Source organism: Emys orbicularis, chromosome 4, assembly GCF_028017835.1.
Source record: "Emys orbicularis isolate rEmyOrb1 chromosome 4, rEmyOrb1.hap1, whole genome shotgun sequence".
Taxonomy (NCBI): domain Eukaryota; kingdom Metazoa; phylum Chordata; order Testudines; family Emydidae; genus Emys; species Emys orbicularis.
The window spans coordinates 19,285,682-19,357,770 of NC_088686.1; the positions used below are offsets into that span (position 1 = coordinate 19,285,682).

Consider the following 72,089-nt stretch of genomic DNA (forward strand, 5'->3'; position numbering starts at 1 on the left):
CTATCTCCAGTTTGGCTCATCCCCAAAAGTTACCTCAGTTACTGGCTTGCATCACTGTGTGATACAATCACTGTAGCTTCTCTCCCATTTATTTAATAGGTTGTAAAAAAAAATCTCAGGCTTCAAGCTAATCGCATTTGCCTTGCTTTGTGTAATCAAAAATGCCTACCTAATTTTATTGTGTTTTAGGGATTGAGGATCTACATAACCAGGCCAATTTTAAATGCAATATATATGTCCTATTGTTGACAACCCATAAAAACAGGAATTATAACTTTTCCCTTTGAAGAATAACTTCAGCTTTTCCAGTCGTTCAGTAACGACTGGAAAATGTTCAGTATCGTCATCAGCCCAAAGAAATAACTTCATATGAACATAAAACACTTATGAATAGCAACATGGGTCAAGTCAGAGAAGAAAAAAGAAAAACACTTGTTTTTTCATTCCTGTTCTTATTCAGTTACTGAATTCTTTATGCTTTGTGCATATGTGTGTGAGAAAAAGATGGTGGCTAACAAACAGATTTTTATCACTGACAATTTGCATTTACTGATAAATGAAAATATTAAAGTATACAATATATATTTCTTTCTAATCATTTCCTAGAAGAACATTTTGGTTTGAAACAGCATCTCCATTTTAACTTGGGAGTAGTAAGGAACAGATGAACATTAAATTGTGCTTCTCATCACTGAAGTTCTTTGTTTGTTTAAAATAGCTGGATCACTGACTCTCTTGATTTTCCAACTCCAACCCATTTTACTGGCGAGGGAGAGAAGGGGGAGAGAAACAACTATTAGAACACTGACTGGAAGTAAACAGTATAATTAATTAATTTTAATAATTTTCATTTTTTAATATGAAGTTTCGGTACAAAATCACCAACAAACTCCAAACCTGAAACAAAGTGCTGAAAAAGTGTCTCTGTTAAATAGTTTCTCCTGCTGTATCACTAACACACAGTATACTGGAGCACTGAAAGCATGGAGTAATTATGCCATAAACACAAAGCATTGCAGTTTGAAGGCCTAACAGAAGGGTGAGGCACATCAGTTGCATGTTCAGCTGTCATTATCATGGGTGATGGGGTGTCTAGCTAAACCCATGCAATCTACAGCAAGAATTCTGTCAGACTTTATAGTCTTCTTGATGTGGACATGAAAATCATGAGACACAAACACCATAGCATGGTTAAATCTGGAGGTTGTCACTTTATTTTAAAATGATTACACAGATGGGGTAATCATTCCAACTATCTGGTAGGGTTCGCCCAGTGAAGCTCTCCACTGGCACCAATGTCCCTGGGTACTACAAATGGGAGGGTCGGTGTGAAGGCCATGCCCTCTCTACACTCTAAAGGCTGCCAAGGGACCCTGACTGGAAGTTAGCGCCCCAAACACACTCCCCTCCTCCACGTCAGAGGTAGAAGATATAAGATGAGGGGGAGCCACATCTGCATGAGACATATCTGTTCACCATGCATTGCTGCTCCCAGGACCATGTCCAGACAGCCCACTGAGTTACAGGGACCTCCATGAAACACCTTCTAACCTACCCCTCAACTGCACTGTAATCTGCCAAAGTTGTGACAAGTAATTGACACTCCCCAAATCCAACCTGCTGGGTGCTGTCTGGAAGGTGAAAACCCATATGGTAATTTGCCACTTTTGACATATGGGGGAAAAACCCTTTCAGACCCCAAAACTGGGGATCAGTCTAGTCCTGGAGTCAAAGGAGATCCATCAACTATATCAAGGGAGGGAATGGTGGGGCTGAAACAGGTAGCCCAAGATAGCTACTTGGCTAGGCAGGAGATGGTAGCAAACCGCCTCCCCCTCCAGCTCCTGCAGGCAGGAGCCAATCCCATGGTCCCATTACCACCCCCACCGCCATTAGCAGCAGGTGGGACAATCTCCAATACCTGACTCAGTATGTGATACCCTTACACACACACACACACACACACACTGAAGCACAAAAGGGGTTGGAGGAAAGGGAAAGAGAAAAGCAACCTCTCCCCCCCCCACACACACACACAAGCTGAAGACAAGTGGGAGGAAGGGGGAAGCAGAGAGAGAGAGAGAACACACAGCATGCTGCCCTAGCTGCTCCTGGTTGAGATCTCCCACTTGCCCCGCACTCTGGTGTCTCCATTCGGGCCCCATAAAAGCCCTATATTGGCTAGCAGCTTGAGTATTCATTCACAGCCTCATCTACATACCGTGGCCTCTCCATGAGCACAGGTGAAGAGACATTTACCTGGCACTCCAACATGGTTTTCCACACATCGAATATAATTCTGTGCCTTGGGTGGGAGATCCTCCCATTTCCTCGCCCCAGTCGTGTCAGTCTTCCACCCAGGCATTGTTTCATACTCTACTTCCACCTTCTGCAGTATCTCCTGATTAGCTGCGAAAGCACAGTTAGCAACAAGTAAGACTACAGTAGCTTCACTTTAAAAGATATCTATAAATCTTGAGCAGGAAAATTTTAACAAAATGTTTAAAAAATGAAAAAAATGATTTATGAAAAAGAAACATTTATAATGTTGAGCCATCAGTTCACTCTATTTACTAGTACTGTTGTTGACTATATATCCAAAGATAAACAGAGAGCACATCTACACTACAAACTTAAGTCGACCCATGTTAGATCGACTTACAGCCACAATAGTCATTACTGCGGTGGCTGATGTCCACACTACCCTCCTTCTGTCGGTGGTGCGCGTCCTCACCAGGAGTGCTTCCACCGACTAAAGAGGGGCAGTGGGGGGGGGGGGGCTGAGAGCCAAGGCACGCAGCTCTGCGCAGCTCCCCACCAACTGCCTCCTGGGCTTCTCGCCTCCCGGCTGTCAGCCGGGAGCAGCGCCCAGGGCTTATCGCCTCCAGCAGGGATATCAACACCCAGAGTCAGGTCGGCTGCTGTGCTCCCAGCGGGGAGCTGGGACCGGGGTGGGGACCAGTAAGAGTCCTAACATCTGAAATCCCATGTCATTTTAAACAAAAGTCAAAGAAGTTTTAACATGTATTGAAATGGGAGGTATATTTTTATTAACTAAAATGTCAACTGCTGCTAATTATAGTGGCACTCTGCAAAAAGAGCAAAGCTGTTTGTGTCCAGGTCTCAGCTTTTACAACATAACAATACTCCCTTTACTTTTACTTTGCAAAGCATGATTTCATTGACATACTCCTGAGATTGCAGCCCTCATTCATCAAAGATTAAAATGTAACAAACAAACACCCCCCCAAAAAATAAAAAACACCCAATATCAGTGTATATACACAGCCTGATTCTCCATTGTCCTATACCTTGGAGTCATTTACACTTGTACAGTGACTGTAAAACTCTACTATTCTGATTTGGTGGGAGCGTTTTACGCCACTTTGCTTTGGTGTAAATTCTTACAAAGTGCTGGGCAACAGAGAATCAGGTCTGGCTTTTAAGTACAAAATACTTAACAGAAAAGAGAGAGAAAAAGTGATCACCAAGACTTTTTTTTTTTAAAAACATACCTGGAAAATATGGAATTCTTTTCCCAGCCAGTTTGTAAGCAACACTGATTTTAATCTCATCAAGGACATCCAGAATATCCAGTTTTGTTAATGCCAGACTGTCCAGAAAAACATTGGATAAAGTTACACATAAGTTGAATCCTTCTATCATCGTCTTCTTTAATCCCCTCCACCTGCTTTTTCTACACTTGTACTCATAGACCAAGCTCAGGCAACCCAGTATAAAGGAAAATTCAGACATATTTAGATTATGAACTTTGCTAAAATTGCAGCACTTCACTTCTACACATTTGCCTGCTCATATAGGTGAACAACAGTGTGTTCAATCACATCCTTTAAAATGTAATTATCACTGAAAAGTGATTATGTGAAATGCCACTTTTAATTATCAGGCCTGATCACTGTATTTAGATGCACATCTTCTTACCTTAGTGGTACTACTGTTTACTCACGTTATCCTTGGAGAACTAACAAGGCTAAGAGAGAAAGAGCTGAGTTCTATTTTTCCTTCTGCATCAACAGAATTGTTTAATAAGTTCCAGTTACAGGGCCAAGCACTTACCCCTGTGTAAACCCACTGACGGCATAATTTGGCCTACAGAACCTTTATTCCTGATGATGATATGCAGTCAGGAAAGATCCCAGCTTGACTTTCAGATCCCTAGGGAGTTAGTTTATTTAATTAACAGCCTGGCTATCTTTTACAAAACACATTTCATGTAGAAATCATAAAGGGATAAATAGTGGAATCTTAAGATGCCGTTTTTTGCAGAGTCACTTTTCAAAGTAGAACTGCATTTGAAAATAGTAGCCAAATCTCTCTAAAAACAACATGCCTGATCCTCAGCGGGTATCTATCAGTGTAGCGCCACTGATATTTGCATCAATTATCTAAGGATCTAGCCAGACATATGCATGTTTTCAATGTTAGACTGACTTTGGGTGGATGAAGGAGTCATTAAAAATTTGGAAAGAGACGCACAGGGCTGCTGTTCTTTGCCTCATTCATGGCATATACCAGTAGTTCCAACTTCTCAGCCAGGAATACACAGCAGTCTTCCGGGGGGTATATCAACTCATCTAGATATCTGCATAGTTTTACAACAGGCTATGTAAAAAGCACTAGTGCAGTAAGTACAAATTAAAATGTCACACAATGACTTGTTTATACTGCTCTATATTATGAAATACAAGTACAATATTTATATTCCAATTGAGTTATTTTATAATTATATGGTAAAAAGGAGAAAGTAAGTAATTTTTCAGTAACTGTGTGCTGTGACACTAACGTATTTTTATGTCTGATTTTGTAAGCAAGTAGTTTTTAAATGAGGTGAAACTTGGGGTATGCAAGACAAATCAGATTCCTGAAAAGGGTACAGTTGTCTGGATAGGTTAAGAGCCACTGGCATATACCTCCCATTGTTGCTTAGGTGTCAAGGGCCCAAATCATCAAAAGTATTTAGGCTCCTTGCTTCCACTGAAATCAATGGAAATTAGAAGTCTAAGTTCCTTTGAGGATCTGGGCCAAAGTCCCCAGGATTAACAGTTTTGTTGATGGGGAAAACAGTAATTACATGTAACTGAAAAGGAAACAGAATATAGCTCTTTAATGTCACTTCCACAAAGAATGGAGATGCATAGGTGAAAACAACATAGGGCCTTGGGTAAACACTAATTTTACAAAACGTTCAGATGAGTTACTGCAGAAAGATTGTTTCATATCGGTTTCCTGACTGATAAAAATCTATATTTTCACACCCTTAGAGACATAGTAAAACTGACGTAAGCCCCGGTATAGGCACCGCTAGGTCAAAAGAAGAATTCTTCTGTTGACATAGCTACTGCCTCTTGGGGGGAGGGGGTGGGATTTACTACAGCAATGGAAGAATGACTTTTGTAACTGTAACAAGTGTCTACACTACAGCAGCATAGCTGTAGCTGTCTGGGATGGTATGAATGGGTTGTTAAGGCAGCGGTTCCCAAACTGGTCGTGACCCCAAATGGGGTTGCATCATCAGCAGATGGGGTTGTGGTGATTCCTAGTGTATAGAGGATGCCATGTTGCTCTTCAAAATGGCATCATCCATGCTGTCTGGGGTCTCAGCAGGAAATACTTCATTAAAATAGGGTTGTGCTAGCAAAAAGTTTGGGAAGTCCTGCATTAAGGAATGGCTGGGACCAACCCATATCAATGGAAGGCCCAACAGAGAATGGAAACCCCAAGGACTGAACAACTGACACTTAACAGGAGGCTCCCAGCTTGACTGGTTGGAGCACATATGAACTCAGCAGGAAGACAATGCGGGGTGGTGACCAGAGGGAGTGATAAGAACTGGGCTCACAGAGAGATTCAGAGCTCCTACCTGGGACCAAGGCTACGTCTACACTACAGACCTTACAGTGGCACAGCTGTACCGCTGCAGCTGTGCCACTGTCAGGTCTCCCATGTAGCCGCTCTATGCCGACGGGAGAGAGCTCTCCCATCGGCATAATTAAACCACCTGAAGGAGCAGCGGTAGCTATGTCCACACTGGCGCTTCTGTCAGTGAAACTTATGTCGGTCAGGGGGCATTTTTTTCACATCCCTGACCGATAAAAGTGCTAGTGTAGATGTAGCCTAAGAAACAGGGACCGAGATAGGGAAAGGAAACAAAGATGGTTCCTATAGTTATATGGCTCAAGAGGGAGCCCTGGAATTGGCCAGTATGAACTACGCCTTAACATTTGCTTCTCTGTGCAAACCTCAGGACTTCCCAATGCTGTGTTCCAGTTCACTAACAAACCCTACTCTGTTTTGAAAATGCTACCTGGTGACACTGCAACTTCTCATGGAGGTGCATTGATCTCTGAAGTGGGTGCAAGTCCCTGAACAGGAGTCTCTCTGAGTTGGGCTCAATGGGCAGAGCTCTCAGTGAGAAGCAAGAGGGCTGCAGCCCAGAGGCTCCGTCTTGGAGATGCTGAGTCTGCATGGCCTACCCTTAAGGAAAAGTGGGACCTTCGGGGGCCTGGCACACTGATGGGGTACCTCCAAGGGACTGTTTGAAAGCTGGGACATTGCACAGTTCCATAGGCGCCGACTTCTCCGCTTTCCCCTGGGTGCTTGACTCCCCATCTGCCGCCGGCCCCGCCCCCACTCCACCCCTTCCATGAGGCCCTGCCCCACCTCTTCCCACCCCTGCCCCGCCCCCAATCCAACCCCTTACCCAAAGTCCCTGCCCCAACTCCGCCCCCTCCCTGCCCCTATTCCAACTCCTTCCCCAAATCCCCGCCCCAGCCCCAACTCTTCCCCACCTCCTCCCTTGAGCACAGCATGTTCCCGCTCCTCTCCCTCCCTACTGGAGCCTGCTAACGCTGCCAAACAGCTGTTTGGCGGCAGCCAGGCGGGAAGCGTTGGGAGGTAGGTGGAGGAGCGGGGATGCGGTGCGCTCAGTGGGAGAGGAGGAGGAGGTGGTGAGGCAGGGGGTGAGAGGAGCTTGGCTGCCAGTGGGTGCAGAACATCCACTAATTTTTCCCCATGGGTGCTCCAGCCCCGGAGCACCCACGGAGTCGGCGCCTATGCACAGATCCTGTGGATCTTTTCCAGGCACTCTAATGGACTAATCCAATGTTTACTGGATTCAATGGGAGTCTTTCTGAATGCACTAGGTAAAGAATGACAGACTGAACAACTGCTGCAGCAAACTCTGATACACTGATACAATACTCTACTTTGCTCTGCACCAAATGATTGATGTTGAATGTATCAGAATGTCATCAGATCACACAAAGTGTCTAGCTCTCAGAATAAACATTCACATTGCATGGGCATTTAGGTAGCAGTCTGAGATTATTTTCCCTATGACAATATTCTATTGCATTATTGCTTAAAATGTAACACTTAACTGCATTGATATTAATGTTACCTACATATTTTATTCTGTGGAGAACAAAATTATCAGTTCCAAATGTAGCACAAAATCTGTGATGCTTACGCAGTGAATCCATTGATCATGTGAGCGTATCTCAAAATGACAAGGTCCAACCAGCCACAGCGCCTTTTTCTGCCTGTGGTTACTCCCCATTCATGGCCTCGGGACTGCAAGATGTCTCCAATTTCCTACAGGAAGATAAAGGGACATGGATGGTGTTTCAACAACTGAGGTAACAAACCTCAGCCTGTCAGATCAATTTTTTTTAAAGTAAAGCTTAGTTCTCTTTAAAGGGGACTTCAGTTGAAACTAATGCCCCTATCCACAGAAACTGGTACAGCACAGCATCAACAGTATGACTTTTCCCACAATATGCCTCAATATGCGTCAGTATGACTGGTTCTTATTTTGGAGGAGCCCCATCCCCCTTCATATGATAAGAAAATCTTCTTAGCAATTCAGCCCCTGGTTTCTCTGTTAAGAGTTTGTTATTTCCTTGCACTCCCCCATCAGTATGTCTGTTTCCATCTGGTGGTTTGGAGGAGGAGGTGTGCCTTTTTTGTCTTAGGCTACGTCCTCACTACGGGGGGGTCGATTTAAGATACGCAAATTCAGCTACACGAATAGCGTAGCTGAATTCGACGTATCACAGCCGACTTACCCCGCTGTAAGGACGGTGGCAAAATCGACCTCCGCGGCTTCCCGTCGACGGCGCTTACTCCCACCTCCGCTGGTGGAGTAAGAGCGTCGATTCGGGGATCGATTGTCGTGTCCCGACGAGATGCGATAATTCAATCCCCGAGAGGTCGATTTCTACCCGCCGATTCAGGCGGGTAGTGTAGACCTAGCCTTAGACCGTAAGCTCTTTGGGGCAGCAACGATCTTTTTGTTCTGTATTTCACATAGCCTACCACAATGGGGTCCTGGTCAATGACTGCGGCTCCTGGGCATTATGATAATACAAATAATAAATATTAATAAAAAGTGTCATTATAATAATACAAATAACTAAAAGTGCGAGCTAGTGCCCATGGGGATGGCAATTTTTGTTATGTGAACAAAAAGAAGAGAAAAACCTTCCCATGAGGAACTGAACCAGACCACCAATTCATTTCATTGCATCCATTAGATTTAGTCACTATAACATTAAAGAGGATTCAAACCAGAGCCCTAGAAGTTTATGGCTGCATAGCTCATTATTATTCTCCTGAACCATCCAGTTCCCTTATAATGAAGGTACAATATACACTTAAAAACCCTACAGACCCTCCATTTTTAATCAAGAAGTTTTTGCATGATTGGCTGAAGCACACACTGGTCTATTCTATAAATCATTCAGAATACATCATATCGTTAATAGCACAAGACTATAACCTGCAGTTCCCAAGTTCTTATACAGACATAATTCCTAGTGAAGCAACAAGTTTTGCCTGAGTGACGGCTGGAGGTTCTGGCCAGTGTACAACAAACAATTGCCAGTGTAACGGCACCAATAGCCATGAGATAAAATGATGACATTTATACTAGAGAGATAAGGTGGGTGAGGTAATATCTTTGATTGGATCTACTTTTGTTGGTGAGAGGACAAGCTCGCAAGTTAACATAGAGCTCTTCTTCAGGTCTGGGAAACTTCATCAGAGTGTCACAGCTAAGTACAAGGTGGAACAGATTGTTTAGCATAAGTAGCTAATACATATTGCAAGGGACCACTCAAGGTGAAGTGCCCCATTAATACCCCCTCCAGTCATATGAAAGAAAGGAGGGAGGGGCTATTAGTGGGTTATAGATTGTTGTAATAAGCCATATCCACTATCTCTATCCAGTCCATGATTTTTAGTGTCTAGAGAAATTATGAATTTAAGCTCCCAAAAGCTTTCAAAAAGGCTCGTCTTTTGAGTGTTCCTTTGAGGATGAGGACTGACAGGTCAGATATAGAGTGTTTGCTTTGTGAAAAGTGTTCACCCACAGGTGATGTGGTATTCTTGTCTTTTATCATTTTTCTATGTGAGCTCATCTGAGAGCGTAGCGATTGCCTGGTTTCATGCGCATAGTTGCTATTTGGGCAGTTAAGATACACCACATGTTGTGATAGGCACGTGTAGGACCCATTAATCTTGAAAGATGTGTTGTGGGGGCTGTTGATCATTGTAGTAGTGGAGAAATGTCTGCAGGTTTTGCATCTGTTGTTCTGGCAGGGTCTGATGCCGCTTTGAGTTGGTGGGTCTTGGTCTGTGGGGAGCTTGCTTCTCATGATGGAGCTTGAAGAGGTTGAGGGGGTTTTGAAAGCCAGAAAAGGGGGTTCAGGAAAGTTTTCTTTCCAGATGGGGTCCCCATCGGGTATGGGTTGTAGTTGTTTGATGATACCCCGTATGGGTGTGCTAAAAAAATCTGTTCCATCTTTTATTTAGCTGTGACACTCTGAGTACGTTTCCCAGACCTGAAGAAGAGCTTTGTGTAAGTTTGAAAGCTTGTCTCTCTCACCAACCCAATAAAAGCTATTACCTCACCCACCTTGTCTCTCTAATATTCTGGGAGCAACACAGCTACCACAGCACTGCATACAGCAATGGAAGAAATTTATATCTGTCATTTGTTATGACAGGTACATAGATTGTAACAGAATGTCATCACATCAGTGTTGTCTGCTTTGACAATAAACATCTCAGGCTGCCGTCAGCTGAGTTACACTAGGGATGAATATGGTCCGTTGACATTGCCTCAGCAGGAGACCATTATCCTGTTACAACATTCTATCCCATTGACCTTATTTCTCGGTTACTGTAATGTAATGGGTTTCAGAGTGGTAGCCGTGTTAGTCTGTATCAGCAAAAAGAACGAGGAGTACTTGTGGCACCGCAGAGACTAATAAATTTGTTAGTCTCTAAGGTGCCACAAGTACTCCTCGTTCTTTTTGTAATGTAATGTTAAACCTACGTTTATCTGCTCAGTGGGAAAGGCTCCAATTCCCACTCTAGTAGTGTATGCCTTCACCACACCATATACTTCACCAATGTTCTGAGGAGGAACACCAAGTCCAGTGCATACGCCACCCACAGTACAGTTTGATGATGTCACAAATGGGTATGTGCCTGCCAAAAAAACAAAACAAAACAGCACAACTTTGTTTCAGTGGTGATGGAAAACAAAGGCTGCCCTTCCTTGTATTAATTAAAGATGGGCTTGCATTTGTAACTTCACTTGGTTACCACAGTGGCTAAAGCAGATTGACACTACAGGAGAAGCTCTCACCACAGGAGGTGAGAGGGAGGGAGAAGTGCTGTTTACCCAAGTCAAGGTAAGGAGGGGTAGCAGTTTAGCAGAGGAAGCTGAGCTCTGCTCCTCCAATGTTCCCACTTGGTGATCAGAGTAGCTTCAGTTGTATAATTTTTTTCTCTAAAGTCTCATTAGAAATTTAAAGGTGACTTCATTCAAATTAAGATAACTTTACTGACTTGTGCTTCCATTTCATACAAGGGGGCTTTCAGAGTGCCCAAAATGTTACCTCTGCCAAATTAAGAAAACGACAGTACTTTCACAGTGAAATTTATCCTGATGCAGAAGGCCCACACAAAGTCATATGCATACATCTCTTGCATCCCATTTAAGACTGGCTGTCAAGATGACATTCAAAGCCAGGCTTAGGGGCTGCAATGCGGGATTGCTGGGGAAGCAGCTGCATGTGTCTACATCAGCCCCCTCAGTCTGGCCTGTAAGGCCACAAAAGAGCAGGGACTGTATAGCCACATTCATGTGGATCAGACAGTCCTAGTAACCTATACAACTGGCAGAGGGCTTCAGCTTCTTTCCCAGTCTACAGGATGCTGTTCAGCTGCCTTACACCTTGGCCCTAGAATGGAGCATGGATTTCACCTCCCTGCTGTTCTGCACTTCACCCTCATGGAGTCCAAGTACTCAGAGGCTTTATGTGGATGCAATGGATATCAATCTTACAGCATAACAGGTGCATAGAGTATTGTACAGGCTGCCTGCACTGGGATGAATTTCATTCCCAATGAACATGAATTATTCTCAATAACATTTTAGTGAGACCTGTGTGTGTGTGCGCGCGCGCATGGACTGAAATGGGGCCAGGATTTCACCTCTAGCCTCTTAAGAAAAATCCTGTTACTGGTGCACTGCCTGAGTAACTATGCTATACACCTGGCAGATCAGCATAGGTCAAGGGAAGGATAATTTTTTGTTGCTGCCTGACCATTGGCTGATCACCCCAAATCCTCTCTATACTGGGGTACCAGAAACCCCTCACAGAGTACAGTTCCACAGTACAAGGACAGCAGTAACCCCTGTGCATGCTTGAAGAGGCGGGAAGGCTTGCCCCATGCATGGTATGTATCCTCCACATTGCATGCAGATCTCTGTGCACCAACCGGGCAGAAAAATCTCACTTGGAATCTTCTACTTTCAGCCATAGAGCACAAAACATAAAAGATGAAAAGAGGACATGGCCATCTGCAGTCCACACATACAATATTGCTACATTAAACACAGACTTAGGATTCTGCCACCCAATGGATTGCTAAGTATACAGAACTATAACAGTATCTGACCTATGAAGAAAGGTTAAAAAAAAACTGGGCATGTTTAGTCTTGAGAAAAGACAACTAAAGAGGGGACCTGATAACAGTCTTTAAATACATTAAGGGCTGTTATAAAAGGACAGTGATCAGTTGTTCTCAATGTCCACTGAAGGTAGGAGAAGCAGCAATGGGCTTAATCTGCAGCGAGAGAGATTTAGGTTAGATATTAGGAAAAACTTTCTAACTCTAAGGGTATTTAGGCTTTGAAATAGTCTTCCATCAGAGGTTATGGAATCACCATCAGTGGAGGTTTTTAAGAAGATGTTTGGACAAACCTAAGACGGAGAATATCTTATTGCCCTTATATAAATCCATGGTATGCCCACATCTTGAATACTGCGTACAGATGTGGTCTCCTCATCTCAAAAAAGATATACTGGCATTAGAAAAGGTTCAGAGAAGGGCAACTAAAATGATTAGGGGTTTGGAATGGGTCCCATATGAGGAGAGATTAAAGAGGCTAGAACTTTTCAGCTTGGAGAAGAGGAGACTAGGAGAATATGATAGAGGTATATAAAATCATGAGTGGTGTGGAGAAAGTGAATAAGGAAAAGTTATTTACTTGTTCCTATAATATAAGAACTAGGGGCCACTAAATGAAATTAATGGGCAGCAGGTTTAAAACAAATAAAAGTTCTTCTTCACACAATGCACAGTCAACCTGTGGAACTCCTTGCCTGAGGAGGTTGTGAAGGCTAGGACTATAACAGGGTTTAAAAGAGAACTAGATAAATTCATGGAGGTTAAGTCCATTAATGGCTATTAGCCAGGATGGGTAAGGAATGGTGTCCCTAGCCTCTGTTTGTCAGAGGGTGGAGATGGATGGCAGGAGAGAGATCACTTGATCATTACCTGTTAGGTTCACTCCCTCTGGGACACCTGGCATTGGCCACTGTCGGTAGACAGGATACTGGGCTGGATGGACCTTTGGTCTGACCCAGTATGGCCATTCTTATGTTCTTAACCTGTCAGGGATGGTCTAGATTTACTTGGTCCTGCCTTAGTGCAGGGGTCTGTACTTCATGACCTCTTGAGGTCCTTTCCAGCCCTACATTTCCATGATTCGATAGTCTGAAGACAAACCATCATTGCAGTCAGTTAGGTCAACCTGCAGCTCCTCCAGCTGTCACAGGTATAATCATGCAGTCACCACACCAGATTAAAGGTTAGGTTTTGGAAGTATCATTATATGTGGCTCCCTCATACATGGTATTTGACAGTTGTGAAGACTACTCTCTCCAGTTGTCTTCTCAGCAGGACATGCATTTTGAAGGGATGATATAAGATACATTTCTTCTGGGTTTCTACACATCTTCCTGCTGAGAGGTGAATCCCTTGACATTTCAGAATACCAGAGTAAGAAACATGGGTGTTTTTTCCTGTGCTCAAGCATGAGACTGAAGGAGCCAGATTTGTACCCATTGCCAAGTATCCAACTCAGATTTCATAGACCTGCAGAATGATATTCTCCAGGGAGTGCCCATTTCATGTTCCTCATTGCTAAAGCTTACTTTGTCACGTTTCTACTACTGGAAATATAGGTGATTATACACATAGGTAGATCTCTCCTTGTTAGCTGTAGTGCACCAATCTTTTGTCCTCAGAGGTAGAGTCATAGGACTGGAAGGGACCTTGGAGGTTTTCTAGTCCAGTCCTCTGCACTCAACACTGGACTAAGTATTATCTAGATCAGGGGTCGGCAACGTTTGGCACGCGGCTCGCCAGGGTAAGCACCCTAGCGGGCCGGGCCAGTTTATTTGAAAACAAGCCATCTCTTAGGAGTTAAACCTACTTTACAGGGTAACTTACCAAAGTCAATGTCAAGTAGTGCTGCATTGGCACCTTCAATAAGAATTTTCTTTGGGGAGCCATGAAGAGCTTCATACATAAAATAAATACCATCTCGGACCATTGGTCTTATTTTTTCAGCATACCCCTGAAAGTTTCAACAAAAATGTACAGTTCACCAAACAATGCTGCCAGAATGGCTGGCGCAATGAATAATATGGTCAGCTATAAAAACTCACAAATAATTCTAACATGCCAACCTCAAAACTACATTTTACCTGGAAAATAAAACAATTAGTTATCATGCCATAAAAAAAATCTGCACCTAGTCACACACACAAAAAAAGACTATTAGAATGCTGTGTACCATTTCTATATTGCACACCTCAGCAGCAGTGATGTACAGTTACATCATATTGTAAATAGAACATAATCTAGCCATACTAATATATGGATGAGACAGAGATGCTCTGTTCAACACTAATTGCTAAAAAATAGTTCTGCAATAGGTCTGGAAGTCTGCCCAATTATGGGCAGAAGGATGAGAAAAGTTACTGCAAGTCTGTATTGCCCAGATCTCTTTAATAAAACACGATCATTTTATCGTGATACACGTTACATTAGAATAACAACTATGGTTTGAACATCTCTTTTTACTAGGACTTATTTTTAATACTCCTTATCTGAGAGCATTCTATTATAAACTATATTTTTTACTGTGATTCATCGGTTGTATGATGATGTATGTATGTATGTATTTCCTCAATATACTTTAATTTCTTATATCATTTTTGTAGTTTTAAAATTTTTATTAATGTTTATAAGAAATAGTTCAGAGATTTTCAGCTGGATTTATATTTTAACATTTTTCTACCTCGGTTCTTTTTACATCTTTATATATGCAGGAGGTCAGACCAGATGATCACAGTGTTCCTTTGTGGCCTTAAAATCTATGACTATATGAATCTTCCCCAATATTAAATCTTTACCTTTAGTTTTTTCAGTTGCCCTTCTGTGTCTATTTCCAAAGTGGGAAACATTGACTTGTACTGGTGTGCTAGATTCTTGAACCTGCAAAACATAAAAAACCTTGTATATGCAGAACTTGCAGTGGTTTCTGTTTTAAAAATCTTTGGCAACAATTCAGTTTGCATCATAAAATAAGCATAATAAAGGTTCTCCAGTGAAAACACATATGACTCACATATGAGTATAAACATCTATCCATGCCCTGATCATTTAAAGTGCCTGGAAGCTGTGCACAACACAAGAAATATTTACTAAAATTTCCCCTCCACCTACTTCCTTAATTTTTTTTTATTTAAAGGATTTGCACACAAACTCATACACAATAGTTTAAAAATGTCCCCTTATAAAGCCAACTTGTCATCCAAAATGTACCGTTCCTTGATGGACTATTTAAGAAGTAATAATAATTGTACCTTGAAGAAAATTCATCAAAGTCTGAAAGGAGGTCACAAATACGAAGGCCTGTTCGTGCAGCTTTAGAAGAATACGTTGGTCCAATTCCTTTCTTTGTTGTACCAATACTAATTAAATAAAGAAAAAAGTATGTCTAATGTATATATAAAAATATGTTTTATGCTAGTTAATTTTATCAAAACTTTTCATTATACTACATATTAGGGAACTGTTCCGAAATGGAGATGAATATTTTATTAATAAAGCTCTAACTTTTTATTATTACAGACATTGAAGTTTTCCTGCTTCAGTATACACGCATAATTATTGTTACTATGCACTGTGTGCAGAATAGGCCTCAATCCTTGTGTCTGGCTCAGCTCAGCTAAGAACCCCCAGGATGGGAGGGGTGTGTGTGTGTGTGTGTGTAATAAAGGTGTTGGTATATAATTACTTTTTTCCCTCTTGTGCTTGACGTTGTACTTCTTGAAGTCCATCAGCTGCCTGGTGAAAGTCGAACACTGCACAGCAAAGGAAAACCACAGGAACAAGATGAGACACCCAAGGAGAAAAACATTTTTAAAACAAAACACACAGGTATCTACAATTGAAATGCTAAGTGCAAAAGCCTTTGTGATTGTTGAATGCGCACTGTTCTCACATGAAGTATTACAGAATATTATGAAAACAATAGTACAGAACTACACATTAGAAACTATAAATTGTATTAATATCTTACTAGTAAAGTTTATTAATTCCCTATAGCATGGGAAGAAACGATATTAGATACAAATACATGATTCCTTTTCAAGGTAAAATAGCAGTTTTGAATGCATGTGTTGGGCCTATCATTTGCATTTCCTATCAGTCCTTTCTATGCTTTAATCTTCACTTTGATAAATACTTACCAATGTGTGCTCTATCTGATATGATGAGTCTTTTCTCCCAATCCTTTAAACCTGTCAACAGATATACATTAAAGACTTAAGATTTATATTCCACGGAGGTTGTCAGACTTGGGCATTTACTTTTAGTTTTCCTGTATCTTTCCTCTAATTCTCTTTCTTATTAAATGTATTGCAAATCCAGATGTATAGTTTACTTTAAATGGAATAGAAGTCACCTTGGTTAAAACATAGCTGGCTATATTACCATTTTCTATTAATCAGCTGTTTTCAACAGGACAATACTTTCTGATTTTGGCATGGACAAAGGTATCAGGTATTTTTCATAATCCCATTATACTGTAGCACACATTCAATTTTTGTTATAAATTAAGTCAAAAGCTATTAACTGTGTTGTTAATGATGACACTTTATTTTTTTCCCCAAAGTGCTGCCTGTCTACGAAAAAAAGCTTTAACCAAATATTTTAATTGTACCCACAATTTGTTCCCACCAAAGCACAGAATTTTCAAGTACAAACATTTCTGCACAGAAGCCGGGACGCAGAAATCCTGGCCCTATTGAAGTCAATGGGATTTTTGCCACTGACTTCAGTGGAACCAGGATTTCATTTTATCTTTTGTTGCAGCAAATAACTGCACCCATAAAATTCAGAGACTGTTCTTTAAAACTTGTCCATAAGACACTTACATACTGTATTTTGTCAGGACTGCTCTCTAAATGATTTTAAATCTGGAAAATTGCTATAAAGAATATTTATGGCAAGTGGTCAAAATCTGGATCTGAAATATACTTTGATTTAGCTACCATTTTAAAAAAAATGTTTACAAAGTTAGTTGACACAAACCTTTCTTTTCATTTTTTTCAGCTTCTTCAAACAAGCCTGGTAAATGTATAACCACCCCATTACCTTTGGGAAAACACAAAAGATTTATTTTAAAAAGCAGGAGATAGAATATACATCCTTCAAAATGACTCATGTAAACATCATATTTTGTACTGAAAAAATCTTAGTAAAACTTCCCTAGGACTGAAGATTACCCTGTGCTCATCATTAACTGGTTTTAAGAACCATTGGAGTTAAATTCACATTTGGTATAAACAGGTGCTAAGTCCACTAAAGTCAATAGAATTGTACCTGCTTACATCAGATCTGAATTTGGGGTCTGATTCAAAGCCAACTGAAGTCAATGGAGTCTTTCCACTGATTGAAATGGCTTTTGGACCTCAATTTCTCCTTGATTTAAGCTCAAAGAAGTCAGTGGACTTACACCAGGGACATATATGGCTGATATTATTTAAGTCTTCATCTATCAAATGCATTTGGGAATGGGCAACAGGGGATGGATCACTTGATGATTACCTGTTCTGTTCATTCCCTCTGAGGCACCTGGCATTGGCCACTGTCAGAAGACAGGATACTGGGCTAGATGGACCTTTGGTCTGACCCAATATGGCTGTTCTTATGGTCTTATATCTTTACACTGAGCTCAAAATAGCTACTGTGATACATGAGCAATGTCTTTTCCCTATAAAGCTGGAAATTAAGTTCCATAAACAATACAGTGTGTACTGGAGATGAGGAAGGATTAGAGACATCGTGGGCTGGAAACAGCTGCTACTTGCTTCTTCCTGGACGCACCAGAAACACATGCAGTACCTGCTTCTCTGCATAAATCTAGATTGGTCATTAGTTATTTTCCATGCTAACTGGAATCAGAACCAACCATATTTGTCACCAGAAAAACAAGTTTTACTTGATATATTTTAATATTAAAACTAGAGATGGGCTGGAATCAGAACCACCGATCTGAACACCTCCAAAATTTGGAGAGGGAAGAGATTTAAAATCTGGGATTGGATTGAAGGGCTGTGCTACTGTAGCATTTCAAATGTAGACACTACCTCTGTCGACAGGAGGGATTCTCCCATCAGCCTAGGTAATCCACCTCCATGAGAGGAGGTAGCTAGGTCGATGGCAGAATTCTTCTGTTGACTTAATGCTGTCTACACCGGAGGATAGGTTGGCTTAACTACGTCATTCAGGGTTGTGGATTTTTCACACCCCTGAGCGACCTAGCTATGCTGATGTAAATTCCCAGTGTAGACCAGCCCTACGTAATCTGACTCAGGCCAACCTTTAGAGTACTTATAACAGTATGTTAGTGTAGTTTTTATGAGTTTGGTGTAAGGTTAAAGGAAAATTGCAGCTATTTTGATTAGTACAACATTGTAAAATCTCAGAGTAAGGTGTATTTCATATAAGGAGTGTACTGTGACATCTACTCTTTCTAAAAGCTTTAATTACATTTGTCATTTCTTACATATTCCCTGTAACATCTATGTTGCTGACAAGTGGTATAATTAGGGACAATAAGCAAGATACAAACTATCCAAACATTAGTTTATTTGCTAAGGCCAAATATTCAAACTCAGATGCATAAATTGTGCCAAGAAAACCCAGGTTGTTCATGTAAAACAACCAATTTGCTAACAAGTGCATAGTTAGCACTCGGGTAGGCTCAGGCACTAACTTCTTTTAAAATCTGACCATTGGCCTCTATTTTTTTTAATGGCCCATTAGTTTAGTTCAGCTATAGTAAATATCCTGTTGAAAATTATTCATGAAGTGCAGTCCATGCTAGAGATGGTCAGTATGTAGGAAATGGGGCTAGATACATTCTTAGAAATCCAGCTTCTGGTTTGCATTCCAGCTACCATGTTCAACAAGCCCAATGAATGCAAACAGTGTTGCAATGACATTTGTATCCTGATGTTGTGACACAAAAATCATAACATTGCAATGTGACATCAGCCTAGAAGAGCATGCATTTCAAGAAGTATGGATGACAAGAGACTGCCTGGAAGATATTCTGCCAAGTAAAGCACTGAACCTTGAGACCTATTTCTGAAATTTGGGAAAGGAGGAAAGGCTAGAGAAAAGTGAAAGGATCAGTTAGTGTATGTACAGATGTTTGCATCTGCAAAGCGCAGGCACATGTATATGCATATGCAATTTTATACATGCACATGTGGAAGACAAGAGTTGAACTCTCAAATAGCATAAAAAAAGCAAGGAGACAGAAAGGAAGATTTATATTTTCACAGTTTCTCTAATAATGGATATTAAAATGACATGAATAAGAAATAACGGGGTGAAATGTGGCAAATCTTACAACTGTAGTAATAAAAATAAAAAAGCTGAAACCGAAAGAATCCTTACTCACAACCTTTCATGTTTTTGTTTGTTAGTTTTATAAAACCCTGATTACGATTGCCTTCCATGCAACATTAACTTTTGAACAGGATAAGATGTTTATCTTACCAATGAAGGAAATTGCCTTTGGATTAATTATGCCACTAGGAAAGAGGTGAAAATCATATTCCTTCCCATCAACGACGACAGTGTGGCCTGCATTATTCCCACCCTGCAAAAGAAAGACACGAACTGATGATTAAGGACACTATAATGTCTCTCTACTATTGTAGCTAAAGATTTGGTAGTTTGATCTTTATTATTTCTGCATTCATGTCTTATTTTAGTTTTTCAGTTATGCCCAGCTTTCCCAAGCACTATAGTCTGGTTACATCTCATATGGATTTTATTAGTTTTGAAATATGAAAATGGGAAACTGCTTGTTTTTGACAGTTTTTGGTCAAACTCTGTTTTTATTATTTTGTTTGTTATTTGGAATTATTCTACAAATGGTTTATATGAACATATTTTAGCCTGCAGATTGCTCACCAGCTCTTTCCAGTGAAACTATTTGCTATTCGATATTTCCCCTATGTGATTTGTCTCTCGAAACATATTTGATTGGGTGATAGACTCTAATAGAAAGTCACAGCATGGTTAAACTCCTCAAATTTAAGTCAGGCACCTAGGACAGGATATGAGTAACTCGCAGTTAAGTCACTCATGTCTTGCAGTTGGAGAATAGGGGGGAAATTTTCAAAAGTGCCTAAGTTACTAAAGAACCTAAGTCTCATTTTCTAAACTCAATTTCTAAACTTGTCTTAAACTTGCCCTTAAAAACCTAAGTCTAACTGAAAGTGAACCTTGAAAGCTAAGGGCCAGATTTTTAATGCTGTTTAGGTACCAAAACACACCGACAGGTGACTACTGGGATTTTCACAAGTGTCTAGGCATCCAACTCCCAAGTAGTTTGCTTAAGAACACCACAGGACATTTTTTCCCCTTCAAGGGCTGACCATGGGTGCCTGGAGCCCTCACAGCTATATTAATTGTGTTATAGGTTGTGTATTCAGTATTACAGTCTCAGAGCATTCAAAACCCATGAGTAAGGGCCCCCAAATCATGGGATTGATTAAAAAAATCATGAGATTTAATAAATATTAAATAAATAAAGGTTGGGTTCTCTTTTAATTGCCTTCTGGGTTTTGAGCCTTTAGGGTGCACTCAGGTCACATTTGCAAGCTTTTCTCCAGAACCATGAGGGCCAAAAACTTGTTTCTTTTAATGAAATCAGCGATTTTCAGGTAATTATATAGCTTCTTCAATGCATAATTTTATTTAAAACTTTTCCAGTTTTAAAGATTTTGGAGTTTTGGCCTATCTGTGATATTGTATTCCTGTATCAAACTTCAACCAGCTCTGCAATTTACAGCACAACAACATGCCTCACATTAGCTCTTCTCATCCTCCCAGTACAGTTTTAAAATATTGACAGAGAAAGAAAGAAGGAAGGAAAAAGGAGAACATGGAGGCGGGGGAATGGGAAAGCATGATGGAGGAGGAAAAAGAGAATGGCGGTGCATAGAGAGCCTTTGGCATGGGGGGAAAGGAGGTACATGCAAAGCTCCTGGTTTGGGGGGAAAGAGGGGAATGGGGAAGTGGAGGAGGCATACAGAGCCCCTAGCATGGGGAAATATGAGTGCACGGAGCCCCTGGCATGCAGGAATAATGGGGGACCCTGGCTGGCATGGAGGGGAAAAGGGGATGGGAGGGGAAAAGGGGATGCACACTGAGCCCCTAGCATGTGAGTGGATCTTAGCATGGAGGAATGGGGGGCACACAGAGCCCCTGGCATGTGAGTGGATTGCAGGGAGTCCCTAAACAGAAGGGTATGCGAGGGTCACACACAGGGAGCTTGTAGGGTGGAATGGAGGGATACTAGGAGCCCCTGGAGCATGCAATGAGCTTGGCCTATAGAAGCTACGAGGTGTGCAACTCCCTACTTTTATATATTTTTTTAAATACTAAGATGTTGAAATCAGAACAAAATGTTTCCATCTCCTAAAACCTAATGAGCTCATCATTAGTATGATAAATAAATACAAATACACACAGCTCGAGACCTGAGCAAAGCTTCTGACCTGTGAAAGAACATACACAAAATATTTCTAAAGTTAATATCCTTAACTGCAGCTCTGTATTTCATACTTTGTACTAGTAAGGTTAAATAATTCTTGGTTGTAAATAGAACCCCTCTTCCCCTAGAACAAAACCCCAAAACTGAGCTGCAGAAGATGGGAAGAAAGCAACATATTCAAAGTTTGTTACAGCCCATTCACTCAAAATCCTAAACTGGATAATTAGACATCCTGATGAAAATGAGCAGAACCGAGGAATTAAAACCAGAACAGCATAAGATGTCTGCTCATCTTTAGCCCTTCTCTTCTGCAGAAGTGTAGTGGTGTTCCTGTGGGGAGTAACATTGACCTAAGGACATGAACATTGGTTTTCTGATATATAAGTTCGTAACAGCTAGCCAGTCACGCAACAAATGAAATAAAACAGATGTCACTTGATCTTAATTTTCAGCTGTTTTCTTCTAATGATTATATTGGATAATACATTTAGTAGATTTTATAGATGATATTGGAAATTAGGCTTGTTTTCTTAGGAAGCTTTGGTAAGTTTAAACCTGACGTTCTCGTTCTGTATTTATAATCCAGGTTGTCCTGACATGATCTCATTGGTACCCAAAGGAGAGGCCTAAATTTAAAACAGCTGTGTCACTATGTTGTTCTAAATCTGTAACGATCTGATGTACCCTATATATATTTATTGCTGCTATGAAAATATGACTTGGGGTGGGTATCACCACAAGCACCAGAACTGCTAAAAGAACTAATTTTAAGTTTTGATACTGTGCCATTCCTTACACAAAGTGTAAATTCCTTTTATTGGATAGCTATAGAAACAAGTGCTAAGAGAAGATGGCACCTCCTCCTTCATGGGTTTTAGTAGTAATGTAAGCTTACTGGGGTACATCAGCTAGGTGGCAGTGCACTTCCTCTCTTCTCTTCGCTTCGCTTGCACAGCCTGTTATCGATGCGTATGAAAAGGCTGACAAGGCATCTATGTGGATTGGGATTTCCACACGAGCTAGCTCACCGTGGATCTCTTCATGTAATCTCCTCTGGAATCGATAGAGCTAAGCTGATTCATTCCATTCTGTATCAGAGCCAAATTGCCAAACGTGGGTGGTGGAGGAGCCAGTCAGTCCCTGTTCGGGCCATAGTTTTCGCAGGGCTCCTTCCGCCAAACAAGCGTGGTGGGGGTCATCAAAAACAAAGGAGAAGGCCTCAGGGCTGCCCAGAAGGGGGGGGCAAGTGGGGCAATTTGCCCCAGGCCCTGGGCCCCACAGGGGCCCCGCAAGTCCTGGCCCAGCGGCGGTCCGGGTCTTCGGCGGCATTTCGGTGGCGGGGGAGGCCTTCAGTGCTGCCGATGACGCGGAGCGACTGAAGGGCCCCCCGCCGCCGAAATGCCGCCAAAGACCTGGACCGCCGCTGGGTGAGTACAAGCGCTGCAGCTCCCCCGCTTTGCCCCAGGCCCCCTGAATCCTCTGGGCGGCCCTGGAAGGCCTGGAGGAAGGTGTCCCAGTTTGACAATGTTGGGCTCTGTCGTTCCACTAGGGTGAAGCCCACTGCAGTACCTCTCCCATCAGGAGACTTTGGCCTCGTCAGTGGAGAAGAACTGGGGGCAGAGCAAGAACAGCAGGCAGCACTGGTTGAAATTTTGCTAGTCTCAGTTGAAATGCTCTGGGAGGGGGACTGTTGGCCCAGGTGTGCTGTTGCAGCACCTGCCTGTAGTACAGTGTTCTCATCCCACAACCAGGCAGCCTGCTCTCACAGAACCTGGTTCTTGGTGGCATACTGTGCTAGTTGGGCTCATAACATGGCATTTTCATCAAGTAGCTGGGTGGTCTGCATTTATGGGGTCTGGTTCTCAGACAAGAGCTGGACCACTTGTGGCTGCAACATGGGGAGTTCCTCCTGTGGGCTGTCACCCCATTCAGTTGTGTTTAGGGTCCCTTGGGACATGTTGGGAAGGGGGCAACCCACTGCCCCAATGTCCCACAGGGACAGCCTTCTCCACAGGTTAGGGATGGTCCAGGCAAACCATCAGGATCCTGGGCAAAGGAAGGCAGGACTAGTGCCAGGAGTTTAGGATTCTGGAACTGAAGCCAGGGGTCACAGCCAGTATCAATGTCAAGAGTCAAACTGAGGGCCAAGCTAGAGTCAGAGTCAGGAGTTAAGCCGAGGGTCAGAGACAGAGTCAGGAATCAGGCTGAGAGTCAATACCAGGCCTCAGGGTCTGTGTTGGTAATTCCAGGGGTCAATCAGGAGTCAGAATCCAAGTCAGAGCTAAGGTCAACACCAGAAGATCAGGAACAGAGAAGCAGGGCAGCTAGTAAAGGATCCATACTGTTATCTGGACACTTTTTGGGATGCTCCATGGGCTTATATAGGGATAAGGAGCCAATCAGGGATGGCTAAGACCACTGTCAATCAGACCCCTTGAAGTGTAACTTCATGTGGCATCAAACATCTGTGGATTGTGGGTTACAGGGAGTAGCCAGGTTATAGCTGGTGGCAGTGTGGGGATGCTGGGTTCAAGTCCTGCTAAACTTTACACTTCCATCTGAATCCCAGTCTCTCCCCTAGATTTTCTTATTTGATAACCTTTCAACACCTCACTTGATAACATCTGATACAATTTATATTAATGTGCTGTTCACAACCCCTTCTGTCCAAATGAGTTAGTAAACTGCTGGGTCACAACTGAGAAATAACGAGAGATTATGGGTTTTATATTATCTGTTTCAATTACAGCACTTCGCCTTCGTTACTAATATCACCCATGATTTTTATCTCTGTCTACCCATGCCTGACATTCCTTTTATTGTAAAGCTGAGACAATTCCTAACTGGAAAATAATCTGACTGGGATACAGGTGATTTCTCTACAATTTTCCTATATATCCAGAGAACAACCAATAATAGATAGCACTTGCCCTGACGCTAGATTTTTGTAAGCCATAGATATCTGCAAACTTTTCCCCACTGCTTATGGAACTGGGCTAACTCTTACAGTAGCCACCTCCACTAAACTGGAGTTCCATCTCTACTTCCCATTCCTAAAGGAATTCTGACATGAGCTGTTATTTACCCCTTCGCATAACACAAGAACTAGGGGCAACCAAATGAAATCAATAGGTAGCAGGTTTAAAACAAAAGGAAGTATTTTTTCACACAATGCACAGTCAACCTGTGGAACTTCTTGCCAGAGGATGTTGTGAAGGCCAAGACTATAACAGGGTTCAAAAAAGAACTAGATAAGTTCATGGAGGATAGATCCATCAATGGCTATTAGCCAGGATGGGCAGAGATGGTGTCCCTAGCCTCTGTTTGCCGGAAGCTGGGATTGGGCAACAGGGGATGGATCACTTGATTACCTGTTCTGTTCATTCCCTCTGGGGCATCTGGCATTGGCCATTGTCAGAAGACAGGATACTGAGCTAGATGAACCTTTGGTCTGAGCCAGTATGGCCATTCTTATTTCTGAATTTTGCTTTATGAGTTAAATTTGTGGGGCCAAATTTTCTTTTGCTCTCCACTAATACACATTCAAAAACCTGGATTTGTGTATGTAATCTCACTTGTATGCTTACACAAAACTAACTGTAGTTAGGGTCATTAAACTTCTTTGTACATAAACTGCATTTTTCTGCTTGCTTCTTTGGGTTTGTATATACAATAAGATTTGCCCACCTATCTGGCAGGCATTTTAATTAAGGGAGATTGAAAACGTGTCCCCTAGAATTGTCAATGATTATAGCTAGGTAACAATCTTTCATGTTTATAGAAGCACAAAAGTAATTGCTGAACTAGAACTAGAAGAGACTCACAAGGATTTATTATGTTGTATTCTGCAAACTATAGGGGTTAAATCCTGGCCCTACTAACTTCAATGGAAGTTTGTTACTAATTTCAATTGGGTCAGGCTTTCGTCCTAAAATTTCAAGTTTTTAGCTGTTCTTGCTGTAAAACTGAGATGAATTACAGGGCAGATGTCGTAAGTATGCATTAAAAAAGAAAAACCCTGAAACAATGTGACCAAAAAGGCTTGGGATTCAGCCATTCCTTTGAAATTTATTATTGCAAACACAGCCAGAATTGCAGAATCTAATTTTTCTACCAGGGTGACTGTAGATTTCCCATGTGGATATGGAGAAGCAGGGCCGGCTCTGGCTTTTTGGCCGCCCCAAGCAAAAAAAAAAAAACGGGGCGGCCAGAACGGCAAAGCAAAAAACAAAACAAAAAACCCACCACCTGTGGCGCGGCTGGAGTGCGGGTGCAGGGGGACTGGCTGGGGGGGGCGGGAGGGGGAGGGAGCAGGCTGGAGAGAGAGAGAAGGGGGCGGCCAGGGCTACAGCAGGGGCGCTGCCATGCGGCCCCTCCCGCTGCGCCGCCTCCTGCCGCCTGCCGCGAGGGCTCCGCTCCGGTCGGCGGGGAGGGAAGGAAGAGGACTGCCCTGCAGGGCGCTCTGGTTCTCCGCGCCGCCACCCCCTACAGGGCGGCCGGAGCAGAACAAGAAAAAAAAAAAAAAAAAAAAAAGCAGCCGTGCCGCCCTAGGATTGGGCAGAATGCTGCCTCCAACAATCTGCCGCCCCAAGCACCAGCTTGCTCAGCTGGTGCCTGGAGCCGGCCCTGTGGAGAAGCAAGACAGAATGGGGAAGAAGATCCTGGATGTTCTGCAGCTGACCTCCAGAGTTCCTGACTGTCCCTGCTTTCCACTTTTTATTTAGTCCTTGTGACTTCTGCTTTATTTCCCCTGGCTGAGACCTGTGAGAATCTGATTATGTAGATTTATTAATGCAAATCTGTGACACTAAAAACTCTTGTTAAATGTTTGATAAAAATTCCAGTTGGAATCCACACTAATTAATATTTTAATTGTTATTTTAAAGGGGTTCCTGAAAAACAAATTTGGCCCCAAATTTAAATTTTATTTAAAAGAAAGGAAAATACTTTACAAACCTTAGACCAGAAAATATGTTCCCACGACATAGATTTGATTCCAGCAGAAACAATTGTTTTAAAAGAAATAAACATTCCTCTACCGTCAGGGATGTAGACAGCTTTTTTTGGGAGGGGGCTAAAGTTATACAACAATAATTGCTGTTGAATATCACTTTAATGAGAGTTTGGTACCATAACTAAATTTGTTTACTTTTAATAAACTGAGATAAATGAACTTCTTTTCTAAATTCAGTGTTTCCTTTATTTACCAGGGTGGATAAAAATCAATGATTTTTAAAAAATAAATTTAAAAAAATCTGATTTTTTTTATTTAAATCAGATTTTTTTGATAAAATGCTTTTTGAGGAAAAAACCCTATCTAAAGATAAAGATATATTATCGCTCAAAGATATCGCATCATGGAATAGGGATTATAAATTCTAATTCTATAGTATGTGACAATATATTCATGTAATGTTTAAGAAAAGTTTTGTAAATGAGTTCCAATAGATTCATGGATTAGGGACCCAATCCTATGGAGTTCTAGGGGCTTCTGTATAGATTATTTAGGTTAATCTTTCTATCTACCCAATGGGATTCAGTGCTCAGTATAGAAGCTACCATCAGAGATGCTCAGTTTTGCAGTTCTGAAACTGTGGATTTGTCTCTCCAGAGATAACATGCTTGTTAACAGTAAAAATGTTTTAAAATAAATAAATAATATATAGAGGTGAGAAATAACAGACCTCAACCCTATTGTCCCTCTGCAAATTTGTGTACACAGAGTCTATCGCTTAACTCTCTAAAAGTGCAAAGTTTCAAAAAGTTCAATGAATAGAAGATTGTTGGGGGCAGAATAGATCTGGACAAGAAGAAGAAGGAGTCTGGAAATAAATGTGAGAAGGGAGGGACAGACAGTAGAAACAAACGTGAAACTGTTTGAACAGCATATTCCAGAAGTCTTGCGGTCTTTCTGAGTGTAGCCTTCATTGATTTGAGCTCTACCATACCATTCTCTCACTAGACGGGAAAACCTATAATGGCAGCAAGCCGTAAAAGAGACCCAGTTTGGAAATATTTTAATGAAGTTCCTCTACCTGTGGGTAAGACAGACATGCATGTAAAATGCAAACAGTGCAACAAAGAAATGCAAGGCCTGGTTGCCCGAATGAAACAACATCATGAGAAGTGTTCCTTCTCAGGAGGAAGCTGCATTGAAGATGATGATGTCTGAACATGAAAGATCTTCAGGTTGGTAAACTTTTTTATTTCATACTTCTTTCTTAAGGACTGCCTGTCTTCCTTCTGGACTATTCTTGAATTCTCATGTTTGAGCAAAAAATATAGTTGTTACTCTATGGTACTAATCATTTTAGATGCAGTTGTGATTAAAATAAAGAGCTGAAATAGGCAGAGCTTCCTTTTACAATTTCACCTTTAAAGTAGTACCGAGTGTCAGTGAATGCAATGAGTAATACTAAATGAGCAGTATGGTAATAATAATTAAATAACTGCATTGACTTATTTTGTTTAGGGGAATCCATCCTCAACATACAGGATTCTGAAGACTATCCACTTTCAAGATCACCATCATTTTCTATAGTTTCAGAGTTATCTGCCAATGATAGTGTTTCAGTCACATCATGTATGTCACATAGCCACAGTATATCACCTGTAGCAAAAAGAAAAAAAAAATCTCCATCATCATCCAGAAACAACCATAGATAAGTTTGTGATAAGAACCAGCAGATTACAAAAAGAGGTAATTGATGAAAAAATTGCCCAGTTTGTTTATGCAACCAACTCTCCTTTCCGTATGATTGAGAACCCACACTTCATTAACATGGTTCAGTCATTAAGACCAGGATACAGTCCATCCAACAGAGCAGATGTCGCAGGCAAATTGCTGGATAAAGTGTATGAAAGAGAAATTGAGCAGTGTGCAAAAGGTCTAGAGAGTAAAATTGTTAACCTGAGTCTTGATGAGCAATGTCCACAATGATCCTGTTGTATGTGAATGTCTTCCTTACAGAAACAATTGATACATCAGGAAATGCACACACAGCAGAATACTTACAAGAAGTAGCAGTAAAAGCTGTAACAAACTGTGCAAAAAATTCAAATGTCTAGTACGCACTTGGTCACAGACAATGCTGCAAATGTATCCGAGATGAGAAGAAATTATTTAGAAGAGAGTCCCAAGCTAATAACATACAGTTGCAGTGCTCATTTGATGCACCTCCTAGCTAAAGACTTCAGTGTTCCAGAAATAAAGGCTAATGTTGTTGAAATTGCAAAATACTTCCGTAACAACCACTTTGCAGCAGTTGCTCTGAAAAAAGTGGGAGGAACCAAGCTAACTCCCCCACAAGACGTGTGATGGAACTCAGTAGTGGACTGTTTTGAGCACTATATCAAGAACTGGCCTAATCTGATGACAGTTTGTGAACAAAATCGTGAAAAAAATAGATGGCACTGTCACAGCCAAAGCTCTCAACTTTGGGCTTAAGAGAAATGTTGAACACATGCTGAGTACCCTGAAGCCTATTTCTGTAGCCTTGAACAAAATGCAGGGAAATAGCTGTTTTATTGCTGACGCTGTTGAAATTTGGAAGGAACGGAGTGAAATCTTAAAAAGAGAAATATGCAAGGACAGAGTTAAATTACAAGCATTAAAAAAAAAATGAATGGGACAAGCACTATATCCAGCTCATTTTCGTGCAAATATTCTCAATACTCGGTACCAGGGTCAAATCTTAACTGCTGAAGAAGAGGAGTTGGCTATGACATGGACATCTAGCAATCATCCCTCCATAATGCCAACTATAATAAACTTCAGAACTAAGAAGTATATGTTTGCTGATGATGTTTTCAAGAAAGTCACACCAGTGAACTGGTGAAAGTCACTTAAGCACTTGGATTCAGAGACTATTTTAACAGCAGCAGCTTCTTCTGCCGGTATAGAAAGAATATTTTCTTCCTTTGGACTAATTCATTCCAAATTGAGAAATCGTTTGGTACCTGAAAAAGCAGGAAAGCTTGTTTTTCTTTTCCAGATTATGAACAAACAGGGAAATGAAGGTGAAGATGACTGAGTTAGCTGCAGAAGCCAATATTTTAAGTTTCTCATGTTGACCTGTGTGACATTGTCAATTTAATTTTTTTTTTAAGATTTCATTTAACTATTTTAGTTAAAAACAATTTTAACAAAAACAAACCTGATTTTAAAAAACTTGAATAACTAAATTCAAACATTCATATGCTTCTTTTGTTAAAATATTCTCTGTTTGCTGTTGAAGAAAAAAAATCCAGAATACTTAATGTTGTTGTTTTAGTTAAATAAAACAATTTAAATGTCTGTCTGGTGCTGTTCTCCTCCTAATACAGCCTGGCAAGAAAATCCTCCAAATATTAATGATTAACCTTTTGAATTGGAGATAGTTCGCCTCCCAAATGACTTCATAAATGTCTGCTTCAATTACCTTTGGTAAATGAAATAACCAAACAATCATTCATTTTCAGATACAGCTGTAAAACTAATCTGAAATTTTCAAAATAAATCACTTAAAAAATGTATAGTGTGTACCTTCTAAAAATGAAACCTACATCTATCTCTGAGTTGTGAAGAATATGTATTAAGGTTATAACAACCAATAAGAATGCACTTTTATGTAGAAATCCATGATTAAATCAAGTCTTCCTGACTATGATTTAAATCAAATCCACCCTGCTATTTACTAATGCAATCCTGAACAACCCAAGTCCCAGGTGTCTATGCCCAGAGCCTGCAAACCAAACATTGCCATACTGAGAACCCAGGCCCTGACTCTGCAAACACTTAAACATGTGTATAACTTTACTGCCATAAGCAATCCCCACTGAATTCTCATATGAGTCAAGTCACACACATGCTTATGTGTTTACAGGACTGGCTCCTTGAATGTGAAACTGACTATAAACAAAAGTGAAAAAGACTTCTTTGCTTTTCATTGCCAATGATGAGACATATGCAAATAGTAAAGAAACAAGATAGTCAAAATTAAACAGGATTTTAAAAATTCTTTCCATTTTAATAATCTATAGTGTTACTATTAACGCAAGCTACAATGATTTATTCACAATATATGATTAAGTTGACAGAATCTTTTTAAAATGTTGTCCTCTAAATAGCAAATTTGTAATCAAGATTAGCACTTTAAATATTTTATTTGGAAAAAGACCACTTTTAAGTTAAAGCACCTTAAGCTGTCTACTTCTACTTTTTTGCCACTCAAATATAAAAAATTTCTATTCTGATTTTATTTTTCCCTTCAAAATGATTAAAGTCTTCCCCCAACCACCAGCCATTAAGACCCAAATCCTCCAGCCACATAAACACTGTGCTTAACTTTATTACCATCTGTGGTGGTACTACTGACAGTAGTAAAATTAATAAAGTGTGTGTCCAGATCCAGTCTGAAGCTTTTCAAGCCAATTCCCTACCCCACTCTCCTAAAGTGGTTCTAAAACCAGGGTATACACTGCTGTCTATAAAAGTTTACAGAGAAACTTGTGGAGGAACCTTAAGTATATTCATTTGAATCACATTCATTAGTCTCCATTTGTAGGGAAAACCTCCCAAGGTAATTCAAGATCCAGCAGCTTACCATACCAACTGAAAATACTTTACCCACATTCTTAATATTTAACTCATGTGTCACAGTTTATTTACTTAACATATTTAATTAGGAAATGTCCTTGGGGTTATCTCAGTTTCAAGGATATCAGTGCTTTTCACTGCTTGCCCTTGTGCATTTTAAAACAGAAACATTTCATATAACCTGTTAACTGAGCTGAACTTGTATGAATACAATCAGAATAAAATTTATAGAAATATTTATTAGAACAGTTAAAAGACAACAGAGAGACAAGGTGGGTGAGGCAATATCTTTTAATGAGCCAACTTCTGTTGGTAAGAGAGACAAGCTTTCCATCTATACAGAGCTCTTCCTCAGATAAGCATTAGTATGTATATTTGCATAAGCACTTTCATGATTCATGCTTTGACTATCTTTTTTTTTAAGTAATTAAGATTATGTATATTGGATACAATGCCCACATTCTTTAGCTTATACTAAAGAAGTCTCTGTGTTTTGAGCCTCTTTGAACTATACTCTATTTAGTATTCAGAACAAATAAGAAATAAATCTAAGCAAAGCAGTGTAATAAGTTCCATGAACACACAAAATACTTCAAGTGGCTACTTCCTTTCTCTATTTTCACTATACCTGTTCTATTTCAAAAGATTTTTAAAAGGAGTTTCAAGCAATTCTGTAGGAAACAAGATCTGCCCATCCAAACCACATGGCCTCAAAACTGAAGAAAACTCCTAAGATTTATTAGTGACTAGTCTTTGAACTAGTTAGTAATTTCTCCCTTACACAATAACAAAACTGGAGTAATATTAAATCCATTAAGTGCAAGTGGTCAACTGAGTGGAAATGGCTGCTAAACGAAAGATCTTGGGACCTGCTACATATAATTACAGAAATGTAGGGCTCCAGCAGAACCCAGCCAGATGAATTTTCCAAAGGGGAAGCATCCATGGATCATGAGGAGACAGTGGAAGGAGGGGAGCGGGCAGGCCACCGGGAAACTCTAGCTGCTCCGACCTCTGGTCACCTTAGGCAACCTTTTCTCCAAGAGGCAATCATCTGACACCTGCTGCATGCATCCCCTCCCCAGCCAGCAGATGGGCCGCTATCAGACGGCAGCAGACGCCTTGCTCAGACACCGCCCATGCCTGTCTGAACATCGGGATCTTGTGTCTCTTATCATGAACGGTCAGCTATTTATATTTATAGTTCAGGACTTTTTCTTTCCCAGTGACATTTCAATCTGCAACCAGAGGAGGGGGAAGGGTCCCAGCCCGGTCCTGGGAAAGAATCACACCTCCTCCTCGAGCACAGAGGCAAGGGAGAGAAAGTAAAACAGGGAATGAGAGAGTGGGGGAAAGGAGGAGAGAGAAACAATGCGAATGTGCTGAAAAGAAAAGAGAAGAGAGAGAGAGATGGCAGAACGAGATTGCAGAGACAGAGAGAGATGGCAAAGAGATGGCAGAAACAGAGAGATAAAGAGAAAGATATCAGAGATAGATATCAGAGATGGAGAGATGGCAGAGACAGATAAAGATCAGATACAGACAGAGATCAGAAATAGACAAAGAGAAAGATATCAGAGATGGACAGAGATCAGAGATAGACAAAGAGAAAGGTATCAGAGATGGACAGAGATCAGAGATAGATAGATAGATAGATAGATAGAAAGAATAAAAAAACTGGAGATAGAAAGAGAAAAGGGGGAAACCGAAAGGCAGAGAAAAGGGAGGAAGAGAAAAGGGATCCGGGAAAAGGAGAGGAGAGAAGATGCCAGAGGGGTGAAAAGACAGAACAAGAGCTAAAGAAAAGCGAGACGAAGAGAAACGGAAAACCGGAGGGAAGAGAATAGTAAAGGCACCAGGGTAAACACGCCAGGAGACAAGCAAGACGCCACAGAGCAGAAGAGAGCCGCGGAGCTGCCCCCTGCAAGCCACCATGGCCCCGCTCCCCGGCCGCCGCCGCCCTGCACCCACCTGGCACCTGCAGATGATATCCGCCTCGGTGGCCAGCAGGTCAACCAGCTTCCCTTTGCCTTCGTCCCCCCACTGCGCCCCCAGCACCACGGTCACTCTGCTGCCTCCCGGCTCGCTGCGCGCCCGCTTGAGCCCCGCGCTGGGGTGCGCGGCGCGGCCGTTGGACGCCCGGCTGGCGGCCATGGGGCCTGCCTGGCTCGCTCAACGCCGCCTGCCCCGGAGCCCAGCTGTATACGCGCTCCCCCGCCGGGCCCGCCGCCCCTTTAGCCGGGCCCCGAGCCCGCCCCGCGCGCTGACGCGCGAGCCACCTGCCCATGGCCCGGCCAGCCCTGACCGCGGGAGGGGTGGGGGCGGGCAGTGAGGGGCACCCGGACTCCGAGACCGGCTCGGGACTGTCCCTAGACACACTACACCGACACACACATACTCCCTCTCCAGCCTGAGGCACCAGGAGTTGTGTTACTGGACAACCCCCCCCCCCCCCCCATACACACACACACACTCCTTCTCCAGCCTGAGGCACAGGGGTTGTGTTACTGGACACACACACACACTCTCTCTCTCCCTCTCCATCCTGAGGCACCTGGGCTGTGTTACTGGACACACACACACACTCTCTCTCTCCCTCTCCAGCCTGAGGCACCAGGGGTTGTGTCACTGGACACACACGCACTCGAGCCTGAGGCATATGAGGCTGTGTCACTGGGGACAGGGGAATCATTTCAGGCAAATTCTGTCTGTGTGAGGAGGGTGGCAAGGGTGTGTCATCATATATAACGTTATACATGATTATATTATATCCTGAAAAGGCTGGAGTGGTGGTGGAGCAAAAAGTAGAGCATATGGACCTATTAAAAGTCAGGGGAGGGGGAATAAATGTCAGAAGGGCAACTGCTGCCTTTTTTCCCCATAGCAAGTGATGTCCCTGACTGGTGACAGACAGACACTCCAGCCTGTGGTAGACAGGGCCATAGGTGCTGGAACTAGAGGTGTGGGGGGTGTTGCCGCACCCCTTAGCTTGAAGTGGTTTCCGTAATATACAAGGTTTATGGTTTGGTTCAATGGCTCTCAACACCCCCACTATACAAATTGTTCCAGCACCCCTGGACGGGTGTCACTGTAGGGCTCACACATGCACATTAATACCTGAGACGCAAGGGATTGTGTCAGTGTACGTGTGTGTAGGTTGGGAGGGAATGGACATAACAGCTTTTGGCTTGAGACACATGGGGCTGTGTTGCGGAGGGAAAGGTGGATGGAAGAGCACAGAACACGTTCCAGTCTCATGCACATGGTTCTCCATCATTGTGTGGGTGTGGCTTGGTGTGTGTTGAATACTAAACTTTCTTGGTCACATGGACCTATATGAATTTGTAGGAGGTGGGGGATGGAGCACACAATCTTCACACTTTCTATAGAAATTACACGATTCCTAGTATATTTAGAACTATTTAGGCTCATATGCACACACCCAATCTTGTCTACACTGAGGTTTTTCTCAAAGTCTTCTGCCTAAGATAATAGTTAAGGAAGTTGAGATTTAAATTAATTCCCTACCTGTCAAAGCATTCAAGAAAAGAAGAGAGGGAGTGTAACAGACATGGAGCTGATATGTAATGACGTACTGAAACGTAACCATTTGATGAACATGATATGTGACTGGTCAGTGAGGGGAAGGTATTGTATATTGGAATTACTAGACTTTCCTGTATGAATGCTTAATAGGGGACTGTGGGAAGAATAAACAGTAAGGCAACACAATGGTTTCAGATAAGCAACCTCACAGCAAACATTGCGGGGCAGTTACCAAACAATGGCAGGTTTCCAGGCTCTGACTAGACAGAAGTGACACAGCTGTTATATCAGGCTTGGAGGCTAGGGATCAAAACAACACTAAACAGTTAAAAAGCCTTCTGAGGAAAAGGAGGGGAGTGAGTTGCCACGGGCTGTGCAGGGTGTTGCCAGTGAACTCTGACAGGGACACAAGCTGACAGAGAGGGGGCACTGTGGAAGAGTCTACGGAATTAGTCCTTCCAGGGTTCCCATGCGTGAGATGGTTGGATACCTTGTAAGCAGACATATATATAGGGTTGATCATTGTTTTCAACGTATGTTTTCTCTGAAATTCTTTTGTTGTAAATAAATGATACTTTGCTTTCAGAAGGCTGTTTGGTCACTGATTAACACTGTCATTACCCTGGAAGATACAGGACTGCAGGGTCTGTGTCTAGGTCAGACCAGTTGAGATAATCACAGTTAGTACTAAGGGACTGCAACCCAGAGCCAGGTCTGAGAGTGAGAGAATCATGTGATTCCACCCTGAGAGACAGGTGACCTCTATAGGCCTGAGACCTAAGGAGTGTGCTTAGAGAGACCAGGAGGGCTCAGTTTAGTAAAAGAATGACCATGACCATTTTTTTCTTAATAGAAAACAAAACATACACAACAGGCAACTTTGTTTAGCATTGTACTGAGATGAACAAAGACAAGAACAAAATATGCATCAAGTACAAATAGAAAACAATACAATGTATACCTATTTTTAAACAATGCTCCATTAATAAACAGTCAATATTCTATTTTACATTATATTTCAAAGTACTAATTATCAGACACTCAGTTTCTGTGTCTTGTTTCCTGCAGCCTATTCTTTGTACTTTTTCACCACAGTTACACTTTATCACTGCAAATCAATGATCAAAGAGGAAACAAGAAGCAAACAACAAAACTACATTTCCCTTCAACTGGTTTCACTTGCAGCTTGGATTCTTCCACCATTGTAAGTAGTAGATAAGGGTGGACAATTAGTCACACTTCTCCAATTGATGCGGACCATTTTGACATCTGAGAGTTTATTATTTAAGGACCAAATGCTGAAGTCCTTTCTTGCTGAAGACAATTGGAATTTTGCCTAAGGGCTGGAGAATTTGGCCCTCATTAAAACTTAGCACTGCTTAAGAAACTGGTTTTGGGGTCTGCTTCTGCAGCTCTAGAAGTCAGTGGCTGGTTTGAGAGCACAAAGACGGCAGGACAGGCCCTTATAATTCAGTGGAACTTCTGTACCATACATGGAACTCTGTATTGCTTTTCATCAATTTAATGGAATTTTACTTTCTGCTACTAGTTTTTGTATAAAAATAAGATGAATATAAGTTACCACCAGATGTGTGTTACTTACACTTGTCATTAGACAGTCCGATATGAAAGACATTCTTTTCAATACTGGCAATACAAGACATGTAATTAAATTAGTTCATATAAAATTCTAACTAATAAGGCACAAAAGAAATAATAGGAAAGTGCATATATGCATGTTTGCATTAAAATAAGCTCATCTTTCTCACTTGATTAACTAAATCAAAACAAATATTTCAGCATCTTGCACACATAATATATAGACTAGTTCCTTGAAGCAAGCTGGTGTGAGGCACTTCAACAATGTAACTGTCTGGTAACTTCAGGTAATGGAAGCTGAAGTAACAGAAGCTAAAGAAAAATGAAGCAGCAGAGAAAGAATCTCTTGTCCATTATAAAGCATCAAAAATAATGCAAATAAAATCACTTATGTCTGAGATTTCAATAGTAGCCTAAAGGAGCTAGGTACCTAAATTCCTTTGAAATTCAAAAGGGAGCTAGCTAGGGTGACCAGACAGCAAGTTTGAAAAAGTGGGACGCGGGTGGGGGGTAATAGGAACCTATATAAGAAAAAGACCCCAAAATTGGGACTGTTCCTATAAAATCGGGACATCTGGTCACCTTAGAGCTAGCTTCCTAACTCCTTTGGGCTTCTTTGAAAATCCTAACCTATATCTTTTTAGCATTGTGTAATGGAAGACTAGAGTTTAATAGTTGTAGCCACATTGCAGGTGCAGTTGGGTCTGTACTCTTACCAGTTTCAGTAGGCGAGGTTTTGGGAACAATTTCTGGCTCAGACTTGTTCCTAGTAGTTTTCCATAGCTGAAAGTCTTTCCTTATATCTACTAATAAGGCATCAGTGACACATGCTTCTGGTCTCACAGCTCCTTTTTGAACTATAAAGAATGAGATTATAATACATATCAAAATACTTTGATGCAGTGCACTCTGAAATCCTGAGAGACCGCTACAGCTAAGGGCCTGTCTGTCATCTGCAGATATGTGATCCTCAATTATATGCACAGATACAGAAACCAGATATTGGCTTGAAGGAACTTGTGACAGTCATTTGTGTCAGTAAATCAAAGATTAAGGTCCCAATCCTGCAAAGATTTATGCACTTAATTAACTTTATACAATATGAGTAGTCTTATTGACTCCAATAGAACTACTCACTGAGCAAAATTAAGCATGTGCTTAACTCTCTGCTGGATCAAGGCCTAAGAATCCGGTCAGTACATGCTAATAGGACTTCACTTAATCCATTGCCATCCAATTTTTCCTCCTTAAAACAGAAATCTAGTTCATCTACTTCAAACAAACAAACAACCCAAAACACCATTACCATGATTCTAAAATGTCTAGGTGTATACATAGGATGGGAATTTTCAGAGGAGCTTAGGTTCTAACTTTATCAGAGCTGAGCCATTTTCAGAGGAGCCAGGTTCTAACTTTATCAGAGCTGATAGTCCCCCATCTTACTTTAATAAAACTCAATGTGAATAGGAATTGCAGCTAAGAATGCCCACAAGTGCTGAAGTAGCTAGGCATACAGTTTTCTGCAATAAATATTGAGGAAGAAACTTCAGTCCAGATTCCCAACTCATGTTTGAGTTATCATAGAATAGGGTTAGAAGGGACCTCAGGAGGTCATCTAGTCCAACCCTCTGCTCAAAGTAGGACCAATTCCCAACTAAATCATCCCAGCCAGGGCTTTGTCAAGCCTGACCTTAAAAACCTCTAAAGAAGGAGATTCCACCACCTCCCTAGGTAACCCATTCCAGTGCTTTACCACCCTCCTAGTGAAAAAGTTTTTTCCTAATATCCAACCTAAACCTCCCCCACTGCAACTTGAGATCATTACTTCTTGTTCTGTCCTTGTTCTGTTATACCCATATAGGATGAAATTCACCCTGATGCAGTGGGCCAACACTGCTTGAGTCCTTCTTAAACCCAATTTGGAGAGCTTAAATGGTGCAGAGGGCCTTGTGCTGTCTCTCTGCATAGGGGGTAAATTTCACTCTTAATTTTATATTTAAGTAACTTTCCAATATATTAAATTATTTTTTGTATTTACAGTAAAATGTAGATTATTCTAATTAGTAAGACTATATTAAATATAAGTTTACATTAAATGTACTGTTACGTGCTAATGACACAACATATTGGAAATACAGTCTGTCCAATGACAATCTTGGCCCTCTTGTGGTTGGTTATCAACATTCAGATTTTTCTTTAGAAGAAGTTTCTAAAGATCAATAACTGGAATAGATGTTAAAACAAATAGGACTAAAGAAGAATTGAGCTTTTTTGGTCACAGATTCTTACTCAGAGCTTGTTGAAAAATGCAAAATATTTGTGTGTGAACATCCAATCAAACATTTACATGAATCCCATTCAGCTGTGCTAATACTCCTTTTACATTCAATCTCTGAACAATCAAGTGATCAAATTTTACTGGCACAAACCTTCATGTAAAGTGAACTTAAAATATAAATGGAATTTTAAATTTACACATGCACACATTTACACTAAAAATGCATATCACTTAGGTGCATGCTTAACTTTAAGAATGCAAGTCATCCAGTTCCTATTCAGCAAAGCATGTGCTTAACTTTAAGCATTTGCTGAATCAGAGCCCTAATCAGGAGGGGGGGGGGGGGGAGGAGGAGAAGGGGAAGAGTAACATGTACTTTGTCCAACACAGCTTAGTTTCAAATATTCCTTAACAGAGTCATATCCTAAAAAGATGCAAATGAGTGTTAAAAGAAATGCAAAGAAATCAGAAGCCTCCAAACTGAAATTAGCCTCTATTTCTGCTAATGCATTGTTTACCATGAGTGATTATTTTCAGCTCTAGCCCAATTGTGAGGGGTGTAAGAAAAGAGGTGTGTACATTTTTATCATCCTTGTGTGAAAAGGGCTTCAAAATTAGTGGGTTTTTTTTTTTATTTCTTCCATATCTGATGGAATAAGTATGCCAAGGACTTAGAAAATTAACCAATGCTTTTTCAGTCACAAATCAGATCATCCACATCTACAGAGACATACATTCTCCTTAAAAGTAGCAAATAATTCCAAAATAGTTTTGTGAGACTTACTGATATTTCCATATTCTCCTTTTTGTCGCTTAGCTTCCTCCTCTTCAAGCAGTTTCTTTCTTTTCTCTGCCTTTGTAGCTTGTTCCTTCCTTTCTTGGTTTTCCTACATCCAAACATCCAGATAGAATGTGAAATAAAACATCTAAGAGAAAAGTTAACTGGAGAAGAGCTGACGGAGATATTTGCAGTTATAAGCAAAAGCTATTCCAAACATGCTTCTTCACTTGATACCCACTGCTGTGGCTCAGTCACTGGGCTGTTGGGATGAGTGGTAGAATGAAGGCTCTTCAGAGTAAACACCGGGTAGGCCTTCCCTACCATGTTTTGAGTCTTGCTATTCAGTAAGATCTTTACTCCCTTCTAAAAATGTATCAGTTTTGCTTACTCACTTTTACACATCGCTAGCTTTTACTTCACTGAGGCCAGCCAGTCATTTTAAGGAGAGCCCAAGAGATTGGAGCGTCCTTAATTCTTTGTTACAAATAGTGGATTTTTGTAGTAGTTTGTTCACCCATTCTCTGCACACCTGCTTGGAGGTGGGGGGAACATAAGCAGGTGAATAGCCCCATTGACTCCTATGCACTCAGATCCAAGGTCTGGGTAGCCCATATATTGGTGTAAAGGGGCTTAGAAGGGAAGGGGAATTCATACTTCCATGCATGGGTGATAAGTTCAAATCACAATCTAGCCCTAATTATTCACGAGTGTAAACCACCTTTAGTGCCTTGATAAATAAATCCCTGAAGGTTTTCATTGTGTTAAACACATCTTCTAATGACAATTTGTTTCGATCTTCACAGAGGTAGTCCGCAAGTTCTGCCTTCTTCTTTTCAATGGTGGCAAGCTCCTCCTCCAGTTCTTTCCAACGGTTTATATGGCCCTGAGGCATATTTACAATGCAATTTATTCAGGTTAAAAGCAACATGCATCTCAATTACCCGGAAGTCTCAAGGGGAGGGGCAAAGTAGTTAACAAATCAGTGCAATAGCTTTTAGAAAATCAGACAGAACTCTAAGTACTGCTTGCTTTGGAAACACAGCAATTCATGGAAAGTTAGAACTAGTTACAGAATGCTACTTTGCTTCTAATTACATTACTTGTTGTTTTCCTCAAAAGTGTGTAACTATTGGGGAACCTCACCTACCCCTAACACATCATGTAGTGTCACTGTCACAACATGACCACTTGGCATTCTTGGCCAGCATTACATGGCTAAGCAGAAGATTTATGAGGAACACGACTACCTCCATGACCTTAATTAATATTACCCTGCTTTAAGAGTATCTCTTTATAATATGACAGACTCTGAAGGATGGTGTGATAGTGAATTATTTACTTTGGAGATGTGCAATACATATACAAGGGTTTAGTTTTGTTTAAGATGCACCTACTTTCTAAACATAGGAAGGGCCTGATCCTGTTATTTTAAGTTAAGCAGAGTTAGATTGGACCCATGATAATCAATGCTTATAAATGCATACAAAAGAACCTTTCTGTTCTTCAGGAATGTGAACAGTTTTTCAAGTAAAAAAACAGAAATAATTCCTCTGCTTTGCTAGACGATGTCATGCCGCAGTGGTACATCTGTATACTGTAGAATCCTAGGCTTAATTTTAGCTTTTGGGGGGGGATTAAATGAACCAGTGGTTCAACCATTTCCATACTGTGACTGCACATGAACTCTGAAAAAGGGTTCAGGACCCTCCTCCAATCTAGGTATAAAGGTACACCCCTTCTTCTGACCTGTTTGTGACCTCCTAGAGATATAGGACATCTTGGAAGAGGGAAGCATGAGATGGATCAGACCCATGTCACTTACTTGAATAGATTTTCCATACTGTGCTTTTAAATCATCTATTGATGACATGTTATGCTCAATTTTCAAAAGTTTCTTTAAATGGGCATCTGCCTCTGCCTTCATAACTTCAAAGTTGGTTCTGAAAATTGCACAGGAAGGTAGTAAACCAAGAGGATTGCAAACAATATAATGACTAGCCTGTTTTGTTAACAGAGGAAGGATGTAAAATCCCAATCCTGCAATAGCATCCCAATGGGTGGACCTCTGTGCTCATGGGGAACCTCAAAAGCATATGTTGTGGCAGCATAGGGGTCCCAACATACCTTCCAGTTTCTGATTATCCCTTCATGGTAGGCAAAGCATTGTATCCACATAACATGAGGCAGAATTGTACTGTACATCCAAACATAAACCGCTAAAGCAGCATTAAAGCCGCCCCTCCTTTCATATTTACAAATGAAAACCTGGATATCTATTTAAATCAACAGGGTATTTGGTTTGCAATTTGTTTTGAAAATTCTCACGGAGTGGCTTAACCCCAATACCATTAAATTAATAAATATATGATGAGCATATTTATACTAACAATACTCATATTTGAGCTTTAGGTAATGGGATATTTATACTTTTACCTTCCAACAGCATTAGCAAGCTACTTCTTCAGAATTTAAGCTAAAGCCAAAATGCTCCCTATTTTCTTAAAATTAATATGCTCTTTGCATTTAATTATTTAGCAACTGCTTGACCATGTGAGTCCATCTCCAGATGGAGTTTCTTTCAGTGACTAGGTGCAAGGAAAACATCAGACTCCTAGAATACAGTTTCTATGAATGCATATAGCATAAATCAGCACCAATTATAATGTTAATTCTGATGTGATGTTCCCTCAATGACTGTGTTCCTCTTTGGATAAATACTTAGTCATTGGGCAAAAGAGAGAAAGAAAATTACTCTGTAGTCCAGTGGTTATGGTCACCCCCCTAAAAGGTGAGACCCTGGGTCCAGTCTTTCTTTCATTATTTATCCATAGTGGAATAGCTTTAGCAGGCAAAAGGGGGAGGGATAGCTCAGTGGTTTGAGCATTGGTCTGCTAAACCCAGGGTTGTGAGTTCAATCCTTGAGGGGGCCATTTAGGGATCTGGGGCAAATATTTGTCTGGGGATTGGTCCTGCTTTGAGCAGAGGGTTGGACTAGATGACCTCCTGAGGTCCCTTCCAACCCCAATATTCTATGATTCTAACTGAGGGAGCCCCACCTCAGAATATCCCATAGCTCAGTGGTCAGAGCACTGTTCTTGAGAGGTGAGAGCCCCGTTTACATCCTTTCTCCACTTCTGCCTGAGAAGGGGGAAATGGGACCTGGCTTTCCCATGTCCCAGGCAAGTGCTCCAACCACTGAGCTACAAAGTTATAATGCAGATGGCAGCGGCTCCTCATCCAGCCAAATTTTGAATCGGACCCGATCCAGCAGGATGCCTCTGAGCATGCCTCTGAGCATGCCTACTGGTCAGATCAGGCCCTGCGTATGACTTATGCAGCCAAATGCCCAGCTTCCACTGGTTTGTGAAATCACTCTGGGGGATTAGGCAGTCTGCAGCAGTGCACATGTTCAGAGGCAGAATTATAGACACTTTGGGAAATCTGACTCTGGAAATATAGACTCAGAGCAAGTTTAGGTGTCTACAGGGTTCTGTACTGTTACTGTTTTAAAAGGAAACACATTTTGACTACAGGGTTCGACAGGAGTTTTGCGGATTGCAGTAGAGCCAAAACTGGGACTTGAGTGCCTACGTCCCTGTTTTAGGCACCTAAGTTTGGGGTACTTTTATGAATCCCACATTAAAGATTAAAAAAAAAAAAAAAAAAGTCATACCCTGCTGCCTTTGAAACACATTCAAGGTCATTGGGAAGCTGTAGTAGATCCGTATGGTTTTTTTCAACTTCCTAAAATGTAAGTGAAATTTGTTTATTTTGTATAGTGCATTTCCTTATACATGTGGGCACCGAGACACTTAATTTAAAAAAGTGAGAACTGAGAAAGTACGGTTTACACATATTGGGGTAAGTTTAGCCCTATTATTACTACACTGATTTAAACAGTCTCATAGTTGTACATACGGGGAATATCAGTTTATCTAACTCTACTATGTTGTAATCTGATAATTGGTACATATAGGGTAAACGCTTGTAGTAAGTGCTCCATGCTAGATCCTCCACATACCTAACAAGAAACTCTTCTTGAAACAGATTCTTGGGCAGAGCCAAAACACATAGAAGTCAAATCAGAGGTGTGTGTAAAGTTTCCTTTGAATTGCTCTGACCCTAGTGTGTTCCTATAGATGCTCTCCATTTGCACTGTGTTGACAAAGCAACCTGATGACTGTTCTGATTTGCGCTGGTCTATTACACCTACAAGGGGGCAAAAAATGCAACCCAGGAATGGCATGGCAAAGGAGCATCCTGAAGACACCTTTCTTCTAACCACACCCCCTTTTCCTGCCTTGCCAGCACCAGAGAGAATGTGGGCCATACAAGCCTCTGTTCCAGCTCTATGCCACCTGCAGGATCACCTTTCACTGGGGTGATGCTCGCCAGGGCTTGTGGCCAATGTTCACCAGCCATCCCGTGCGATGCAAGAACCTGACCTTCTGTCTCTCACTAATAGAGGACAGAAAATTCATTTCATTTGGCAGATTGGCCCTAGCATGAGAATAGCATGAATGAAGGTGCAAAGATAGGAGGAGGAGACAAAAGGAGCAGCAAGGAGATATTACATTAAAGAAGCTTTTAGAAAATGGAAATCATGCCTCCCCGATCTATTAGAATTCTTTGAGGGTGTCAACAAGCATGTGGACAAGGGTGATTCAGGGAAATGATCTGGGAAAAGAGGTAAACAGTGAGGTGGCAAAGTTTCCAGATGATACAAAATTACTCAAGATAGTTAAGTCCAAAGCTGACTACGGAGAGTTATCAAGGGATCTCACAAAACTATGTGACTGGGCAACAAAACTGCCGATGAAATTCAAAGCTGATAAATGCAAAGTAATGCATAGTGGCAAACATAATCCCAACTATACATACAAAATGATGGAGTCTAAATTAGCTGTTACCACTCAAGAAAGAGCTGAAGTCATTGTGGGTGGTTCTCTGAAAACATTCACTCAATGTGCAGCAGCAGTCGAAAACGCTAACAATGTTGGGAACCATTAGGAAAGGGATAGAAAATAAGAGAAAAGATCATAAAACCACTATATAAATCTATGATACGCCCACACCTTGAATGCTGTGGGCTGTTCTGGTCAACTCATCTCAACAACAACAACAAAAAGTTATTGGAATTGGAATAAAGAGAAAAGCAACAAAAATGATTAAGGGCATGGAACAGAGGGCATATGAAGAGAGGGCATATGAAGAGAGGTTAAAAACCTGGGACTGTTCAGATAAGAAAAAAGGAGACGACTAAGGGCAGTGGCAGATTAGCCATTGGCCCAATTGGGCCCGTGCCCATGGGCTCCGGCCAATTGGGGGGGCCCCCAGAAAAATGGGGGCCCCCACACTCTGACAGCTCCACCCACCCGGCACTCCTGCTGGGGAGCAGGATTGAGACACGGGGGCTTGCCCCACTCCACCCACCCAGCACTCCTGCAAGCCCCCGCACCCTGGCAGGAGCCCGGGGGGACTGCAAGCGGAAGAGGTGGGGAGGGGCCCCAACTTGCTCTGGCCCAGGGGCCCCACAAAACCCTAATCCGCCCCTGACTAAGGGGCAATATTTTAGAGGTCTACAAAATCATGAATGGGTGGAGAAAGTGACTAAGGAAGTGTTATTCACCCCTTCACATGAGAACCAGGTGTCACCCAATGAAATTAATAGGCAGCAGGTTTAAAACAAACAAGGAAGTACTTTGTCACACAACACACAGTCAGCCTATAGAACTCATTGCCAGGGGATGTTGTGAAGGCCAAAAATATAAGTGGGTTCAAAAAAGATAAGTTCATGGAGGATGGGTTCATCAATGGCTATTAGCCAATATGGTCAGGGATTCAACCTCATGTTCCGGTATGTCCCCAAGCCTCTGACTACCAGAAGCGGGCACTCGACGACAGAGGCCAGATCACTTGATAAATTCCCCTGTTCTGTTCATTCCCTCTAAAGTATCTGGCACTGGCCACTGTCGTACGACAGCATTCTGGGCTAGATGGACCATTGGTCTGACTCAGTATGGCCATTTATACGTTAAGTGAAGAATAGGACCTCGGTATAATTTAGATGGTACTGTATATGGATCTGATCCTGTCCTCACTGAGATCAATGGCAAATCTCCCTTTGTCAACAACAGGTACAGCAGCAGATCTTAAAATGTAAGTGAGGTACATTTTAAATTAGAGCACATTAACATTAGCTGATTGTACGTCTGGAAATATATTACATGCAAGACTAACTTCCCAGTAAGAAACTGCAGTGGTACCTCCAAAATATGGTGGAGCAGAGTAATAGGAGTTTGGTTTGCTTTGGTTTCAGTTAGTTTGAGCAAAGTGTTAATTTTAAAACCACCAGCATCTCCAGTGTGACGCCCCTAAAAGATAGATAAAATCAAATAAAATCCTTGTTTCAGCTTAAAATAAAAGCTCCATTATTCAATTTTTGTTATTTTTATTTTATACATACACAGGAGACTGGATTGCAATTATATTTTGCCATCTATAAAAATGTAATGATTTTTAAAAGCCTTACTTACATAGTTCAGAAAGTTTCCAACTTTAAGAATCAACTGACAGAAAATGGGCAGCCGGTGACTGGTAAGAAGTGCTAAAAAAATTAAAATGGACGGTTTAAATAAATTCAATGAAGGACTTTGAAATTGGATTTTCCTGAAGTTTAAACAGGGCTTGCACAAAGGTCTTTTCTCAGATTATGCAGGGCCAGTATTTTTATGGCTTTGGAAACATGCCAGACATAGAATTCGTTTGTGCATGCAAAAAGAAACAGGAATAAATAAGTTGAATAAAAGTGTCCCAAGTAGGCTTGGGCTGTATAGTTGTGTGGAAAGTTGATCTTCCCTTTAAGTTTAGAATACGTCTGTGTATAAATTAATCAACAGGAGGAAGAACTGCTTGAACAATTTCTGAAGTGCATCAAGCCAAAAGGGTCAACATCAGGTGTTTTTCTGTGCATGTTCCCAATGGTTAAAAAAAAGTGATGGTTTTTGCACACACGAAAAATGAGCCTACATTAAAACAAAGAACAAACGGTCTATATGTAGAATTTGGGACCTTCCCCCTCACTAGTGGAGATCTTTGGTAGGAGTTAGTCAGCACACCTATATTTTACTCACAATCTGCTAGAAGCATTCCCCCATTCTGTGTGTTCCATCTCACAGCTGAACTGTACAAATTGCAGTTCTGCATTATTCCAGAAATGGGAATCTGTGGCTAGTGCTTCCACAGAGCTTCCTGTTCGATAATAAGAGACTCACTCGGCCTAGGTGTCATTTCATTTCAACTAATGGTGAGTTTTCACTTGGCTCTTAGCACAAAGCACTGATACAATTGCATCCCACTTACTTTCACAGGCTCTCCTGATCATTTGTGCTTCAGGCCATAGCAAATCTAACAGACTGCTTGTCTCTTCACATAACAGCATACATTCAATTCGCAACTGGTAGCTAAAAGAGAAAGTCAATGCAAGAAATACAGACGTGCTTAGCTGAAGCACGTCTAGCATGACAGCAACACATTGCTGAACTAAGACCAGCGCAAGTGTTATCTTGTTCTCTTAATGCCACCACATGAGATATTTCCCTCATTGGATTAGATTACAAATAAATCAAACAAATAAATCAAATGTTTTAGACATTTAGACAAGTGTCCTATAAACAATTATCATGCCCCCTCCCACCAGAACACCCACAAAGGCAACATCATATTGCAACCTATGCAAGAAAAACACATCATAGCAGTTATGGTAATAAAATAATAATACTTAGCACTTCTCATCAGTAGATCTCAAAGTGCTTTACAAATGAGGAAACTGAAGCATAGGGAGGTGAAATGACTTGCCCATGGTCACCCAGCAGGCAAGTGGCAGACCTGGGACTAGAACCCATGTTTCCTGAGTCCCAGTCCACTAAACCACACTGCTTCCTGTTATACAGCTTTGTCTGGGGTTTGTGCTTCTCCTCTTAAATGAGAGGCAGTATTTGCCAGCATGGAAATCCTGAATCCTGTTCAGTGATGCACAGTGATCCACAGTAATGTATACGAATGTTGGAATAGCCAAGAAAGCATTTTAAAAGGGTTATTTTAAAGCAATAAATGCAGTTCGAGACAGATATAAACTACAGATATAAACATTTCTACAGCATTTTGCAGAAAGTTAAAAACAGTCTCTCTGTGAATGCAGAATAGTCAAACCTTCAGATTTTTTGTAGAACATCACTACAATTTACAACATCACAGTGTTCTCATAAATAGTACAAAGATGACAGTATGTCTGCCAGTCTGCCCAGTTAATTCAGGAAGGCTGCTCCTCTGGTCAAACACTGCCTGGCACACACATAATCCACTATTTAGTGTATATTATGTGACCCCTAACAGTGGATGGTGCAGAGAAGAAAGGAGTCTACTACAGCTGCAAATAGAGGAGTTGCTACTTAAGGTTAAGCAGGAGAGGCACATGCTTCTAGTGTTGTGGGCTTAGTCCCCAGGGACGATCCATGTTGATAGAGAGAGAGAGAGAGAGAGTGAAAAAACTCTCTCTCTCTCTCTCTCTCACACACTCACACTCACACACACCCACCAGTGAAGATTTCCCTTACCTAGCAATCCCAAGGAGGAGGAGATAAAATTGGTCTGCATTTGCTAGTTTTGCTTTTTCTTTGCAGGATTTCAGGTTCTCTATCTAACAAGGAATAAATCCGTTAACACTAATAATTGCATTTGGTAATTGCATTCCGTACTCACAGAGCCCACTTTTCAAAAGTGACTGCCTAATGCTGCACATATCAATGAGTATTTCAATGGACAAAGTGGGCAACTGGGCATGCAAGGACCATTTTGTGAGTGCAAATTCATAGATGGTCTCTGCTCTAAAGAGCTTACACCATCTTTTTGTTCTGTGTTTGTATGGCAACCAGCACAATGGGGTCCGTGTCCGTGACTGAGAGGTCTGAGGATCTATCACCAGACAAATGAATATTAATATACACCCAAGTTAGGCAGCCACTTCTGAACGTAAAGGTTCCCTCCTTATCACTAAAGTCCCTCTGGAAATCTGGCTTCTTTAGAGAAGCATATATATGCTAACACAGTGGTTTTTAACCTATGGTCCATGAACCCCTGGGGATCTGCAGACTATGTCTAAGGGGTCGTTACCAAAGAACAAAAGTTTTCAACCTGTGGTCCGCAGACCGCAGTCTAAGATTTCCAAACGGGTCTGCACCTCCATTCAAAAAATTTTAGGGGTCTGCAAATGAAAAGAGGTTGAAAACCACAGTGCTAACATATTTTAACATTAGACTATCACCCAGCCAATTTAAAAGAACCACTGTGCTAAACCCAGTGTTTTAAGAACATAACATAAGTGATCTCTCTCCTGCCATCCATCTCCACCCTCTGATATGTTCTTATCTTAAGAGCTGGGACTGTGACTTCGTCTGTATTTTATACAGAACCAAGCACACTGTAGATGTGTAAGTATTAATAAATAGTGTCAATACCTCATGCTTTTCAGGCAGTAGCTTAATTAGCTGCTTCAGAGTGTCAGCATCAAACTTGGTCCTGTCCCCTTTCTCAATCATGTCAGCAACCTCCTCATTCGAGCTGCAGGAAAGACTTAAAAGCTACAGTAGAACTAGGAGTAACATGCCAAAAATAAGAGGAACCGATTCTGTAGCTAACATTGTATCAGTAATGGATCAAGGTCAAATGGAAGTTACTGCTTTTCCCCTCTACTGCGCTTACCTACCTTTACTTCTAGGATCATAGGTGTGCTAGGAAAATAGGATGATACTAAGCGGGAAACTGTCAAGATAGGTTCTTGGTACATTCCTGCTTAGATTATTAAAACAGGAAGAATTTTAGAAGCCTAATGTATTTGTCACTGTTTGTTTGTTTATGTTTCTTGGCAACATTTTGAACTTCACTTGGCTTGCACACTGAACCTAGAGGGCTCCATTTGGTTGAGTTTCCAGTATCATAGGAAAAGATTCTCCCCCTGCCAGCTTTCTCCTCTCCCTCCCCCGCCACCTTTCAGAGAAGTCAAAGCAAAAGACAACTCTCCTTCTGCTTTAATGAAGACATTTCACTAGTTTGGGATGGGCCCAAACCAGAATGTTTTATCCGAACCCCCTCTTGACCTCTCCCTGCTGTCCCAAACTTGGTGAAACAAGATACATTTGACTTGAATCCAAAAAATTCTGGTGTTGGTTCTGCAAAACCACAGCTGCTACACTAATTGGGGTAGAGCATGACCACCAAGCTGAGAGCAGAAGAGGTCACGCTTACATGGATCTCATCACTCACAAACGGAAGGGCAGGGTCAGCTAGCTCTGCAACACCATCCCAACCTCTCTCTGATCCCACGTGGGCCTCTCTCTATATTTAGGATCCATGCAGAGGGAGGAAGCAGTAACTGGATGGGCTACATGCCATTCTTTCCACCCTCCCGCCCCTACATCACACACACAGCGCAGCATTTATACTAAGTTAATACAGGCTGGGGCTGAGTTATCTTTTCCGGGACATTCCCTCCATGGTACCGATTTCCTCTTAAAGGTGGGTCTTGGAGTAACCATGGCCCGGTAGGAGTACATTGCAGTGTGGCTCCAGTGGAGATGTCCTGTTACATGGTGTGTGTGTAGAAAGTGCACCTTCACCATGTGATCACGTGGGGAAATCTCTGTGGAAGAGATTTGGCCAAGGACCTGCTGCGATCTCCTCCCCTTCGCAGCATCCTATGGGCTAATTCAGCCCATGATTTTGACAACATTCTACTATTAATTAGTAGGGTATTTTCCTCTTGAAAGAAAAGATGACTCAAGACTGACTACATTTTGGGTCTAAATTACTTGAAGTGTTTCTTTAAATTATTAAATGGATTTAGAACTTCCAATCAGGAATCTCCATGCACATTTGATGTCAGCAATTAACATTTATGTCACTAATGCCCAGCAGATGCACCAATCTGAAAGATTCCTTTGTTATTATGTATGAATATTCCCTTTCTGGATGCTTAGCCCATTCACCCTTAGGTCCTATAGCACAATCCTGGACTTGGTCCAGGAATATATTGCCAGGCATGTTACTGTTTTAAAAGGAAACACATTTTGACTCCCTAATAAAGATACTTTAGGGGATCTAAAATATTACTGTTGAATTGATTTACATACCATGGTTGTATTTTATTCAAACAATGACGTACTCTTCAAATCTTACCATTTAAATTGCTTCAAAAATATGTTCAAGAGGAGGCTTTTCTTCATATCTATAAATGTGATCTGTGTCAAAAAACGCAATCAGATGAGAAGAAACGTTTTCCTTGATTTTAATAAAATATAGGCAAGGGCTTTTTGATTTTAGTGTATCTGGTTTATATTACTAACATGGCACTTTTCATACGTTAAGCTCAAATCAGTTCACAAAGGAGTGCAAGTATCATCTGCTTACAGCTAGAGAAACTGAGGCACAGAAAGGAGAAGCCATTTGTCCAAAGACTGTAAGGGGGCAGAGTACCCCAGCATGCCTGACTCCCAGTCAGTACCCACCCACAAGACTGCATGTAACCTTCATTGGCACTAATGAAATATTGTTTACTGTAACACTGCCTATCATATGCCCTAAAAGCATATGCCATATGCTATCAAAGGCACGGGGAGGGACTATATCCCTGGCATCTTACTGCGTTATGAAAGGCTAATAAGAATAAAGAGTCAACTATGGTATAAAAACACAGGAGACAACTAAAAAGAAAAGTCTTTCATTTTAGGTGGGTCATTTCCATGATCTTTGCATTAGCCAGAAGTGAGGCATGCCCAAGTACCTCTTTTGATTCCTTTATTTTGGGTACTCCTGTCTCCTTGGGGCTTGTTTGTGAAACACAGAAGAGTTGCTCTATGCTTGTGTAATCAGGTTCTATAACGTCATCACTGCTGCTGGTCACTGAAGCCCACATGGAGCGACTTTCTGAAAAAGATAAGGTAATAAGACTGGCTACAGAGACATCTGTAAACTCAGCACATCATGTTCAATGCAATACTACTTACTAAAAGGGAAACACTGGGAAATTATCTAAGAGCAGCAGTTCCCACAGACAATATCCCAAAAGTTTGAAGGCTAATTAAATCAGGAAAACTACAGCCATTTGTAATTAAATGAACTGAAGACAACAGCCGAGCTAAATGGATTCTACTAACTTCTGTTTGCTCTAGCTGATCGGCTACATATTGCAGAGTAGCAATATGCACACACAGGACATTGAGCTCAAATTAGGTTAACATCTCTGCCTAAATACTTAAGGACTCCCAAGGCTGCATAAACTCTCCTGGAAATGGGCTGGTGACTGATGTTTTCTGGCAGTGCAAGATCTGTTTCGCTGCTTCCATCAAAAATAATAATGTCAGAACATCAGTTAAAAAAAACCTATACCACACATTGGTGAAGTTCATTGCTAAAACATTAGTGTGCTCTCTAAATGAATTTGTAGTACTGTAGACCCTTCTATGCAAAAATCTTTAAAAACATTAAATTAGTAAAGTCTCTACACCCCTCTGTAATAACCCCATTTTATGGAAGAGAAACTGAGGCAGAGAGAGAGAGATTGGTTGAGTGATATGTCAAAGGCCTCACTTAGCAGAGCTGGAAACAGAACACAGATCTTATGACTCTCAGTCCTGTGCTTCACCCCCAAGGCCCTCTGACTCAAGCAAATATTTCTACTAACTACAAGCCCAGTTTCTCAAGCCCCACTATGCAGTGGGATGCTTGCTGGGGGTGGGGAGGGGAAGGAGAGACATGAGTCAGAGCAGGTGTAAGGAGCCACCCACTTGGAGCAGCTTGTGGTGATCAGGGCCTAACCTTTGGTGGTGATGTTTTTCTTAAAGAGTTGTAAAGTCATTAAATGAATGCAGTGTTACAAGCACCTACCTCTCACCACATCCCAGGGAAGCTTCTGCCAGTCAAATGGCTTCATTCGTAATGTTGGTGTCTTTGCCTTCTTAGGACAAGGCTCGCTTTCATGTCCAGAAGAAGCACCATCAGGTGCAGCATTACTGCATGATGGGGGATAAGAGGGTGGCATAGGTACCGTACTTCGCCCAATGCAAGGCCACAGAGGGGGTGGCGGGGGCAGTGGTGATGGTGGCAGAGCAGGAAGTGGAGATGCACACTGCCTTGGCAGTGCTGAACAGGCCGGTAGCTGGGAGGATAGAGAGTTCTCTGAAGTTCTTAGTGGCTGCAGTGAAAGGATTAGAGTTTCAGGAGGGCAGATAGTTGTAGTAGTGCACTGATCTGCACTGAGGGACTCCTCTTCTAAGTCCATGTCAACTTGAATACACTTGTTCACTTTTTGAACCAATCTCTTTTGTGCCAACTTGTTACCATTTGGACATTTCTTGTGTGCTGGAAGTCTCTCCATGGCTTCCTCAATGTTGTTTTCCTCTTCTACAAAATAATAAGGCCTATGGATTAGCGAGGTTCTCCAGTACTGACTAATGCAAAATTCCATATGGAAATACAAAAGGAGCAGGCCTTACTTGAAATATTTCACCTGTTGATGTTTAAATCTGCTTTGCACGAACAAATTCTATTTTAAACATGGTTTTAACATGTCCATGTCAGGGAGTAATCCAGCATCAATGAGAGCAAAGCCCAGACCACAAACCCATGCGCTGTCTCCACTGTATCCCCACCCTTGCATTGCAACTTTAAAGCAATGAGAAGCAGGTACTAGCTAATGGGAAACAATCATTCTGCTTCCCTTGTTGCTCCCTTTCCCTATCACTCATCCATTCATTGGGCTGTTTCACCTACTTCAAGGACTGAGAGGAAGTCAGTGCAGACACTTCCCCCTTCCCACAGTCATTCACCTGTGAGGGAAAAGACCAAACAGAAATCTGATGGAACCCAGGGGAAGCCACACCTAGAATGAGTCACCCAGGCCTGAGATCCAAGAATCCTAAGTATTGCCACTGAAATTACTTAGACTTCAGAAATGAGAGGCCCCTGAAAGAAGCTGTAGGTAATATGAGTAAATAGTCTATACCTGGGGATAGCCCAGGGTTATGTGGCTGGGCTGGCTCATTGCCCTAGAAGCCTACATATGGCATGAGTAAATTGCAGACGAGCTTGAAAATTAGCCAATTATTCCTATTTTTTGTTTTCTCTCTCAATCAATTTTTAATCCATGGTAGATCTTTACCTCCCACCCTGCGATTGTTTAGTTTCCTTCATAGCCTCTTGCAAGGGATCCCCTCAAAGGCTTTTTGAAAGTTCAGCTAAAGCATATCCAGTGGTTCTCCCACATTCACTACTCTATGGATTCTCCCAGAGAATGTTAATGGGTTGGAGAGGCAGAGTTCTCCTTTATAGTAGCCATGCTGATACAACCACATCACAACACATTCCTCAGTGTTTCAAAGAGGTGGTTGTATCAGTATGTCTTAAAAACTAGAACTGTCAACAGGCCTGAAAACATTAGTTTCCTACCCTCAGTGAAGTCACTAGCTAATTAGCAACATAGTGGCTAAGGCTGGAGAAATGAACAAGGCTAATGCAGCTTTAAACAGGGGGCCCAATCCAGAAAACTCTCATACATATGCCTAACTTTATACAAGTGAGTAGTCCCATTGAATTCAATGGGATTTCTCACAGGCATAAGTGTTTGCAAGCTCAGGTTCAAGTTCTGAATGCCTGGTCAAATGAAGTCCCTGTGAACTTTCCCCCCCAGATTTTATTGGAAGTGTGGAATGAATGGGAAGATGACCAGAAGGGTCCCTTGCTGGCAAGACAATTGCAAGGAAGAACCTGATATAGGACCTATATAGGAGCCAGATAGGAGAAGTTGCAGAGATGGACAAATTGAAAGAGATCTCAGGGAAAACAGCAGCCCTTTGTGCCCACATGGACCTAATTGTAGGACTAGGACCTAATTTCTCACTCCTTATATCACGGTGGTCTCCCAGAGCACATAGTCCAATCCTTTAGTAATGATTTTTTTAAAGTGGCATCCATTTCTGTGACTAGCATAAAGTAAATGTCATTTCACACTGTCCATTACCACTACCACGGATCAAAAAGGTGCTAGAATGCCTGGGAAAGGAAGTTTGCTGGCACCTTAGACCTCTGTGAAAGATACTAGCCTATGAGATTAATATCTAAAGGACAGTTTGCTTTTGAAAACCCTATGGGCTTATTGTAGCTTATTGTTATATCATTTGGTCTACATGGGGTACTAATAATATCTGATCAGACAATGGACTTACCCATGGAGATGTAAGGCAGTCTACCACATCTAAACAATAATACCCTGCTTTTATATAAGCCTTTCCTCGGTATATCTCAAACCATTGTACAAGAGATGGCTGAGTAGCATTAATTTCTTTTCATAGATGGGGAAAATAGACAGAAAGATAAGTGACTTACTTGAGGTGGCAGAATGGAAATAGACTTCTGGTCTCCTGACTCCCAGTCTAGTGGCCTATCCACTGATCCCTGTTGCCTCCCTCACCTAGAGGACCTAGTTGTCTCAATGGCAGACTGGAGGGAATATATGAAACAATGTAATAGCTATCTAGCAGAACATTTGAGTGCCCCCCGCCCCATTAAGCCACCAACATGAAAGTGGTGGAGAGAAGAAGCCTACTGCCTTGCAAACGTGATGTGAAAAGATGTGGGGAGGCCACAGGTGGGGCAGGGAGAGGGCATTAAGAACTGCCCGAGACAAAAAAAAGAAAAAGAAAAAAGGTGTGAAGATGCTTCCTGGTTTCCTTGGCTACCTACTGACATTTTATAACAAACTTTACCAGTCGTCTTCATCACTAACCTCAAGAGGAAAGCAGGTGGAAACACTGCCTATTGCACTTCAAATGGCAAGGAAGCTAAGATCTATAGGCAGTGGGAAGACTTCTCTAAGGATTGCAGGTAAACATCTACTCCTTTAAATAATTTATGTAGCAGCAATAACTACGGCTCTGATCATGCACTTGAGCACAGGCTTAACATACACATGAGTAGCACCATTGACTTTAATGGCACTATGAGTAAAGTTATTCTCAGGCATGTTTGTTGGACCGAAGCCTTAGTATTTATATAATGCTTTGTATTTCCAAAGTTCTGGATTAACATTAAGTAATGAATTTAAAAATTGATTTGCAAAGGGATACAGAAGTCAATGATAGAGTTGGGATTAGAACTTAGAAATTTACCAGTTCCCAGTTCTATACTACTGCCCTAACAATTCTACAGTAACCCAAACCAACTCTCAGCCCAAAAAGCCAGCACCTTTTATACTGATGACAATATATTCACTGACTTTATAATATATCCACAGTAAACTTGGGAACAATGGCACCTAAGTTAAAAGAAAGTGTTAAGACTGTTGGCTTGTGGTTTTTAATCTTTATGAACAAGAGCTTTGCATTAGAAACCAGCAAAAGCATCAAATCAGTCAAAGTTACATTTGATTCATGTATGAAATGGAATCACTTCAAATTTTACATAGCCAACAGCTAAAGACCTAAAGTAGCAAATGAGCATTATTTATATCTGCTGTCTACTTGAAGTCTCTCACTGTGACTTTCCATAATGATTTTTGTACAAATAATCACTAATGCTTTCCCAAAGGTAAAATAGATTTTGATTTCTTTTATGCAAGCAACTTAATGTATCCCCTTCAGGATCGTACAGTCTTTGTATTAAAGTTGTACAGATGTTTGTAATTACTCTAGCAGGGTAAGTGAGGATTTTATTACTGTGAACTATCTTAATAAGAAATAATCCTTTTGGTGTTATAAGTGTTAAGACTAAAATGAGATGATAAATATCATATTAGAAACAATCATCTTAAACTTCTACTGCTTATGCGTGTTAATTATGCTATTGGTGGAATCGGTAATAGACTTAATTAGGAAGCTTTATTTTGTTTCAGAGAACTGTTTTAAGTTATTACTGTAGGATTCTTATACAGGCAGAGCAACTTTTTTTTTTTAAAACCTGTTTAAATATGAATGTTATGTACACTTATAGTTAATATGCTTTGAATGATAAAGGGGTTTATAACAAAGTGCCACCATAGATTATACTTTGAGAACCTCTAGAGAAATCCATGCTGTTAGACAGTTTAAGAGTTTACTAAAAAGAACAGGAGTACTTGTGGCACCTTAGAGACTAACAAATTTATTTGAGCATAAGCTTTCATGGGCTACAGCCCAATTCATCAGATGCATAGAATGGAACATATAGTAAGAAGATATATATACATACAGAGAATATGAAAAGGTGGAAGTTGCCATACCAAGTCTAAGAGGCTAATTAATTAAGATGAGCTATTATCAGCAGGAGGGAAAAAAAACTTTTGTAGTGATAATCAAGATGGCCCATTCCAGACAGTTGGCAAGAAGGTGTGAGGATACTTAACATGGGGAAATAGATTCAATTTGTGTAATGACCCAGCCACTCCCAGTCTCTATTCAAGACCAAGTTAATGGTATCTAGTTTGCAAATTAATCCTAGTTCAACAGTTTCTCGTTGGAGTCTGTCTTTGAAGCTTTTCTGTTGCAAAATTGCCACCTTTAAGTCTGTTACTGAGTGACCAGAGAGGTTGAAGTGTTCTCCTACTGGTTTTTGAATGTTATGATTACTGATGTCAGATTTGTGTCCATTTATTCTTTTGCGTAGAGACTGTCCGGTTTGGCCAATGTACATGGCAGAGGGGCATTGCTGGCACATGATGGCATATATCACATTGGTAGATGTGCAGGTGAACGAGCCCCTGATGGCGTGGCTGATGTGATTAAGTCCTATGATGGTGTCACTTGAATAGATATGTGGACAGAGTTGGCATCGGGCTTTGTTGCAAGGATAGGTTCCTGGGTTAGTGTTTTTGTTGTGTGGTTTGTGGTTGCTGGTGAGTATTTGCTTCAGGTTGTGGGGCTGTCTGTAAGCGAGGACAGGTCTGTCTCCCAAGATCTGTGAGAGTGAGGGATCATCCTTCAGGATAGGTTGTAGATCTCTGATGATGCGCTGGAGAGGTTTTAGTTGGGAGCTGAAGGTGACGGCTAGTGGCGTTCTGCTATTTTCTTTGTTGGGCCTGTCCTGTAGTAGGTGACTTCTAGGTACTCTTCTGGCTCTGTCAATCTGTTTTTTCACTTCAGCAGGTGGGTATTGTAGTTTTAAGAATGCTTGATAGAGATTTTGTAGGTGTTTGTCTGTGTCTGAGGGGTTGGAGCAAATGAGGTTGTATCTTAGAGCTCGGCTGTGGACAATGGATTGTATGGTGTGTCCTGGATGGAAGCTGGAGGCATGTAGGTAAGTATAGTGGTCAGTAGGTTTCTGGTATAGGGTGGTGTTTATGTGACCATCGCTTATTAGCACAGTAGTGTCCAGGAAATGGACCGCTTGTGTGGATTGGTCCAGGCTGAGGTTGGTGGTGGGATGTAAATTGTTGAAATAATGGTGGAATTCCTCTCAAGGGCTTCTTTTCCGTGGGTCCATATGATGAAGATGTCATCAATGTAGCTCAAGTAGAGTAGGGGCGTTAGGGGACGAGAGCTAAGGAAGCGTTGTTCTAAGTCAGTCATAAAGATGTTGGCATACTGTGGGGCCATGCGGGTACCCATAGCAGTGCCGCTGACTTGAAGGCACTTTAGCTTGCATTGCAGTTAATGTTCAAGTGAGCCTGCGGGAATATTTAAAGAAAAGCTGCACAAGAAGTTTCTTAGGCCTGGTCTACACTAGGAGTTTATGTCGAATTTAGCACCGTTACATCGAATTAACTCTGCACCCGTCCACACCACGAAGCTATTTAGTTCGACATAGAGGTCTCTTAAATTCGACTTCTGTACTCCTCCCCAACGAGGGGAGTGTGACGGGTTAGATCACAGAAACCCCGTTGGGAGCTGCCACCCAATGTGCAAAGACTACCCCTGCTTCTGTTTTCCCTGCCAGCTCAGGACTCCAGCACCCTGTCTTGCTGAATTAGACACTCCAGTCCACTTCAACACAGGCCCAGGGTCTGAATCACTTGTCCCAAAGCTGCAAGTTTACCTGAAACCAGCTCACAGGAGTGTGCTTGTCTTTAGCACTCAGATGCCCAACTCCCAATGGGGTCTAAACCCAGATAAATCCGTTTTACCCTGCATAAAGCTTATGCAGAGTAAACTCATACATTGTTCGCCCTCTATAACACTGATAGAGAGATATGCACAGTTGTTTGCTCCCCCAGGTATTAATACATACTCTGGGTAAGTTACTAAATAAAAAGTGATTTTATTAAATACAGACAGTAGGATTTAAGTGGTTCAAAGTAGTGACAGACAGAACAAAGTAAGTCACAAGCAAAATAAAATAAAATGCGCAAATCTATGCCTAATCAAACTAAATACAGATAATCTCACCCTCAGAGATGCTTCAGTAAGTTTTTCTCAGACTGGACACCTTCCAGGCCTGGGCACAATTCTTTCCCCTGGTACAGCTCTTGTTCCAGCTTAGGTGTTAGCTAGGGGATTCTCCATGCTGGCTTCTCTCCCTCTCTCTTCTGTTCCACCCCTTTATATATCTTTTGCATAAGGCGGGAACCCTTTGTCCCTCTGGGTTTCCACCCCCCCTCACTGGAAAAGCACCAGGTTAAAGATGGATTCCAGTTCAGGTGACATGATCACATGTCACTGCAAGACTTCATTACTCACTTGCCAGCACACACATATACAGGGAGACTCACAGGTAAACAGCCATCTGCAGACAATGGGAGTCATCAAGATTCCAAACCATCATTAATGGCCCACACTTTACATAATTACAATAGGCCCTCAGAGTTACATTTTATATTTCTAGTTTTAGATACAAGAGTGGTACATTTATACAAATCAGATGATCATACTCAGTAGATTATAAGCTTTGTAATGATACCTTACAAGAGACCTTTTGCATGAAGCATATCCCAGTTACGTTACATTCACTTATTACCGTATTTTCTCTAAAACTATCCCAGTTACATTATATTGACTTATTATCAAGTTTTTATAAAACCATATAGACTGCACAACGTCACAGGGAGTAGCGCTAAATTCGACATGGCCATGTCGAATTAGGCTAGGTGTGGATGGAAATCGACGGTAATAGCTCCGGGAGCTATCCCACAGTGCACCACTCTGTTGACGCTCTGGACAGCAGTCCGAGCTCGGATGCTCTGACCAGCCACACAGGAAAAGCCCTGGGAAAATTTGAATTCCTTTTCCTGTCTGGGCAGTTTGAATCTCATTTCCTGTTTGGACATCGTGGCGAGCTCAGCAGCACTGGCAACGATGCAGAGCTCTCCAGCAGAGATGGCCATGCAATCTCAGAATAGAAAGAGGGCCCCAGCATGGACTGATCGGGAAGTCTTGGATCTGATCGCTGTGTGGGGCGATGAGTCCGTGCTTTCCGAGCTGCGATCGAAAAGACGGAATGCAAAGATCTACGAGAAGATCTCTAAAGCCATGGCAGAGAGAGGATACAGCCGGGATGCAACGCAGTGCCGCGTGAAAATCAAGGAGCTGAGACAAGGGTACCAGAAGACCAAAGAGGCAAACGGACGCTCCGGATCCCAGCCCCAGACATCCCGTTTCTACGAGGCACTGCATTCCATCCTAGGTGTGGCTGCCACCACTACCCCACCACTGACCGTGGACTCTGAGGATGGGATATTGTTGACGGCCGGTTCCTCGGACATGTTAGCGGACGGGGAAGATGAGGAAGGAGATGAGGAGGACGAGGCAGTCGACAGCGCTTACAACGCTGATTTCCCAGACAGCCAGGATCTCTTCATCACCCTTACCGAGATCCCCTACCAACCATCCCCAGGCGTTAACCCTGACCCTGAATCAGGGGAAGGATCAGTCAGTAAGTGTTTTAAACATGTAAACATTTATTTTTAACAGAACAGGAATATTAACAATATTAACAATGGGTTTTTCATGATTACTTTGCCCTAGGCGCTTAACGTTTCAGTCCTTGGCAGTGCAACTACTGAAAAAAAATCTAACAATGTCCGGTTTAGCATGATTGTTTTGCCCTAGGCGCTCTACTGTTTAGTCCCTGCCAGTGCAGCTACAGTAAAATCCGGTCTATATGTCCGGGGATAGAGCAGAAATCCTCCTGGGACATCTCCACGAAGCTCTCCTGGAGGTAATTGGAAAGCCTTTGCATCAGGTTCCTGGGGAGAGCGGCCTTATTGGGTCCTCTGTGGTAGGAAACGTTTCCGCGCCAGAAGACAAGCAAGTACTCAGGGATCATTGCCTTGCAGAGCATGGCGGCATACGGCCCTGGTCTTTGCAGGCTTTCCCGAAGCATCCGTTCTTTCTCCGTCTCTGAAATCCTCATCAGAGTGATGTCGCTCATGGTGACCTGCTTTGAATTAGGTAGGGGAATGTTAGTATTGGGACTGCTTGCCTGTTCCTTTACAGAACTGTAACCGGCGGTGTAGAGCCACGCGGTGGAGGCGGGAGAGGAGCAGCATACAGGGATCTTTCCCTGGGACAGCCGCGAGGGGGTGGGACAGGGGCAGAGTTCATGCTTGCCGGATTGCTGGCAGCAGGGACTGGCATTGCTTTGAACGTGAAAGGAGGCCAGTGCTATTATTAAAGTTCTAAGCAGCCACAAGTCTACGGCTTACCATGTCAGCCTGTTACCCAAATTCCGCTGTCCTGTCCCGCTTGTCTGATCTGCACTGCAAGACCCCAGGCACTGAATGCGAAGGCCGAATATTCGACCTTGTCCTGAGTGCGCATGTGATAGGTGCTGTGCATGGTCTTGTTCACAGAGAAAGACTATGTTCTTTGTTCACCCAAAAATTTATCTTTCTGAGGAATTCACTCCCTTTTTCCCATCCCACAGCTGCGACTGTCTCCCGAACTACCCTGGCATCACACTCCCAGAGGCTAGCGCAGATTAGGCGTAGGAAGAAGAGGACACGGGAAGACATGTTCTCGGAACTTATGGGCTGCTCCCGAGCCCAGGCAGCCCAGCAGACCCAGTGGAGGGAGAACTTGTCCCAAATGCACTGATCACACATGGAACGGGAGGAGAGGTGGCGGCAGGAAGACTAGCAGGCGGCTCAAACGCTGCTTGGACTAATGAGGGAGCAAACGGACACGCTCCGGCGCCTTGTGGATGTTCTGCAGGACCGGAGGCAGGAGGACAGAGCCCCGCTGCAGTCTATCTCTAACCGCCCTCCCCCGCCACAAAGTCCCATACCCCCCTCACCCAAAGTCCCAAGAAGGAGGGGCGGCAGAGTCCGTGAAAACTCTCACTCCACCCCTGCAGACTGCTCAAGTACCAGAAGGCTCTCATTCCCCAAAATTTGATAAGTCCTTTCCTTCCCGCCTCACCCAAGCCCCCGTCCCAGTTTCATCCCCCAGTTTCATGTGTAGTTTCTAATAAAAAATACGTTTCTGTTAATTACTGTTTCCATCATGTTCTTTTAGAGGAGAGTCTGTTTGAAGGGGGGGAAGGGGGTTGGTAATTGGACAGGACAGTCACCTTTACCAGGGTACAGACGCGGGGGCAGGTTCAGCAGCAGGGCACACACACATTGCATTCACTAGTTACCCTGGTCAGTCTGGGAGGTGGTTTTCATGTTCTGTGTGTGTGTGTGGGGGCTATGTGACTTTGTGGCGGGGGAGGGCGGTTAGAGATCTTATGCAGCGGTCCTTATCCTGGATCACAGAGCCACGCAGCAGGGGATCTGTAACCGTCCTCCCCCTGCCACAAAGTCACATAGCCCCCACACACAGAGTCCCGAACAGGAGGGGTGGCAGGCTCCGTTGAAACAACCAGTCCACCAGTGCGGAGCCTGTCATTCCTGGAGTTTAGAAGCGTCCTTTGCATCACTACACTACACCTGCTCCCCACCACAGTCTGCGTCCCAGGTTCAACACTTTCCCGCGAAAAGAGTAATAAAGAAAACGGTGTTCATTAACAAATTTCAAGTGATTTTATTTTTAAACGTGTGTTGGAAGGGGGTGAACGGGGTATGTAACTGGAGAGGATAGTGAACATTTACTGGGTAAAGAAATGGGGGCAGGTTCAGCTTCTCTGTAAACAAACTTAATAGTCACAGGCTACCCTGCTCACTCAGGAACCTAGCTTTCAAAGCCTCCCGGATGCACAGCGCGTCCCGCTGGGCTCTTCTAATCGCCCGGCTGTCTGGCTGGGCGTAATCAGCAGCCAGGCTATTTGCCTCAACCTCCCACCCCGCCATAAAGGTCTCCCCCTTGCTCTCACACAGATTGTGGAGCACACAGCAAGCTGCAATAACAATGGGGATATTGGTTTCGCTGAGATCAGAGCGAGTCAGTAAGGTTCTCCATCTCCCCTTGAGACGTCCAAAAGCACACTCCACCACCATTCTGCACTTGCTCAGCCGGTTGTTGAAGAGTTCTTTTTCAGTGTCCAGGGCGCCTGTATAGGGCTTCATGAGCCAGGGCATTAGCGGGTAGGCTGGGTCCCCGAGGATCACTATAGGCATCTCCACATCCCCAAGAGTTATTTTGTGGTCCGGGAAGTAAATACCTTCCTGCAGCCGTCTAAACAGACCAGAGTTCCTGAAAACACGAGCGTCATGAACCTTGCCCGGCCATCCGACGCTGATGTTTGTAAAACGTCCCCTATGGTCCACCAGTGCTTGCAGCACCATTGAAAAGTAGCCCTTTCGGTTAATGTACTGGCTGGCCTGGTGGTCCGGTCCCAGGATAGGGATGTGAGTTCCATCTATAGCCCCACCGCAGTTTGGGAATCCCATCGCGGCGAAGCCATCTATGATGACCTGCACGTTTCCCAGGGTCACTACCTTTGAGAGCAGTAGCTCAACGATTGCGTTGGCTACTTGCATCACAACAACCCCCACGGTAGATTTGCCCACACCAAAGTGGTTCGCGACTGACCGGTAGCTGTCCGGCGTTGCAAGCTTCCAGAGGGCTATGGCCACTCGCTTCTGGACAGTCAGGGCTGCTCGCATCCGGGTGTCCTTGCGCTTCATGGCAGGGGACAGCAACTCACAAAGTTCAAGGAAAATTCCCTTACGCATGCGAAAGTTTCGCAGCCACTGTGATTCATCCCAGACCTGCAGCACTATGCAGTCCCACCAGTCCGTGCTTGTTTCCCGGGCCCAGAATCGCCATTCCACAACATCAACATGACCCATTGCCACCATGATGTCCTCGGCGCGGGGTCCCGTGCTTTGTGACAGGTCTGTGCCACTCTCAGACTTCAGGTCCTCACCGCGCTGCCGTAGCCTCCTCGCCCGATTTCTCAGCATCTGCCTCTGGGAAAGGTGGATGATAAGCTGCGAGGTGTTGACAACGGCCATAACTGCAGCGATAGTCGCAGCGGGCTCCATGCTCGCAGTGCTGTGGCGTCCGCGCTGTCACTGACCAGAAAAGTGCGCGAACTGATTTCCCGCCGGCGCTTTCAGGGAGGGAGGGCGGGAGTGACGGTTGGATGACGACAGTTACCGAAAACCACCGTCGACACATTTTTTTCCCCAGAAGGCATTGGGGGCTCGACCCAGAATTCCAATGGGCAGCGGGGACTGCGGGAACTGTGGGATAGCTGCCCACAGTGCACCGCTTCCAATGTCGACGCTTGCCCCGTTAGTGTGGACTCACAAAGTCGAATTACTGTCCTTAGTGTGGACACACACGTTCGACTTTATAATATCGATTCCACATATTCGATTTAAGTAAAATCGAACTACTCTCGTAGTGTAGACATACCCTTACTATTAGAATATCTGCATCTTTACATACAAAATCCACTATCTTCAAGCATTTAAGAGGAGCCCTCATATCATTCTAATTAAATCATCTTAGCTATGCCTTAATAAACAGAGCAGGGACTGGCTTGCCATAGAAACCTGTGAAAATGAACCAATTATCTCATGGAATGCAGGTGGCTAGTTAAGGAATAGCAATTCTATTAGCATTCATAGAGGCAGGAGCCAGAGCTTGATTGAAATAGGATATCCTAACTGAGATGATCCAGTTAAAGGAAATTTACCTACAACTGCCAGTATCGTGGCTATTTCTTTTCAATACGCTGCTAAATCAACCTAATCCTAGGAGGGTTATTGATGTCTGTGGTATGACAGAATGCAAGCAGTGTATCTCTTTCACGTAAATCTATTTTACCAATAGATTGAAAACATGTGATGTAGAAGCACACAATTTCCCAAAGTTAGGATTTAAATTCTTACTTTGTAAAAGGTTAGATTTTTTTTTTAAAAAAGTCTTACTTACCTCTAACTTCTGAGAGTCTTTGCACAGCTCAGTTTTCAGTTCCTAGAGTTGTTGAAGATACATTGCTACATTATCATGTCAGACCTTATTATCTGTACTGGATATTTGAGAGCCCATTCATCTGCTGAATAGAGACACTTCAAAAACACGACATTTCCTTTTTTGCAGACATACTAGCTCGGAAACTTTATCTTAAAAGCCGACTTGAAAGTAAAGTGAATCCAAATGTATTAGTTTTAAATGTGAAATCTAGAACTATTCATAGAATATCAGGGTTCAAAGGGACCTCAGGAGGTCATCTAGTCCAACCCCCTGCTCAAAGCAGGACCAATCCCCAGACAGATTTTCACCCCAGTATCCTACATGGCTCCCTCAAGGATTGAACTCACAACCCTGGGTTTAGCAGGCCAATGCTCAAACCACTAAGCTATCCCTCAGGAAATGTAGAAATGCAATAAAATGACTTGTTCACTAAGTAAATAGAAGCCAACTAAATATAAATCTAAGATATATAAATAAACCAGACAGGAAGCTAATCAATCACATATATAGCAGGTTTCCAATCATTGGATAGTACATACTTCTGATTGTCTCACAATGAGCAACATTGTTACAATAGGTATTTAGTATTTTGTTTGTTTCAAGGATTTGGTAAAGTGATGTTATTAATTTTTGTGATTTCACAATTTTTTTTGTCTTCCCATTATTGTTTGAGATCTTTATAAAGAGATAAAGATGTTCAAGAAAACCCCAAACACAGTTTTAAACCAAATCAGGGATCTTAATTCCTATCCAGTAAGCAAACTATTTAACATCCTACCCTCAAGAGTCTTTTTTACTCTCAACAATGTCAGGAAAAGTTATATGGTCTTCAAGGAGTCACAAGACCCAGCTTGACAAAGCCCTGGCTGGGATGATTTAGTTGGGAATTGGTCCTGCTTTGAGCAGGGGGTTGGACTAGATGACCTCCTGAGGTCCCTTCCAACCCTGATATTCTATGATTCTATGATTCTAAGACTCTGGTTTTGGAGAGGTTTTAAAGGGACAGCAGCAACTTTAAAATTACTCTTCAGTTTGTGACTGTACGTACGTTATTATTGTTAGAACAATAAATTTGTATTAAGACACCGAAACAAGGGGAGCTGTGAATGGTGTTGTTTATTACCAGAATTTTAAGTTACTCACCTATTTCTGATTTAGTTAAATAATGTCTAGATTTTGAGAGAGAGACTTGGAACAAAGAAGGGAGAAAGAGGTAAGGCTAATGTTTAGCAAATCTGCTGTAATATTGTCTTTCCTTTTGTTGAGTGCTGCCTGTCTATAAGAGCCCTGATAAATTCAAGGTAATTGCTCATGATATACAGGTGTTCAAGGTCTACTCTATACCAATGCATGAGTGATCATTCTTTGCTCCTCTGTTATATTAGTGCTGGATTAAATTAGAATCTGTATTTAAAAATAAGGTTTTTTTTCCCTTAAGGTCTGCCAGCTTTTCCATTATAATCCTGTTTTTTTTAAAGTTTATTTGTTAGCTATTTTAAAACCGTTTCCGGTGGGACACCTGCCTTGGCAAATGTGCATGACCCTTATCCAGAATGATCACAGAGCTGCTGTGTGCCGAAGAGTGTGAAAGATAAATCAAGAGTAGCACGTATGTAGTGCTGGGAGACCTGTCATATACCAATAAGGTAGCCTTGGTACTGTGCACATTCATAAAGAACACTACTGTACTTCTTAATGCTTGTGACAAAGGAATTTCTTCAGTGTCTTCATTGGGGACTGTATGGCTCAGGGGCTTAGTGACAGACTATAACAATTTCAATCTCTAGGATGGTTGTTGGACTCCAGACAGGTAGTGGTTGCAATCATGTGGCGTATGTGAAATGAATTTGTGGTCTTTGTCTGGACAGCCATACATGTCACACAACCTGGCCTCTGTTATGCAGGAGGTCAGGCTTGATGATCATAATGACCACTTCTGACCTCAAAATCTATTGAAAACCCACAATTCCAATTGGCACTCCTTCCCACCCATGTTTGCAGAGAGGCCAAGGACTGAATATACACAAACTACCCTCTCGCCTTTATAAGCGTTAGGGTTGCTACAGCACGTCCATGAGATGGTTGGGAAAAACTTGAACCACTTGTACCTATGCTTTAGTTGCCTTGTGGATAGCAGAAGCCTTTATCTCTAGAGCTGGCTGTGTGGTAACTTCCCCAAGAAATGCGCTCACTGAACATGGTAAAAAACCCACAGCTTTTCATCCTTCCTCCTTTTCATTGGGTGTTACGTTCCTGTTGACCATTTTCAGGATTAAAGTATCTTCCTGAACGGGCCTCTGGACTCGTGACTGCCAACAACTTTTCTGAACCACCCTCTGTAGCTCCTGCATCTGGTGCTAATCATGTAAGTGGCAAAACAAGTAGGGGAAAAGACACTGATGGAGTCCAGTGGCTCCGAAAGGAACAGCTGTCCAGATCATGGTACAATGGGTTTGCCTAGTGAGTGGGGGCTCTGTCCTGCAAGTCCCTGAGGCACAGATCCTCAAAGGGTCCTAACTTCCACTGATTTGACCCTAACCCAGAATTGTCAGAGAGCTACTGTATAACTGTGCACAGTGCATCAAAGGGACACACTGACAGGGCCGGCTCTCGGCACCAGCGTTCCAAGCATGTGCTTGGGGTGGCACTTTTCAAGGGGCGGCACTCTGGTTTTGTTTTGCTTCTGTGGCGGCACTCCGCCCCCCCCCCCCTTTTTTGTGTGTGTTTGGGATGGCAAAAAACCTGGATCCGGCCCTGCACACTGATTTCAGTGGAAGTTAGAAGCCAAAATACCTAAATTGAGGATCAGGGCCTGAGTATCCAGTGATTTCAATGGGAGTGGGTCAAGCCTTATGTCTCAAAGTAAATCTGTGGAATCTGGAAAGAATGTAGCTAGAAGAACTGTACGTTTCCTTCATTATTCTTCTTGCCTCTGTGTATGTGTGTGTGTGAATGTGTTCATTCTTCACTATGGCAAAAGCCTACCTAGTTCAGCTGTATTCATGACTTTCATTTTGTAATCACTCTATCGGACTTCCTAAATTGCCTTATCCTGTAGTTAAGCCCTAACCCACTCAAATCAGGCTACATTCTGAAATAAGTGTTTGATCTCTTTGAATGCTAAATAACTGTAAAGGGTTCTGTGTGCCCAGACCTGGCTGAACCAGCATGTAGGTGTTGTCAGCAAAAGATACCAAACTTCCAAGAGATACTGGTAAATATAGATAACCATCCAACCAAGGGGCTTAATAACTGTATCCAAACTAATTCAGTAGGGGCTGATTGAATTATTATGGATGCCACATAAGGGAAGCAACAGTTCTCCCTTTCCCCCAATGTCTCCAAGTCCTGCAGGAGAAAATCTTCTCAGAACAGGTGTTTGATGTATATCCTGTCTTGTCTTAGAAAATGAAATCTTGTCAGCCAGGGGTCGACCCTGGCTCTCCACATCTGGGAGAGTATACAGGCCAAACCATTCTGAAAACTCTATAGGAAGCATGCTTGAAAGGGGAGAGTGACAGCTTGAAAACTTTTCTTTCAATGGCATCAACCTGGTTGTCAATATGCCTCACTTTAGCATCTGGTTTAGTTCATTGTGCAGACATCCTTTGAAGTCTACTCTAATTCCTGAAAGGCAATTGATCTAGCTTTGGGGTTACCGCTCCCACCCCCAGAGGTGGTAGTTTCCTGGCTCGCTGAGGAGTTTTTCTCTCTTGTGCTTTCAGAGTAGCAGCCGTGTTAGGTTGTATCCGCAAAAAGAACAGGAGTACTTGTGGCACCTTCCCCCGAGCATGCTCAAATAAATTTGTTAGTCTCTAAGGTGCCACAAGTACTCCTGTTCGTCTCTCTTGTGGGTTCAGCAAGGCAGCACTAGCCAAACGTTCAGTAAAATCGTGACATGTGGTGCAAAGAAGTTTTATCACTATCACTGCATTATTACATATTTTCTACTGGTTTTAAGCCCTGAGTGTCTGAGGTCGTCTCTTTGCAGGCTTTGGTCAATAAGTTGTTTAGGCCAGTTGAATTTTAAAGATGATGAGCTTTTTGCTCAGTTGTGCCCTAGGGCAGTGGCATCGTTAGGGAGTTTTGCTCTATTCTGTCTGGCTCTGAATGGTGCAGTTTTACCCGAGTTTTTACACAAGATTTTCATGGCAAACACTGTAAGGATTTAAGAGCCTATTGTGAGTTAGTTTGTGTACTAGTACCAATCAAGGTGTGTGTGAGTGTGTCATATATATGTATATAGTGTGTGTTTATATACACACCCACACACATGTATAATCACTCTCTATAGATAGATATAATATGCACTATTATATACATTGTGTGTGCATATAATTCTTACATGTGCTGATCTGCTTGCAGAATGTTACAAGTGCTCTGTTTTGTTGGTATTTAAACTCTCGTACCTTGTCTACACCAGGAAAATTAGTACCCACTTTTCAGCAATAGGAGAGCTGCACTGTTGCTACTGAAAGTGTAATAGCATACCATGGCAGGTTGTCATCACACACTAGTAAAAACACCAGAGCACTACCTGTACTGCAGCCTCCATTTTTACAGCCCCTCGTGGGAAATTACCGGTCCCAGTTTTCCCCATTGTAGTCAAGGCTCTAGACAGGACCAAACCATTTTTCACACCGTTACACAAAAAGTGACTGAGAGCTGGTGGAACACAGAATACTCCATGACTGAGTTTGTTTTTTGATGAATTATTACCCAGTAAAGAAAGGCAGGATTTCATATAGTGCTGATTTATTATTGGTAAGCTCTATATTGCACTCCAAATAGAGTAGTGTACAGAAAACCAATCCTTTACATACAGAAAGCCAGAAACATTAAGCTGTAGAACTAAGCTTTACATTTAGAGGGGATGAAAATCGGTTAACTTTTACATTTATCTGTAAATTTCCTTAACAGACAGTTTGGTGCTTCTCTAATCTTCTCTCCCAAATAGCACATAACAAGGGAATCAAATAATGAAGAGACCATGGCAGACAGGTACTTGCATAACTTTTGTACACAAAAGCCATTCTAGCCCCATTCTACACGCAACTCCCATTGACATTGTACTGAATGTGGAAATTGTTAGCACCATCAGAAGGTCAAAAACTATTGTAAATTCATAGACAAGGTCAGTATGAGAGAAAATAACTATGTGAAAATTATTACTAAGTGTATGCCACCAACAGTGTGCTTAATAGCCAAGTAGGAGACAAAGTCCAAAGAGCTTGCAGTGTAAGGCTCTCATCCTGCAAAGATTGCCACACATGCTTAACTTGATGTGTGAGTCGTCCTACTGATTTCTGTGGCGTCTACTCAAGTGCATAAAGTTAAGCATGTGCATAGCCTTTGCAGGATGAAGCTTTAGGCACTGTACAGATGTGGGAGAGGGGTGGAAAAGGAATGCAACTGCAAAGTGAAATGTACTATTAGTTTCACAATTTGATTTATTTTCTTTTCTTTTCACTGCGGGAAGGACTGAGATTCTCTGGGATAAGATTGTGTTAAATTAGTGATTCCAGTAGGAATATTTATTTAGGCTACAATGTAATATGTTAACTTTATAGTTATAATCACCATAACAATATCTGTAACCATACAAAATAGAGTGGAATCCTCCCCACCCCCCAACAAACAGGAAAGTTGTGAATTCATCTTTTCCATTTTTTTTTTAATTCTAAATTTTTAAAATTTTCTTCAAAATGTTGAAATGAAGAAGAAAAAACCCCCCTACCTCTAATGCAAGGAACTTGAAAAAAAGGTGTTTGAATTTATTTATACCATAGATTAATAATGCAGATGCTGCTCAATGCTAAATGGATGTGGAGAGTTAACCTGATACCTAGAAGCTTGTGGCTTTCACAGGCTTGCTTGTTTAATGCACTCTAATTTGTTTGTTAGCTGTAATTTTACTAAAATTCTTGAAGGAAAAGTGAGTTTCTTTCTGAGGGCCAAATTCACTGCTCTACTGGCATAAATGGATGCAACTCCATTGAACAAATTAGAAGGGCCTTGCTTACACCAGCACTGAATTTGGGCCTGAGGTGACTAGTAAGAAATCATGAGGAATACTTCGTTCTTTTGGGAGAAAATGAATGGGAGCTTCTCGCAAAGATCACAGGTAAAATACAGCCCAAAATTAGACATCCCACTCAGACAGCCTTCCTCTTCCCACCCAGTCTCAGTCACCTGTACTCTTGCTAAATTATTCCTGTGACAAAATTGGAACTGCTCTGTCATGATTTATGAACAGTGAGTGTTGACCTGGCTTTTGGGACATTTACTGTGTGAATATATTGGTTTAGTTTAGTTGGTGGCTATAAAGAAAACAAGCAGGAAGGGAAGAAGATTGGCTCAGGATAAGCCACTTCTCAGCAAACACCTGAGTGCTATTCAGTGGGCAATGCCCATACTCTTATAGCATCCATATTTTACCTCCTCCCAAGCCAACCTGCAAAACTAGTTTTGTCCAAAGGGACAAAGGCCAAGAATGCGAGAACAAAGCAACTCTGACAGTTTAGGAAGGGGTGCTCTCTGCAGAGAGACAAGTCGTTGTTTGGGGGAACCAGACTAGGATGCAGGCATTGGCTGGATTGTCTGAAGAAATTGGGCCTGACTAGGTGACCCTGAGGGGATGGTAAGCCTTTGGGTACGATGGACAGGTATGGACTGTTTGTTGTCCTAAAATGCTTTTTCTCTACATGCTTTGTTACTATAAGTAAAATGAACAATACTCCGGTTTCAATAAGGCAGCTTTGTCACTATACACCACCGCCCACAGACTCCTGAAGGGAAGAACCATAAGTGCGGAACCCAGTCAGACCTGCTGGGTAAGCATGGTTGATTCCCAGGGTACTGAAGCCCAGGTCCCAGTCTGAGTGGGAGAACTGTAGAATTCCACCCTGGGATAGGTAAAGACATGAGGCCTAACACTTGAGCGGGTGCATTCAGAGAGACCAAAAAGGGAACAGGGTGCAGCTAGCCCTCCAGCCATGACCATTACAACGGTGATTGACCCCTAAGCTCTTTTGTATGTGTGTATGTGTGTGTTTTCTCATATGAAGGGTCACATTCACTGCTGATAGTGCAGCTCCACTGAAGTTAATGAACCTCTACATGTTTACATCAGTGGTGAACTTGATTTCAAATGCAGCTTTGCTACACTGCTACAGAGGATTTCCGCAGCTGAATCTGATAATGGCAGTGGCCCATTCTAAACTGGTAATTGCTGTAGTTAACCAATTTTCACCACACTCCAAGCAAAGTTTTTAGTTAAAGGTAGCCCCTGTTTTAATTCTGAACTTCGTCCAGTACAGATTTAGTAAATGACCCTTGATCAAGTCTTAATAAGCAATGCAAAGTAGCTTAGCCTGAACACTATTATATATGCTCAGCAAGTTACTGTATATAGGCATGATTGCTAAAAGTAATGATTTTCCACACAGTTCCCACTGCAATCTAATATTGCAATACAGATTGAACAAACATATAGAATTTTAAATTGACCG

General features: G+C 42.1%; 1 protein-coding gene across 1 annotated transcript; it reads right to left on the reverse strand.

Moving 5' to 3' along the window:
• Positions 1 to 432: 432 nt before the first annotated feature.
• ADSS1 (adenylosuccinate synthase 1) lies at positions 433 to 33,203 on the reverse strand. Its single transcript, XM_065404515.1, has 13 exons — positions 33,021 to 33,203; positions 19,465 to 19,567; positions 16,987 to 17,049; positions 16,143 to 16,193; positions 15,689 to 15,755; positions 15,255 to 15,362; positions 14,802 to 14,883; positions 13,834 to 13,960; positions 10,361 to 10,515; positions 7,490 to 7,614; positions 3,516 to 3,613; positions 2,260 to 2,409; positions 433 to 762 (listed from the first exon to the last, which is right to left on the reverse strand). The coding sequence occupies exons 1-13, from the start codon at positions 33,201 to 33,203 to the stop codon at positions 710 to 712; spliced, it is 1,365 nt and encodes a 454-aa protein (XP_065260587.1). The 3' UTR covers positions 433 to 709.
• Positions 33,204 to 72,089: the final 38,886 nt, after the last annotated feature.

Excerpts from the sequence above, each read along its gene's own strand:
- ADSS1 (XM_065404515.1), bottom strand. The coding sequence starts at position 33,203 with ATGGCCGCCAGCCGGGCGTCCAACGGCCGCGCCGCGCACCCCAGCGCG. Across the intron at positions 17,050-19,464 it reads AAAGGCAATTTCCTTCATTG|GTAATGGGGTGGTTATACAT; the intron begins GTAAGATAAACA and ends GTTTTCCCAAAG. Across the intron at positions 16,194-16,986 it reads TGAAAAAAATGAAAAGAAAG|GTTTAAAGGATTGGGAGAAA; the intron begins GTTTGTGTCAAC and ends ATCTGTTGACAG.